Source organism: Musca autumnalis, unplaced genomic scaffold (assembly GCF_047663935.1).
Source record: "Musca autumnalis isolate F117 unplaced genomic scaffold, ASM4766393v1 scaffold_3, whole genome shotgun sequence".
NCBI classification, from domain to species: Eukaryota; Metazoa; Arthropoda; class Insecta; order Diptera; family Muscidae; genus Musca; species Musca autumnalis.
In genome coordinates, this window is record NW_027411866.1 from 212,091,464 (window position 1) to 212,163,552 (window position 72,089).

The window sequence follows — 72,089 nt, forward strand, 5'->3', positions numbered from 1 at the left end:
TAATCCTTTTGAATACGAATTCCAAAACGCAGGCATGGCATAAGGAAGGAATTCAGTTTTACTGGAAGTTTCTCTCAAAGAGCGTATTCAAACAAAAAATTTTAAATATTTCTTCAGACTGCTTGTTGATAAAGTACATTTTCAGTACAGAACCTTCAGAACAATATCAGTTTTCATTTGAAATTTCAAAAACAAAAATTATTCTAGAGAAAACATCGTAATAATTTGTTAAAGTAGCTCAAAAATTTTTGTCGGACCAAACCATTTCGGGGGGGGCCCGGGCCCCCCGTGCCCCCCCCCTGCGTACGTCCCTGAAGAGGTACGCATCTATACTGATAATTTTTTTTCAGTAATTTCGGTGGGATATTGACGTCACATCTTTTACAATTACGAAAATCGGGATCTACCGTTCTATAGGGGCTATATCGAAACGTAAACCTATACCGACGAAATTCACTCGGGAAGGATTTTACTTCCAACGTAGACTAAATACCAAATATCACCTAATTCGGGAGGTACCGTTCTATGGGGGTTATATGAAGGGTAAAGTTGAATAACCCTAACAAAGACTAAATACCAAATTTCAGCCATTTTAAAAGAATATTGAGGCCACCTCCTTCAAAATACCGAAGGCGTGGACCCATACCAACTGAATTCTGGGGGAAGTTGTATTCCTCCAACGACGACTCTAAACTAAATTTCAGCTAGTTCGGTGTGATAATGAAGCTAAAACCTTCAAAATACCGAAAATCGGGTGGTACCATACTATCGACCCTATATGAAAACGTAGACCGATAAAGCCCATTTGAAATAGCAAACATCCTAGGAGTAATATAAAATTTTATATCGAATTATGATTTCAACAGACGGACGGACAGACAGACCGGCATAGTTAAATCGACTTAGAATTTTACCCTGATAAAGAATATATATACTTTATAGCGCCCCCGATGAATATTTCGGTGTGTTACAAACGGAATGACAAATTTAATTATACATTCCATATTATGGTGAAAGGTATAACAAGTAAAAAACTATCACCCAGCTTTGCCAACAGAGATTTACCCTCAGCTTATGTGAATTGAAATTTTCATCTACGGTCAGATCGATTGTATTTAGGGTATTTTCATATTTTTTTTTTTTTTTTAGCCCTTTTTGGATATCTTAACTTGCCGACAAAAATTTGAATTAGGAGTAAAGTTCAATATTGTTGAGGAGGAAGGAATTGACTGACATAATCCATTATGGAAGTGAATCTTGTTTTGGGAGTCATACCTTTTCGATAGATATCGCACCCACTAGTCATTTCAGGGGGTCATCGTATAACTTTTGGACCAGTATGTCAGGAAGCTCGGGGCCGACTATGTGATACCCTACACCACTATCCCTGTGCATAAGCTTTTGACTGGTAAAATTCAAAATATAGAAATTGGGATAGCTTAGCGTCTTTGCTCTGAATGTCTTCATTAATACAGATCAATTTTGTTGAAATGCATTTAAGGTGACGTAGGGGATGGAAGATACCAGGCAACGGTCCTGATCGGTTTTAACATGGCAAAGCCCAGGATTTATCTTGGTCCCTCTTTCATCCCAAGTGGACACTGACCTCCCCGTGGTGTCACCTGGGGAACTGCCTTTAACATCCGTTAAAGGTAGTGAGCTAACATGTGCCGCGCGTTCAGCCATAAGAACGTTAAAAACTTGGGGTTGGGCGTCGGGTTAGTAACCCTGCCCTAGAAAAAACAGCCTACTATGAAAAAACGAAAGAAAAGAAAAACAAACCCCTCTAAAGTTGACGAACCCCGCTAACGTTTTAAGGACCATGATCTGCGAATCTGTACCTGGAATGTTCGCACTCTTTATAGAGAAGGTGCAGTCTTCGCATTGGCAGACGTACTTGAAAAGTACAAGGCCGATATTACTGCCATACAGGAAATACGATGGATTGGGAAAGGCGTCGCAACAACACCTAAAGGTGACGCACTGTATTATAGCTGCCATGACGTAAAGCATGAGTTTGGTTGTGGATTCGTTGTTAGTCGGAGACTAAAACATCTGGTATCCAGCCTCACTCCAGTGAATGAAAGACTTGCTGCAATTCGGATAAAAGCTAAATTCTTCAACATCAGCTTTATTTGCACTCATGCTCCCACTGAAGAAAAGGACGAACAGACCAAAGATATATTTTACGAGCGCTTAGAAGAAACATATGACCGTTGGCCCGCCCATGACATTAAAATCATTCTAGGCGATTTTAATGCCAAAATTGGAAAAGAGAATATCTTTGACCCAACAGTCGGGAAATTCAGTTTCCACAGTGAAACATCTGACAATGGTATGAGACTGATAGTCTTTGCAGCTTCAAAAACATAGTAGTTAGCAGTACCAGATTTAATCATCTCGATATTCATAAGGGCACCTGAATGTCTACAGATCAAAAAACAAGAAACCAAATTGATCATGTTGTGATAGATGGAAGACATTCATCGAGCGTGTTGGATGTACGATCGTTCCGAGGCGCAAACATTGATTCGGACCACTACCTTGTTGCAGCAAAGGTACGCACCCGCTTAAACGTAGCAAACAAAGTATGAACAGACACAAAACGAAAGTTAGACATCGGTAAGCTACAATCTCAACAGATAGCCACAGCATATTCCACTCAACTAGCCCAATTGCTTAATCAAAGCACTCCTCATCCCGATAACATATCAGCGCAATGGCAAAGCATTGCCCACTCCATGCAAACAGCCGCAAAATCCATACTTGGATACCAGAGACCTCCACCAAGGAATTCATGGTATGATGAGGAGTGTCGTGCTGCCACCGAAGAGAAAAATGCGGCATATAGGGCTATTTTACAATCCGTAGCAACGCGTAGCGCACGAGAGAGATACAGGGAGAAAAGGAGAGAGGAGAAACGTCTTTTCCGCAGGAAAAAGAGAGAGATGGAAAAGCGGGAGTGTGAAAAAATTCGAGATGTACAGGAGCCAGAATGAAGTCCGAAAATTCTACCAAAGAGTCAAGCATCAAACTGATGGCTTTGGTACAGGCACATCCTCCTGTAGAGACCAGCAAGGTAATTTGGTAACTGATATAGATAGTGTACTCAAGATATGGAAAGAACATTTTTCAAATCTGTTGGTATCCAATAGCAGCGAAGATGACGAAGATACCACAGTCCCAATCCCAGAAGATGGTATTGAATGTATACCACCCGACCAAGATGATGTAAAGACAACAATAAATCGGCTGAAGAATAATAAGACAGCAAGAGCCGCGGGCTTACCAGCCGAACCGTTCAAAACCGGAGGCGACACGCTGATAAGGTGTATTCATCTGCTAGTTAGCACCATCTGGCAGGAAGAACGAGTACCCGACGATTGGAACCTGAGTATCCTGCTCCCCGTCCACGAGAAGGGAGATAAGACTATGCTCTAACTATAGGGGCATAAGTCTACTCCCTATTGCCTACAAGATCGTGTCAGGGATATTGTGCGAACGACTAAAGCCTATGGTCAACGAGATAATTGGACCATACCAATGCGACTTTAGACCTGGCAAGTCCACCATTGACCAGATATTTACCATGTGGCAAATCCTGGAGAAGACCCAAGATATGCAGATCGACACCTACCACCTTTTTGTCGATTATAAAGCAGCCTTTGACAGCCCGCTGCGTTCCAAGGTATTCCAAGCCATGTCTGAATTTGGCATCCCCCCAAAGCTCATCCGGCTTTGTAAAATGACTTTAACTGACACGAGGTCCTCAGTTAAAATAGGAAAGAACCTCTCCGAAGAGTTTGGTACCAAAAGAGGTTTCAGACAAGGAGACAGCCTTTCGTGTGACCCCTTCAACATCCCGCTAGAAAAGGTTATACGAGAGGCAAACGTCAAAAGAAGTGGCACAATCTACACCAACAGTCACATGTTACTTGCTTATGCTGATGATATAGACATCATGGGCCGATCATTAAAAGAAGTAACTGATACCTTTATAAAGGTCGAAGGAGAATCTGCTAAGGTGGGTCTGGCGGTAAACGGTGAGAAGACCAAGTTGATGGTGTCGACGCGCAATGCGTCCATTGAGATCGGACCAACTGTTGAAGTTGGTTCCTATAATTTTGAGGTAGTAAAGGACTTCGTATGCCTCGGCACCTCCGTAAACACAACAAACGACATAAGTTGTGAAATAAAAAGAAGAATTGTATTGGCCAACAGATGCTACTTTGGTTTAAGTAAGCAGTTTATAAACAAAGCCACATCTCGTCAAACAAAAATAACGCTCTACAAAACACTGATACTACCCGTGCTGATGTATGGCTCCGAAGCCTGGGTACTTGCGCAAGCAGACATGGCAGTGCTTGGTGTGTTTGAGAGAAAAATTCTTGACGGTGAATATCGACGTCGCATGAACGACGAGCTGTATCTGCTATACAACGACATCAATATTAGTTAAACGTATCGAGATGCAGCGATTGCGTTGGCTAGGCCATATTATAAGAATGAGCGATGATGAACCCGCTAAAAAGGCGTATGAATACATGCCACATGGCGGTGCAGGCAGAATTGGCAGGCCAAGGAATAGATGGCGCAAACAAGTGGATGATGAGATGAAAAGGCGCGGTATTCCAGAGTGCAAAGCAACAAATAGAGAGGAATGGAGATCTCTTCTTAGTTCGGCCTATAGAACAAATGTTCTGTAATGGGCCAGCTAAGTAAGTAAGTAAGTGCATCGTCAGTACAACTGCAATCAAAAAATGGAAAAGTGGGATATACGCCAACCATCCATAGCTTTCTTTCTATGTGAGACTAGAGCTGGCAAACTATCGATCGTCCGACTATAGTTTTGATTGCTGTCGTAAAACAAAAATTACGTCGACCACCAAAACAAGTCATTTGAGACACTTCTGAGTCTGATATAAACGAAGCTTTACGTCAGTGATCAAAACGATAGTTCGACTATCGATGGTTTGCCAGCTCCATGTGAGACCCCCATCAACCACCAAAGTTTCGTGAGGACCCGATCAAAATTCCGACCTGTAGTGTAATTGCAGGAAAAATGGAAAAAGGGATGCATTACCGACCATTAGGATATCTCTGTTGTTTGACCACCTATGACAACCTACTTCACATCGCTGTAATGGTAATATTTTCTACTTTGCTTGTAAGGTTTTGTTTCGATATACCTCTTACAGAAGAGAGATATTCACTTTGAAATAAAACGTTGGCCTTTTCTCCAAATAAGTTCTTTTTTACATTCCGACCTCTGAATAATATCCGACCATTACCAAAATCAACTGTTTTTTTTCCACTGTGGGACCCCCATTAACACCCAAAATTTCGTGACGATTCCGTCAAAATTGCGACGTGTGCGCGTGATTTCAAAAAAAATAAAAACTGGGATGTATTACCGACCATTGCGATATCTCCGTTAATTGGCATCCTATGCCAACTTACAGTCCCCGGCATAATAATTACATTAGTCTTAAAAGACCTGTAATTATTGACAGCATTCATTAAACGAGATGTTAACAGCTTAGGGTTTTCCTTTGACCTCTCAGCTAAATAAAAACAAGTGAGCAAAGGCTAGGGACGGGGCCGACCATGTGATACCCTACACCACTACCCTTGTGCATAAGCTTTTCACTGGTAAACATTTTTTTTAAGTAATATAATCCTACTACCATTAAAAATAATATGACTCTTTCACTCTGGGACTCCCATAAGCAACCAAAATTTCGTGACCATCCGATCAAAATTGCGAACTGCAGCGTGATTGCAAAAAATGAAAGAATTGGATGCATTACCGACTATTGTGGCATCTCTCTTGTTTGACCGCCTACGCCAACCTACTTTACACCAATGTAATGGTAGTATTTTCTTCTTCCATTGACAGGCTTTGCCGTTGGAATGTCCGTACAAGAAGCCGATATATTCACAAAGAATAAAACTCTGAATTTGTCTCCACATGAGTTTTTCCCAATTTTCCCCCTGTGGGGCCCCAATCAACCCCCAAAATTTCGTGACTATCCGATCAAAATTCCAACCTGTAGCGTGATTACAAAAAATGAAAAAAAAAAATTGGATATATTACTGACTTTTGCGATATCTCGGTTGTTTGCCCACTTACGCCAACATACTTTGCATCAATATAAAGGAAATTTTTTCTTCATCCATTGGCGGGCTTTTGAAATACTCCTACCAGAAGCGGAGATAATTGCATAAGAACACAAGTTGACTTTTCTCCACATAAGCTTTTTGCTTATTCCGACTCCTGAATATTATCCGACCATCACTAAACTTACCAAAAAATTCAAGACGATCCGATCAAAATTGCGACCTGTAGCCTGATTACAAAATAATCGGAAAATGGGATGCATTACCGACCATTGCGATATCTCTGCTGTTTGACCACCTACAACAGCCTACTTTACATCGCTGTAAAGGTGATATCTTCTACTTTCCTTGCCAGGTTTTGCTTTTGATATACCTCTTAAAGAAAAAGAGCTAGTGGCTTTGAAATAAAATGTTGACCTTTTCTCCAACTAAGTTTTTGCCCATTCCGACCCCTGAATATTATCGGACCATCATCAAAATTAATAGCCTTCTTCCTCTGTGGAACCCCATTAACTCCAAAAATTTCGTGACGATCCAATCAAAATTGCAAACTGTAGCACGTTTTTGAAAAAAATTTAAAAATAGGATGTATTACCGACTATTGCTATATCTCCGTTATTTGGACACCTACGCCAACCTACTTTGCAACACTGTAATTATGGCATTTTTGCTTTCATAGTCAGACTTTGCTTCAGGAAAGTCCAACCAAACCTGTGATATTCGTCATTATTATTAAAATCGCAAAAATGAGAAGTTGTGTTCTATTAGCGGCTATTGTTATATCTTCGTTGTTTGACCACCTACACCAACCAGCGTTACATCGTTCAAATGTGATATTTTCGTTTTTTTATTAGCAGGTTTTGTTTTTATTAGCAGGTTTTATAGAAGCAGAGATATTAGCTTTGAAATAAAATGTTGACTTTTTTTCCGATTAAGCTTTGTACCCATTCCGACCCCTGAATATTATCCGACCATCACCAAAATCAATATGCTTCTTCCCCTCCGGGACCCTCATCAACACCCACAAATTTGCTGACGATCCGATCAAAATTGCGACCTGTAGCGTAATTACAAAGTTTAGATGGAAAGACGGACGGACACACATAGCCAGATCGACTCAGCTCGTCGATACATTTATTTTGGTATATACATATATCTATGGATCTACGACCATTATTTCGATGCGTTTCAAACTTTTTGGCCAAAACCAAATTATAATACCCTCCCCACACAGTGGTGTAGGGTATAAAAATTTCACTAAAATGGTATGCACGATATCCCTTGAACGGGGCAAGCAAATTTATCCAAACGTTGGATCTCCTAATATTTTTTCCAAATTTAATTTAACTTCTAAAATGGCCGATATCGATCTTCTCTTTATGTTAGCTCCCCCAAAAAAGTTCAACAATTGTGTCGATCTGTCCGTAGATGAAAGTCTTAATTCACATATGCTGAGGGCATATCTCTGTCGGCGCGTAAAGTATCGTTATAACGCATATGTCAAACACATTAGGTATTGAAAATATCGGCTACTATTACTCTACATGTCCACAAAAATATAATTTACAATTCCTCTCCTCAGATATTACGGTATTTGTAGGCAAATGTTGGGTGACGTAGGGGATGGTAGATACCAAGAAACATGGCAAAGCCCAGGATTTATCTTGGTCCCACTTTCATCTCAAGTGGACACTGACCTCCCCGTGGTGTGACCTGGGGAACTGCCTTTAACACCCGTTAAAGGTAGTGAGCTAACATGTGCCGCGCGTTCACCCATAAGAACGTTAAAAACTTGGGTTTGTAACCCTCCCCTAGAAAAAACAGCCTACTATGAAAAAACGAAAGAAAAGAAAAACAAATCCCTCAAAAATTGACGACCCCCGCAAACGTTTTAAGGACCATGATCTGCGAATCTGCACCTGGAATGTTCACACTCTTTATAGAGAAGGTGCAGTTTACGCATTGACAGATATACTTGAAAAGTACAAGGCCGATATTACTGCCATACAGGAAATACGATGGAACGGGAAAGGCGTCACAACAACACCTAAAGGTGACGCACTGTATTATATCTGACATGACACAAAGCAAGAATTTGGCTGCGGATTTGTAGTTGGTCGGAGGTTAAAACATCTGGTCTCCAGCTTCACCGCAGTGAATGAAAGACTCGCAGCAATTCGATTAAAAGCGAAATTCTTCAACATCAGCTTTATTTGCGCTCATGCAACCACTGAAGACAAGGACGAACAAACCAAAGATATATTTTACGAGCGCTTAGAAGAAACTTATGACCGTTGCCCTGCCCATGACATTAAAATTATACTAAGCAATTTGAATGCCAAAATTGGAAAGGAGAATATCTTTGGCCCAACAGTCGGAAATTCAGTCTCCATGGTGAAACATCTGACAATGATATGAGGCTGATAGACTTTGCAGCTGCAAAAACATGGTAGTTAGCAGTACCAGATTTAAGCATCTCGATATTCATAAGGGCACCTGGCTATCGCCAGAGAAAGAAATCAAATTGATCACGTTGTGATAGATGGAAGACAAGCATCAAGCGTGTTGCAGCAAAGGTACGTACCAGATTAAACGTAGCAAACAAAGTGCGAACAGACCCAACACGGAAGTTGGACATCGGTCAACGGCCACTCAACTGACCCAACTGCTTAATCAAAGCACTCCTCGTCCCGATAACATTGTCCACTCCATGCAAATAGCCGCAAATTCAGTACTTGGATACCAGAGACCTCCACCAAGGAATCTATGGTATGACCAGGAGTATCGCGCTGCTAACGAAGAGAAAAATGCGGCATATAGGGCTACTTTACAATCAGTAGCTACGCGTTGCGCACGGGAGAGGTATCGTGAGAAAAGGAGAGAGGAGAAACGTCTTTTCCGCAGGAAAAAAGAGAGAGATCGAAAAGCGGGAGTGTGAACAAATCGATATGTACAGGAGACAGAATGAAGTCCGAAAGTTCTACCAAAGAGTGAAACATCAAACTGATGGCTTTGGACCTGGCACATCCTCCTGTAGAGACCAGCAAGGTAATCTGGTAATTGTTGCAGATAGTGTGCTAAGGATACGGAAAGAGCATTTTTCCAAACTGTTGGTATCCAATAGTTGCGAAGTCGACGAAGATACCACAGATCCAATACCAGAAGATGGTATTGAATGTATACCACCAGGTCAAAATGAGGTAAAGACAGCTATAAACCGGCTGAAGAATAATGAGGCAGCAGGAGCTGATGGCCTACAAGCCAAGCTGTTTAAAACCGGACGCGACACGCTGATAAGGTGTATGCATCAGCTAGTTAGCTCCATCTGGCAGGAAGAACGCGTACCCGACGATTGGAACCTGAGCATCATGTGACCCGTCCATAAGAAAGAAGATAAGACTTTATGGTCCAACTATAGGGGCATACGTCTTCTCCCTACCACCTACAAGATAGAGTCAGGTATATTGTGCGAACGACTAAAGCCCATGGTCAACGAAATATTTGGACCATACCAATGCGGCTTTAGACCTGGCAAGTCCACCATTGAACAGATATTTACCCTGCGGCAAATCCTGGAGAAGACCCAAGAGATGCAGATCGACACATACCACCTTTTTGTCGCTTATAAAGCAGCCTTCGACAGCCCGCTACGTTCAAAGGTATTCCAAGCAAAGTCTGAATTTCGTATCCCCGCAAAGCTCATTCGGCTTTGTAAAATGACTCTAACTGACACAAAATCTTCAGTTAAAATAGGAAAGAACCTCTCCGAAGAGTTTTGTACCAAAAGAGGTTTCAGGCAAGGAGACAGCCTTTCGTGTGATCTTTTCAACATCCTGTTAGAAAAGGTTATACGAGAGGCAAACGTCAAAAGAACTGGCACAATCTATACCAATAACCACATGTTACTTCTTATGCTGATGATATAGACATCATGGGATGATCATTAAAAGAAGTAACCGATACCTTTTTGAAGGTCGAAGGAGAATCTGCTAAAGTGGGTCTGGCGGTAAACGACGAGAAGACCAAGCTGATGGTGTCGACGCGCAATGCTCCTATTGAGATCGGAACAACTGTTGAAGTTGGTTCCTATAATTGTGAAGTAGTAAAAGACTTTGTATACCTCGGCACCGCCGTAAACACAACAAACGACATCAGTTGTGAAATAAAAAGAAGAATAGTATTGGCCAACAGATGCTACTTTGGCTTAAGTATGCACTTTAAAAACAAAGCCACAACTCGTCAAACAAAAATAACGCTTTACAAAACACTGATACTACCCGCGCTGATGTATGGTTCCGAAGCCTGGGTACTTGCGCAAGCAGATAAGGCAGTGCTTGTCGTGTTTGAGAGAAAAATTCGTCGAAAGATCTACGTATCGATCTGCGTTGACGGTGAATATCGACGTCGTATGAAGCACAAGCTGTATGTGCTACACAACGACATCAATATTGTTAAACGTATAGAGATACAGCGATTGCGTTGGCTAGGCCATATGAGGCGTTCAGAGCACACTTCGACTAACTCCATAAAACAAAAAGTTGAGAAAAGCAATGATGAAGTGTATATTGTTTTTTAAAATGCCCCTGATAATATGGATTCAAATATATAATGTAGAATGCATAATAGGAGGTATAGCTTTCATCTAACGGTATATAAAATAAAATAAATAAATAGACAACAAACAATCGTTAGTAATGTTGTGGTAATAGTGGAGTTAATCGAAGTGTGCACTGAAAAAAGTATTAAAGTTAGGGCTTGAATTTTTTCCGCAAGGAAAATTGTCTAATAATAATATTGACTTATTTGTGTTTCAACCAGAGATGCTCTGCTTTTTTAGGTTTTCGACGGCCACAAAGTTGTAAACGTCAAAAACATCATATACCAGTAGAAAACGTATAAAAAGTAGTAAAGGTCATAAACCTCAAAAATGTTACTTATCAAGACATTTTTTACTTCAAACTAATTGCAAAAACTTGTTTTTATATGAAAATGCATAATAAAAAACTCAAATGTTAATTTTCATAATTTTTTTAAATAACTGAAATAATTGAACAATAAATTGGATGACGCGCGCCATCTACCGTACAATCTGCACACTTCCACTACTTTACGCGTGTTGCATCTGCCTACAAAGTGATTTTGTTTATTTTGTCGAAAACCTTGTTTTGGCTATGTTTACGACGTTTCGGACGTATGTAATATACGTCAAAAATGTATGTCATATACGTCATAATTTCCTAAAGACCATCTATGGATCCAATAAAAGCCCAAAGAGCATTGAATGTAAAAATGTACACGTTGCGAGCAAAGCTACATTTGAATGTGGAGATAATCGAAGTGTGCACTGAAAAAAATTGCACATTATTCAGTGGTCAAAAAAAACTTGTTATTTTAAGGTGCTCATCTTTATTATTCAGGAAAGATATAATAATCAAAAATAGATATGGCTATATCAAAGGCTTTGACACTAAAATGCACTGAGCGGCTCATATAATAAGAACGAGCGATGATGAACCGCTAAAAAGGCGTATAAATTCGAGACACATGGCGGTGCATGCAGAATTGGCAAGCCAATGAAAAGATGGCGCAAACAAGTGGATGAAGAGATGACAAGGCGCGGTATTCCAAAATGCGGAGCACGAAACGGATAGAATTGGAGATCTTTTCTTAGTTCGGTCTATGGAACAAATGTTCTGTAATGGGCCAGCTAAGCAAGTAAGTAAGAAGACAAATGTTTGTTGGTTCTATTTAGATGAACCGGTGTATATTATATAGAATATGTCAACAAATCTCGAATTCTGAAAGGGTGAAACTCGGATTCATCAATTGTAAAATATTTTCGGGTTTTACATTATATGTGTTATATGTGATATATGATGGCCAATTTAGTGAGAAACAAAAGGTTATGGCATTTTGATTATGTTGTGCGGCTCCAAAGGTTATTTTCAGTTATATATCTGCTTATAGTGAATTCAAAAGTTTGTCAAAAAACTTATATAGAAAAATGTTCAAATGACTTTGTGCGTGAGCTTTTTTTGAATCGTATGTTTTTTTATCTTCCTTATAATTAGGATTTTTTCTAGTCTTAGGTAAAAACCCACCAAAACATGATACAGGGATAAGAGGTTATAAAAAAATTATAACCCTAATGCAATTTAGGTAACGTAATGCATTCTTATAATTTGTGTGTGGAGAAAGGGTGCTCAAATTCACATTTTAAATGCATATCATTAAAGTTATAAAGTTGAAAAAATATTTTTGAATGTTGTCACATTACCACCTACGCAGCAGATGTACTACATATCTTCTCTTCGACGTTATTGCGGTCGCAAATAAGGTAATTAATTGACACAACAGATAATTATAACGAAATGACAGTACATGCAGATTATCGATTCATTTGCATATCAATGAACTCAGAATTGTAATTAACTTAAAACAAGTAAACAAGTAGAAGAACAACGGAATGAGTTATATAATAATTTTAAAGTATATTGGAATGTAAAAATATATGATAATGTTCTTACCCCCTTATATTGAAATATCCTAACAGATCATCAAAATATGAATAAAACTGTGTGTCATTTTTCGGGTCATAGTTTATTAACCATATTCTGATACTGCAGCGTGATAGAAGACCAAAAATAAGAAGACACGTGTCTCGCCGTTTTTTCCCATCTCATTAACTTTCGCGGTTATGGACCCCCAAGGACCTGAGGCCTTGATTTTAAAAGGGATCATTTTGTCAGGCTCATATCTTCTAAACCGCTAAGAATTTACTCGTGGAAGCAAAGTTGTAGATCTCGTCTTAATGTGTTTTATGTTGTGAACACATAAAATCCATCGAACCTCATCCAAATCGCCAAGGTCAACTTTCCCTTATAATTTTTTCTCGGATTTTAGTCTACAGATATCAAACCGATCAAAGTTGAAGCAAACAGTCAACAACAAAAATTGAGCTTAGATCTCTTTAAACATGAACATGAAAGAATGATCTAAAATAATCGAATTTTGAACTTTGAAATCTGTGGACCAGATTCGGAGAAAAAGAAAAAAGTATAAAAATCGAATACTTTAAAAAGTTTATTTGCTATTTTCACCATTAAGGACTGTTCATAGATAGTTCGTATGATCCGGAATGTTGTTTAGTGATATCTTTGCTGCATTATGGTGGTTGATTTTTTTCTTGAATTTTGGGGGTCCATAACCGTGAAAGTTGATGAGATAGGGAGAAACGGCGAGACACGTGTCTTCTTATTTTTGGTCTTCTATCACGCTGCGGTGTCAGAATATGGTTAATTACACTGGTCAACAGGAATTTTGTTTCAACCGAAATTGCAGTTGTTTCTAGATGAAATCGGCGAGTTATTTTCAAATTCGGTCGCGGTTTTTCTCCATCATCCATGATGATTTTTAGGTTATGGTCGAATCATGGGCGGTATGAACTTTATATTATATATTTGAATACTGGACTATATAGTAGACACCCTAAGCATATACGCATTGCCATATGAAGATCCTATGACTTCCCCCGATGACGTAATTATAGCTTAAAGTACTCAAAATAAGCAATTTTTACAAGGTCCGTCGTATATTTTCTATATTTTTTTGATATATACTCACCATAACTATTTCAAAAACGATTTGTATCGAGCGTACAACATCTCCTTAATATATTAATGTCGAAAAACCCACAAAAAATATTTGTTTGTATCCGAAAATAACGAAAGTCTGGGTTAAACTCGTAAAAACCGATTTTGAGCTATATCTCAAAAACAAGAGCTGATGGAGAAAAACCGGCACCGGATTTGAAAATAACTCGTCGATTTCATCTATAAACAACTGCAACTTCGTCTGAAACATTCAAATTTTTCAATTTTGTTGAGCAGTGTTATTTTCGTGTTACATAGTGTAATCGGATATATTACTTACTTACTTAGTTGGCCCATTACAGAACATTTGTTCCATAGACCGAACTAAGAAAAGATCTCCATTCCTCTCTGTTTTTCGCTTGACTTTTTGGAATACCGCGCCTTTTCATTTCTTCATCCACTTGTATGCTCCATCGAAGCTTAGGCCTGCCGATTCTGCGTGCACCGCCATGTGGCATGTATTCATACGCCTTTTTAGCGGGTTCATCATCGCTCATTCTCATGATATGGCCTAGCCAACGCAATCGTTGCATCTCGATACGTTTAACTATATTCATGTCTTTGTATAGCTTATATAGCTCGTGGGTCATACGACGTCGATATTCACCGTCAACGCAAATCGGCCCGTAGATCTTTCGAAGAATTTTCCTCTCAAACACACCAAGCACTGCCTTATCTGCTTGCGCAAGTACCCATGCTTCGGAGCCATACATTAGCACGGGTAGTATCAGCGTTTTGTATAGTGTTATTTTTGTTTGACGAGATGTGGCTTTGTTTTTAAATTGCTTACTTAGACCATAGTAGCATCTGTTGGCCAATACAATTCTTCTTATTATTTCACTACTGATGTTGTTTGTTGTGTTTATGGCAGTGGCGAGGTAGACGAAGTCTTTAACTACCTCAAAATTGTAGGTACCAACTTCCACGGTTGGTCCGAGCTCTATGGACGCTTTGCGCGTCGACCCCATCAATTTGGTCTTTTCGCCGTTTACCGCCAGACCCACTTTCGCAGATTCTGCTTCGACCTTCATAAAGGTATCAGTTACTTCCTTTACTGATCGTCCCATGATGTCTATGTCATCAGCATAGGCAAGTAACATGTGGCTATTGGTGTAAATTGTGCCATTTCTTTTGACATTTGCATCTCGTATTACCTTTTCCAGCAAAATGTTGAAAAGATCACACGAAAGGCTGTCTCCTTGTCTGAAACCTCTTTTGGTACAAAATTCTTCGGAGAGGTTCTTTCCAATTTTAACTGAGGACCTAGTATCAGTTAATGTCATCTTACAAAGCCGGATGAGCTTTGCGGGGATACCAAATTCAGACATTGCGTGGAATACCTTTGATCGGAGGGGACTGTCGAATGCTGCTTTATAATCGACAAAAAGGTGAAATGTGTCAATCTGCATCTCTTGGGTCTTCTCTAGGATTTGCCGCAGGGTAAATATCTGGTCAATGGTGGACTTGCCAGGTCTAAAGCCACATTGGTATAGTCCAATTATTTCGTTGACTATTGGCTTTAGTCGTTCGCACAATATCCCTGACACTATCTTATAGGCAATAGGGAGAAGACTTATGCCCCTATAGTTGGAGCATACAGTCTTATATCCTTTCTTGTGGACGGGACATAGGATGCACAGGTTCCAATCGTCGGGTACGCGTTCTTCCTGCCAGATGGTGCTAACTAGCTGATGTATACACCTTATCAGCGCGTCGCCTCCGGTTTTAAACAGCTCGGCTGGTAAGCCATCGGCTCCTGCTGCTTTATTATTCTTCAGCCAGTTGATTGCTGTTTTTACCTCATCTTGGCCGGGCGGTATACATTCTATACCATCTTCTGGAATTGGATCTGTGGTATCATCGTCTTCACTACTATTGGATACCAGCAGATTGGAGAAATGTTCCTTCCATATCCTGAGCACGCTATCTGTATCTGTTACCAGATTACCTTGATGGTCTCTACAGGAGGATGTGCCTGTATCAAAGCCATCTGTTTGATGCTTCACTCTTTGGTAGAATTTTCGTACTTCATTCTGGCTCCTGTACATTTCGATTTTTTCACACTCCCGCTTTTCCATTTCTCTCTTTTTCTTGCGGAAAAGACGTTTCTCTTCTCTCCTTTTCTCCCGATATCTCTCTCGTGCGCTACGCGTTGCTACTGATTGTAAAGTAGCTCTATATACCGCATTTTTCTCTTCGGTGGCAGCACAACACTCCTGGTCATACCATGAATTCCTTTGCGGAGGTCTCTGGAATCCAAGTATGGATTTTGCGGCTGTTTGCATGGAGTGGGCAATATGTTGCCATTGTGTTGTTATGTTATCGGGACAATGAGTGCTCGCGTTAAGCAATTGGGCTAGTTGAGTGGAATATGCTGTGGCTATCTGTTGTGTTTGCAGCCTATCGATGTCTAACTTCCGCGTTGTGTCTGTTCTTGATTTATTTGCAACGTTTAGACGGGTACGTACCTTTGCTGCAACAAGGTAGTGGTCCGAATCAATGTTTGCGCCTCGGAACGATCGTACATCCAACATGCTGGATGAATGTCTTCCATCTATCACAACATGATCAATTTGATTACTTGTTCTTTGATTTGGAGACAGCCAGGTGTCCTTATGAATATCGAGATGATTAAATCTGGTACTGCTAACTACCATGTTTTTTGCAGCTGCAAAGACTATCAGCCTCATACCATTGTCAGATGTTTCACTGTGTAGACTGAATTTCCCGACTGTTGGGCCAAAGATATTATCCTTTCCAATTTTGGCATTAAAATCGCCTAGAATGATTTTAATGTCATGGGCAGGGCAACTGTCATATGTTTCTTCTAAGCGCTCGTAAAATATATCTTTGGTCTGTTCGTCCTTTTCTTCAGTGGGAGCATGAGCGCAAATAAAGCTGATGTTGAAGAATTTAGCTTTTATTCGGATTGCAGCAAGTCTTTCATTCACTGGGGTGAAGCTGGATGTCAGATGTTTTAGTCTCCGACTAACTACGAATCCGCAACCAAACTCATGCTTTACGTCATGGCAGCTATAATACAGTGCGTCACGTTTAGGTGTTGTTGTGACGCCTTTCCCAATCCATCGTATTTCCTGTATGGCAGTAATATCGGCCTTGTACTTTTCAAGTATATCTGTCAATGCGTAAACTGCACCTTCTCTATAAAGAGTGTGAACATTCCAGGTGCAGATTCGCAGATCATGGTCCTTAAAACGTTTGCGGGGTTCGTCAACTTTAGAGGGGTTTGTTTTTCTTTTCTTTCGTTTTTTCATAGTAGGATGTTTTTTCTAGGGGAGGGTTACTAAGCCGACGCCCAAACCCGAGTTTTTACCGTTCTTATGGGCGAACGCGCGGCACATGTTAGCTCACTACCTTTAACGGGTGTTAAAGGCAGTTCCCCAGGTGACACCACGGGGAGGTCAGTGTCCACTTGAGATGAAAGAGGGACCAAGATAAATCCTGGGCTTTGCCATGTTAAAGCCGGTCAAGACCGTTGCTTGATATCATTCATCCCCTACGTCACCCAAATCGGATATATAGAGTATGCAAAATGTACAGTATGCAAAATGTAATATTAATAAAATGATTATTAACTGCAGATTCAACCCAAAAAAATGTAATAACAGTGTACAACACAAAAAATAATTACAAGATACTTCGGCCAGATTATGAAAGAGGACCGAAAAAAAGAAGACACACGTGTCAGCGTTTTGAAAGTTTACGTCGGGAAATAACCTAAATAGGCGTGGCAAGTTCCGCCCATTTCTACAAGTTTTGAAATATTCGAGATCCGATTCCTAGTAAACCTTGCATTTTAGGTATAAAGTGTCTTTGGCAATATTACTGACAACAATGCGGGGTATCTTTTTATGAAAAAACTTAACCCTCATGCGAGTCACTAAACGGGTCTTTTTGGTCCCTTTTTTCAAAAACGTTTAAAAACTCCTTTAAAATCTGATCGTACCAGATCAAAATATTCTACAAAATTATTTGTCATAAAATTTTACTATAGGTATCCGAATACACCAACAATTTTAATAGTACCTAAACGTCAGGAATCTGCCAGAAGTAGAATCACGTTTTAGGGTTAATGTTGTACTTTATCTGAGTTTATTATGTTTTGTCCCACAAAACTTCATTCTAGATAGAAGACGTCAAAGACAAAAAAATTCTCCATAAAATTATAATATAAGTCGCGGAATAATTGAATATGTATTTACAATATATGTATATCAAGAAAATTTTATTTTTTTTATTTTTAGAATAAATTTGTTTTGTTCTTTTTTCGAGTTGATGCATAAAAGTAACCTTAAATTTTCGTTTTAGAGAAAAGGTGTTAAAAGAATAAATATTCTACAAAAAATTTCACTGTAAGTCCCAGAACAAACTAGACATCTAAGTAAAATACTTTGTTAAGAAAATGACGTTACAAAATTAGATATTATAGGTGGAAGTTATTTGTTAAACTTTTAGACTCTTATTTAAAATTTATTCCAGACTGAGTCAAAATCTCCTAAATACTTAAATTTTTGGGGATTGTATCAAAAGAAGACATGTTCCAAATCAAATTTCATTATGTGCCTCTGAACAAAAGAAATTTGTAACTATAGTATTTAACATCTCCAGAAGCTTTCGCACCTTATATATGATTTAGGACCATATTCTACCGTTTTTATTCACATTTTCGTTATCTGCGGTCACAAAATATATTTTATTGATGTTTTTCATAATAAATTATTTCAGAAGATTATGTGAGCTCGATCAAAACTGTGTTTGGAATATCTATGGTGAATATATATAGGGAAAATATTGAAAACCCAGATCGGGCTTTTTAAAATTACGTAGTTTAGTACTATAAACTAAAATAACGTCATCAAAATAAGTCATGGGTTCCTGATATTGTATGTGAAAATTCGGGAATAGTCTACGGCTATTGTCCATTGAATATATCTTGCATACGAGTCCTAACATCCATGATTTTGAAATAGCTCTAAATACTGTAATGATGGCAGCTACTCCTGCTCTGACAAAATATTTTCTTGATATATATTGTAATACATATTTCATTTATTCGGCTACATATATTGAAATTTGATGGAGAATATTTTTGTCTTTGACGTCTTCTATCTGGAATGAAGTTTTGTGGGACAAAACTTAAACGTGATTTTACTTTTGGCAGATTCCTGCGGTTTAGGTACGATTAAGAGTTATGGTGCATTCAAAGACCTATAGTTAAATTTATGACAGATAATTTTGTAGAATATTTTGATTTGAAAAGATGACATTTTAAAGGAGTTTTTAAAGGTTTTTGAAAAAAGAGACCAAAAAGACCCGTTTAGTCACTCGCATGAGGGTTAATTTTTTCATAGAAAGATAACCCGCATTGTTGTCAGTAATATTGCCAAAGACACTTTATACCTAAAATGCAAGGATTCCAAGAAATCTGATGTCGAACATTTCAAAACCTGTAGAAATGGGCGGAACTTGCCACACCTATTTAGGTTACTTCCCGACGTAAACTTTCAAAATGCCGATACACGTGTCTCCTCTTTTTCGGTCCTCTTTCATAATCTGTGCGGAGTTTCTTGTAATTTTAAAAAAGTTCAATTTTGCTGTACAGTGTAATTTAAGTAGCAGTGAACAAAATTCTGCAATGTCTCATATTCAACTCCGAAAAGAACAATCGTATGCATGCCCCAACATTTACTCACATAAGTGACAATAATCGGGATAGCTTTAATGTTTGAAAGAACAAAGACAAATCACTAGCTACAGCAACTTAACATCTAAAGAATGACAATAATTTCTCTTACTTTCGTTTCAAATCGACTTGCATCGAAGCCTTGTGTCCTCTGCCTACTTGCTTTTGCCATATACACTCATTCCCTTCACTAGAGTGATCATCTTCTTACAGGGTTCAAGTGTGGGTGATTTTTTTCTTCTTCTTCTTTTCGATAATGCATTCAATTGAAAGACCATTGAAAACTAATGGCATGAAAGAGAATAATGATTTTGTCTTCAGTACTGCTGCACCCTCTCTAGGCGCCATTGAAGAAGAAGAAAAAAGGTTAAAGTGTTAAAGACATTTATGCGAAAACTTCGATAGAGATAAAATGCAACACAAGCGTTTATTAAGGCTCAACATGATTAAGTGTATTTTCCTTCTGAAAACAAATATTGGAAACTTGTTTGGATTATAGAAAATTGCAAGGGAAAGGGATGGTGTGAAAATATTTGAGGGAGTCGATTATTTGGTATTTAAATACATTTGAATATTTAATCAAAAAATCCTTGATGGACGCTTTATTCGAATACTAAAAGGTAGCTTTTGTTAATGAATTGTCACCAACAACGTATAGGGAATAGCTTTGGCTATACCACCATAAAACCTAAAAATAGAAAGAAGAAAGAAAAAACAAATATATGCAAATTGATTAAATTTAAACGGAAATAAAAATATAAAATATATCTAAATTAGCAGACGTTCGTGTAAGCGGGTTAACGTCATAACTGTCATTTATGGCTGCTAATTCTGATTACGTGTCACATGCCATTAGCACCTTCAGACCTCATAACCTATTTAACACAACGTGCAAAATTAACAAAATGATATGTCAATATATTTTTCATAACTTCCAACTCTTCTGCCAGTCATCCAAAAGTATTCACAGCGAACAGGCAGAATTTCAGATTTTCGTAAAGCCTAACGTAACGTGTCATGAATCCATTAATGGAACTAACCTTGAATAACAGTCAGTCAAATAAAAATGTTCCACTAGTTCTGGCCACGGTCTGGATAATCAAGGAATATTTTGCCACATACACGGTGTCGGCCATCATAATCGGTCAGTATGCCATTAATGCTCGAATGCGTCAAATTCAAGGTGATATTGTGGATGAAATAATCAAATTAACCTCCAACCCGGAGGCAATTGCAAAATATTTGGTGGAGGGCGAAACGTATCCAGCAGAAAATAGCGAGGCAACAATGACCAAAGATGAAATAAGAGAGAAATTCTTTAGATATTATTCAAATCCAGAGAAGTCGATATGGTTTTTGGATAGCCTGGAGGCCTACAAGTAAAACAAACATTATGAACTTTTTAAAAATGATTTACAATTCATCATTTTTAAAATCCCTTTTAGGAAATTCGAAGCAAATCTCTTAAATCCCAATCACCATTATCACCGCAACGGTTATTTTATTCTCATCTATACGGGCAGCGAAACCACCCGCTTGTCAAATATCAAAAAAATATTTCGTCGCCTGTTTTGACTTTATATCACCAATGTCGATATCCTTATGATGGTTGGTAAACATCCATTCGTCTATACCTATTATCCTTTTGCCGCTGGCAAATGTCATTCCTCACAACCGGAATTTCTGATGTCTTTCTATGACATCGAAAAAAATCCAAATTTTACAACACGTACCGCCCTCTTCCCCAGTAAAGTCAAAAATATGAACCGTTGTAAATTAACCGTGACCGCATGGAATTTCCCTCCGTATATATTTTTGAACGATTTTGAAAAGACAAGGAAATTAACAACTTTACGTGGTATTGAAGGATTTGTCATCACACTGTTGGCTGATCGAATGAATTTTTCAATAGCAATTAAACAACCTAGCCCTATCGGGAGGGGAGCCGTTTATCCGAATGGTACTGCAACATTAGCCGCTAAGATGGTAAGTTGTAGAGTAAATACAATACAACAAGATGTGATTATTTGCATAAAATCAATTATTGCGGTACATAAATTTATTACTAGGCTCCTAAAATCCAGTATAAAATTTATAAAAATTGTTCAACAAACATCCCAGACGAGACAAGGGAGACTTCTATAATATCAATGAGTGCACCCCGATTTATATTAACTCAAGGATATGGGACCTACTGCTTATCGCTGAGTCCGAATGGCGTGTCTTAAGACACCACTTGTAGAAAAGTTTTACATGGCTTCAATACTCAGTAAATGTCGCCTATATTACTGAGGGTTATTTTGCTACCGTTGAAAATTTGATGTTGGCTGGCCGGGGAATCGAACCCACGACCTTCATCGTGCAAGGCGGGTGTGCATTCCATTGCACCACAGTAGCACCTATCCAGTAAAACATATTTAACTAAATCGTTGTTAACTTTTAAAAATCTCTAAACGAACTGTACATACAGCACGGTTCCAAACATTTACAACTGAATTTCTTGGTTCAGATTTTTCATCACGGTGCTCATGAATCAACTTTATATGGAATGTGCTTACACCTTGGAAGTTTTTGCGGATTCTGAAACTAAAGTGTTCATAGATGAGAAAATCAAAAAAAAAAACTCCTTAGCGCTTTTTAAATAAATCGGGGTCAAAGTTCACATTGTTAGGGGTTTTTTCACATTTTGCTGGGAACCCGCAAGACCTAATAAAGTGGAACTGAAGAAACTGTTGTAGCAGTGAATATTCTCTACAAGACTGTCCTTTATGATATTTTCGTAGATTTTGCCATTTTTGATATACATTCATATATAAGTTTAAAATGGGACAATTCACTGACTGTATCGTCTGCTTATAAAACAATGTCATGACTGCAATTTCCCAACTTAAACTTATAAATGTTAAGAATGATACAAGCTAGGAAAAAAATTACGAAAACTAATCTTTTAGACACTATCTATAGCTATAAGAATTTCTCTAGTCCCATCTCGTTACCCTTTTAAAGTAAATGATGGAAACCTAAATAAACACCTAAAAATGTGACCTGAACTTCTATATCTCAAAAATGGTAACACATAGGACACGGTGGGCCTTAACCAATTTTAAATGGAAGGTGCTTACACCTGCGAAGTTTGTTTTATAAGGAGGCGATACAGCCAGTGAATTGTCTCAATTTGAACTTCTATATCTCAAAAACGGTAAAACTTACGAAAATATCATAAATGGCAATCTTGCGGCGAATTTTAACAGCTACAACATTTTCTTCAGGCCCATTTACATAGGACTTGATATTTCTCATCTATGAGCATTGTAGTTTCAGAATCTGCAAAAACTTCCCAGGTGTAAGCACCTTCCATTTAAAATTAGTTAAGGCGTACCGTGATATATAAATAATTGTTCAACAAACATCCCAGACGAGACAAGGGAGATTAATTCAATTATATGGGACCTACTGCTTGTCGCCGCACAATGGTTCAGGAATCGATTTTCCTGGCCAAAAATCAAAATTTTGTTTTGTCAAAGATATTTAATTTCTATATGGGATTCGATAGTAAACATATTGAAACTAAGGAAACCAAAAAATTATGCCCAAATATTGGAAGGTGTGGGCTTGGCGTGCCACTAAAGACGAGCATTTTCTCATTTTTGGGAAATAGGTAACTTTTGCAAATTTCTGGAGAAAGACGAAGCTATTTCTCTGAAACTATAACAGTTATTGTAAATTACCGTAGTAAATTACCGTAGCGTTTACACAACATGATCTATTTTATTTTTCCTCGGGTACTAAATTTTATGAAATTCCAAATTTAGTGGACTAGAACTTTTGTGGAACAACATGAAACAAAGTTCTGTTTTTACAGAAAGATGCCGGAAAGTCTCCTCCTTCAGCCCATATATATTTTTGTAACCGTCCCGTTCCGTCTGTTTAACACTTTTTTCAATTTATTGGAATTACATGGGTAAAAATGTGTGTCTTTTTATACTGTTTCCATATGAATTACAGTTTTTTGACACAAATTACAACTTTTTTGAGTATATGAGTTTTTATACGAGTTATATAAGTTTTATTAAAACCCAAGGAGATTTTTTTTTAATTTTTGAAAAAATTTTAATTTTTTTTTGTAAATTTTTTTTACAAATTTTTGCAAAATTTTTTTTTCGAAATTTTTTCGATTTTTTTTTTAGTTTTTTGCTAATTATTTTGTTTATTTGTTGGTGTTTGACCATCTTTAATACATAGGAAGATATAAAAACCACAAAAACACTCATACTTTGATGAAAAATAGTTAAAAAACTCAAAAGTTTAACTTTGACCTTGAATTTCTCTGCAACTACCGGACCGAACTTTACCGCTTACAATTCGTCTGAAAGCTGATTGTGTTATGTGTCTAACAAAAAAAAAACACTTATGAATATATCTCTATCCGTTCAAAAGTTACAGGAAAGTACAGAAAAGTACCAGGGAAAACGATTCTGAACCACTGTGCGCCGAGTCCGAAAGGCGTGTCTTAAGACACCATTTGTAGAGAAGTTTTACATGGTTGAAATACTCAGTAACTGTCGCCTATATTACTGAGGGTTATTTTGGCACCGTTGAAAATTTGATGCTGCCTGGCCGGGGAATCGACGCACGACCTTCATCGTGCAGGGCGGGTGTGCATGCCATTGCAACACGGTGGCACCCATCCAGTATAACATATATAACTAAATCATTGTTACCATTTAAAAATTTCTAAACCAACTATACATACTCGTACAATACAAATATTTAGACCAATATATGCAACAGAATTTCTTGATTCAGATTTTATATCACGGTGCTCATGAACCAACATTAAATGGAAAGTGCTTACACCTGGGAAGTTTTTGCGGACTCTGAAACTAAAGTGCACATAGATGAGAAAATAAAAAAAAATGCCTTAGCGTTTTTTTAAATAAATCGCGGTCAGGGTTTACACTGTTAGCGGTTTTTTAGGTTTTCACGATTTTGCTGAGAAACCGCAAGACCTAATAAAGTGGAACTAAGGAAACTGTTGTAGCAGTGAAAAGTCTCAACAAAACTTTCCTTTATGATATTTTCGTAGGTTTTTATCATTATACCCTACACCACTATGTGGGGAGGGTATTATAAGTTGGTTTTGCCCAAAAAGTTTGTAACGCATCGAAATAATGGTCGCAGACCCATACTTATATATACCAAAATGAATGTCTCGACGAGCTGAGTCGATCTGGCTATGTGTGTCCGTCCGTCAGTCCGTCCGTCCGTCCGCTGTCGGTCTGTCCATCTAAACCTTGTAATCACGCTACAGGTCGCAATTTTGATCGGATCGTCAGGAAATTTTGCATGTTGATGGGGGTCCCGGAGGGGAAGAACCCTATTGATTTTGGTGATGGTCGGATAATATTTAGGGGTCGGAAAGGGCAAAAAACTTAGGTGGATAAAAAGACAACGTTTTTTTCCAAAGCGAATATCTCAGCTTCCATATGGGATATACCAAAAGCAAAACCTGACTATTAAAGTAGAAAATATCACCTTTCTAATGATGTAAAGTAGGTGCTCGTAGGTGATAAAACCACGAAGATATCACAATAGTAGCAAATAAAACGCCAATTTTCATTTTTGCGATTTTAATTATATTGACGTATATGACAGCTTTAGTTGTAAACTTTCCAAAAGCAAACCCTGACGATGAAAGTGGAAGATCCCGTCTTTAATGTTGCAAACTAGGTCGTCGTAGGTAACCAAATGACGGAGATATCGCAATAGACGATAATACATCCCATTTTTCTATTTTTTTGGAAATCACGTTACAGGTCGCAATTTTGATCGGATCGTCACGAAATTTTGGGGGTTAATGGGGGTCCCACAGAGGAAGAAGCCTACTGATTTTAATGATGGTCGGATACTATTCAGGGGTCGGAATGGGTAAAAACTTATTTGGAGAAAAGGTCTATGTTTTATTTCAAAGACAATATCTCTGTATCTTTAAGAGGTATATCAAAAGCAAGGAAAGTAGAAAATATCACCTTTACAACGATGTAAAGTAGGTTGTCGTAGCTGCTCAAACAACAGAGATATCGCAATAGTCGGTAATGCATCCCATTTTCTGATTTGTTTGTAATCACGCTACAGGTCGCAATTTTGATCTGATCGTCACAATTTTTTTGGGAGTGGATGCGGGTACCACAGAGAAAGAAGCCTATTTAGTCACGAAGTCAGTGGTCACAAAATTTTGGTTGCTTATGGGGGTCCCAGAGAGAAAGAGGCATATTATTTTTGGTGGTAGTCAGATTATATTCCCTAAAAGAAATGTTTACCAGTGAAAAGCTTACGCACAGGGGTAGTGGTGTAGGGTATCACATGATCGGCCTCATCCCGACTATAGCCGTTGCTCACTTGTTTTTGGGATATATAAGTTCAAATTAGTTCATTGACTGTATCGTCTACTTGTGACTGCAATTCCCCAATTTAAACTTATATATCTCAAAAATGGTACAAGCAAGGAAAAAAATTATACAAGCCAATCTTGTAGAGAATTTTCACAGCTATAAGATTTTCTCTAGTCCCATTTCTTTAAGACTAACCGTTTTAACGTAAATCGTGGAAACCTAAATAAAGACCTAAAAATGTAACCTGAACTTCTATATCTCAAAAATAGTAAAACATAGGAACACTTCATAACGCTCAATCCTCTAGAAAATTTTCAAAGCAACAACAGTTTCTTTAGTCCCATTTTGCTAGGACTTGCGATTTCGAAGAAAATTCGCGAAAACCTGACATGTAAAAAGGTGTTATGTTTCCATTCGTTTATGAAGAAGACTAAATACTACATTCCAGCAATTTCGATAAAACTATACCGAAATTAGGGGGTGTTATGTTGTTATGTGCGTTAAATGAAGGTAAGGACTTGTACGGACACATTTCAAGACGAACGTTTTGCACCCCCAACGAACCTGAATACCAAATTCCAGCCATTTCGTTGGAATGTTGAGGCCACAACCTTCGAAATACCTAAAACAAGGAGGTGCCGTTCTATGGGGGCTATATGAAGGCGTGGACTATACCGACAAATTTAGAGGGGAAAATTGAATACCCCCAATGAATACTAAATACCAAATTTCAGTCACTTCGGTGGAATATTGAAGCCACAACCTTCAAAATACGGAAAATCGGAAGGTGCACTTCTATGGAGGCAATATGAAGGCGTGGACCTATACCTACAATTTTCCGGTGGAAAGTTTTGCACCCCCAACGAAGACTAAATACAAAATTTCAGCCATTTCCGAGGAATATTGAGGCCACAACCTTCAAAATACCGAAAATCGGGAGGTACCGTTCTATGGAGCCTATATGAAGGCGTGGACCTATACCGGCAAATTTTATATGAAAAGTTTTGTCCCGCAAATGCAGACTAATACCAACATTCAGCCTTTTCGGACGGATATTGAGACCACAACCTTCAAACTACCGAAAATCTGGAGGAACTGTTCTATGGAGCCTATATGAAGGCGTGGACTTATACCAACAAATTTTATATGGAAAGTTTTGTACCGAAATGAAGACTACATACCAAATTTCAGCCTTCAAAATACCGCAAATCGGGAGGTACCGTTCTATGGGGGCAATATCGCCCATTTTCAATAACAAACATCCTAGGAGTAATAGAAACTGCTATACCAAATTACAAAGGTCTATGTTAAGAATTGCGAGTTATATCTTGATTTTATCAGACGGACGGACGGAGAGACGGACATTGTTATATCGACTTAGAGTTTTACCATGATAGGGTCTCCAATGAATATTTCGATATGTCGCAAACGGAATGGCAAATTTATTATACCCTCCATATTATGGTTGAGGGTACAAAAATGTGAATTTAGACGGCGATTTATTTAAGAATCCCTCCAACGATTTTTTCTTGTTTTTAGATTTTTCTCATCTATGGACATTCCAAAAACTTTCCAGGTGTAAGCGGACGTTGTTGACGTTGTTTTATAGGGAGGCGATACAGTCAGTGCATTGCACGATGGGGTCAATAGCAGGTTTTCGAGGCAAAAAGTCAATTTTTGAAGTGAACAATTTGAAAAAAATAATAACGGATTTCGATTGCCAACACTCTGAATCACTAAAAATAAAAAAATAAATCAATCTGGTAACATCACATAGCGACATACTGATCTGGCAATGGTGACATATTTTCTTATGCATCATTTTCCGACATTCATTATAAATAAGTGGTGAAAGCATTTTAGGCGCCAAAAAGAACAGTTCAACATTTTTATATTTTTTAAACATGGAAAGCTCTTCAATGGGTATGTAAAATAAGATAGTGTTAACAAATAATAAACATGTTATGTGTGGTAAATGTATTTTTGAGTTAAGATGTTATGTCTTTTTTGAAGTATTTTGCTTTGTTATCCATGTGTTCTCTGGAGTATAACTTTTGAGATCTAGGTAGATCTAGGATATTATATATATGTGGTGAAAGGTATTAATGTGTACTATCATTTTGTGAAAAAATTAGCTGCGCCTATCTGCGCCTTTTCATAAAAATCTGATTTCAGATGTCGTAATACTTAAAAATATGGACATTTTTATGTTTTGGTTGGCGAATAATCGGAAACCCATTAATGTTACCAATTGGATTTCGGAAAAATTTAATAGACGTATATAATAATCCATATATATATAAAATTCTTCGAGTCTGCCATGATGTTCGAAATTAAACTCCTCCGAAACGGCTGCACCGAATTCGATGAAATTTTGTATGTGGAGTTTTTAGGTCTGAGAACAGGTTTTTAGCTATTTTTTCTATTGGTCAGTGGAGTGACCAGGGTACTTCCCCCACAAAATTCTTTAAGAAAACGTGAAACCAGTAGTAAGCGTGACAACAAAAACCAAATAAAAACACTGGCTTTAATAAGTGGGAAAGCGCGATCAACCCCAAATTTGGAATACAGTACAACCCCGATAATGTAAAATGTCACTGTACATAAATTCCTAAAAATCGATAGAGAAATCAGGCAACACCTAATTTCAAAGATGGTCAAATAGCAATAACGTCTACAAATTGTGCATTGGTCACTAAAACTATGGGCCAACAATGTGATTTGTTTTTAAAACAGTCGTGATGTTCTAGATTAAACTTCCGAAACTGCTGGACCTAATTCGATGAAATTTTGTATGTGGAGTTTTTAGGCTTGAGAATAGGTTTTTAGCTATTGAAGTGACCAGGGTACCACCCCCACAAAATTTTTAAGGAAACGTGAAATCTATGATATTTTTGGACGTGTTGCTTTAAAATTGCTTGCAATAAAAATGATAATAACTGTCGTGATACCGAATGGTCATCTCGGAAGTAAAATGTCGCGGTCAGCTCGATTTTTCAAAAATGTATAATCATAGATAATATCTTTAATTTTAATAAGCGCGACTGCAAAAACGCTATAAACACTGGCTTCTATAAAAGAGAAAGCCCGATCAACCCCACATTCTGGAATACAGTACAACCCCGATAATGTTAATTGTCACTTGATCGAATTTCCAAAAAAATCGATTGGGTAATCAGCCAGAGTTCTTCAAAATATCCAAATAGCAGCTTTCAATGCAAAATCTCATAGAATAACGGGTAGTAGTCGATATTGGTAATTGTGGCCATTAGGTGGTGTTTTGGTAGTAAAAATCCGCGATCGCGTTAGATTTTTTAAAACTTTATAATTTCAAAAAAGATTCCTAAATTTAGTGCTCGAACAAGACGACATCTTTAAATACAGTGAAGTCTCGATAATTCCAACTTGCATTCAAAGGTAATTTTATATGAATTGCTGAAGAGTTTATGTTTAAGAGAATAAAAGTAAAAGTAGTCTTCTGGTACCCTTTGCCGAAAACCGGGAGGTACCCAAGGTACCGTACATATCTCTCTATGCGAACATATCTCCAATTTACACTAAACACCGAATTTAGGTCACTTCGGTACGATAATGCCGCTAAAACCTTAAATATAACGAAATTAGAATGTTCTATGTTAAATATTGCGAGCTGTATCTTGATTTCAGCTGAAGAACATCGCTATATTGACTTATTTTATTTCGAAGTGTTACAAACGGAATCAACAAGTTAGTTACCCAGCAAATTGTTTGATGTCAAAGATACTATTCAATCATTGGTTCAGGTGATCTGGCATGTCATCTTTTTAGCATCTTCATCAATTAATTTTATATGAGCGTGGACCCCAAAAAATTATGTTTATTTTTGATCCAAAGCATGTCATTTACACAAATGCTTTGACATGTATTTTCACCAATGCTTTGACATATCATTTTCACAAACCCCTTGCAATGACATTATTATTACGACGAGAGTTTTAACAGCGTTGATTGTGATTCGTGTATCCAACAACATCAAGCCTATTGTAAATAATTATTCTTATATATTTAGAACAATTGGTATAAATAGAAACACAAAATTCATCTCTATTTGATCGATGGAATGGGTTCATATGCTGATGAAAAGATCGGATCTTTCACGACTTCCTTTGCATGGGTTCAAATGCTAATGAAAAGATCGGATCTTTCACGACTTTGTTTGAACCAATGCAAAAGATGCCATGAAAGCACGCATGGAAACCCTACCTTTAAATTTTGCTAGGTATACCCTACATCTTATGGTGGAGGGTATAATGATAGACATTTTTTAATTTAAATCTGGAGACCCATTACATGATAGTTGTGCTAAAATATCAAATTATTTCATGAAGTTTCAAGACGAATGCATAACTATCAATCGTCAATTAGGTTCGAAAATCTAGAGGGAGGTATCAATACTATATCTTTTGGAGATGTAATTCGAAACATTCCAGTTGTAATTCGCTACGTTTCACTCGTAATTCGCATTATTCCATTTGTATTCTAATTATTTCATTTGCAAATCCAATTATTCCATTTGAATTTTGTATTAATCCATTTGTAATTCGAAAAATTTAAGTTGAAAGTAGAAAAATAAAAATTAAAAAATTGGTTGCATAGTCTTATTTTTAGTTTTTCGAATTAAAAAAAAATGTTAGAATTAAAAATGTAATATTTCAATTCGTATTACAAATGGGACAATACAACTATAATAATTCGAATAATATATCGAATCAAAAGATGTTACGAATTGCAAATGGAATTTTATAATTACAAATAAAATGCTTCGTTTCACATCTGAAAAAAGGTCTATATAGATAAATATGTACATAGGTTATTAATGTTTACCCGGCAACCCAAAAACGGGCCAGCAACGCGGACCGGGTCAGCTAGTTACAAATAAAATGCTTCGTTTCACATCTGAAAAAGGTCTATATAGATAAATATGTACATAGGTTATTAATGTTTACCCGGCAACCCAAAAACGGGCCAGCAACGCGGACCGGGTCAGCTAGTAATAATATATAATTTCAAAGATATCGCAAACTTTGGCTTTTGTGGCGGAATCTTAGCCGATTTTTACTAAATTTGGAACCTTTTTTTTATTAACTTATAACAAAACACAGACAAAACCATGCAATTTGAACATATGTATATAGGGGAGCTATTTATATATCTGAACTGATTTGAATATAACTTGACAAACTTATTTGTACTCCGAATTCCGTAACATTTTCCAAATTTTATTGTAATTTGATGGAATTTGCATGCTTGGTCAATCATATTCCTGAAATCTGGAGAACATATATAATGGAGCTATATCCAATTCTGAACCGATTTCAATATGATTTGCCAAAAATGTTTCTAGACCAAAATCCATCACACATTTGAAATTTCATCAAGATTGGACATACATAGCGGGATTGGTGCACCAAATACCTAAAATCGACCGAAATATATATATTGGAGCAATATCAAAATCTGAACCGATTTCAATATAACTTGGCAAACTTATTTGTAGTCCTAATTCCGTGATATTTTCCAAATCGCATAAAAATTGGGCAGAATTTACGTGTTTGGTCCATCAATTGCTTGAAATCGGGCGAACATATATACGGCAGCTATATGTATATATGAACCGATATGAACCAAATTTAGCATATTAGTTTCTAAGCCCATTATAAACGTCTGTACAAAATTTGGAAGGTCTAGCTTGCCCCAGTGATTTGTTGCCTCGAAAACCTGTCATTGGCCACATCGTGCATTGTTCCAATTTGAACTCAATCTCAAAAATGGTAAATCCTAAAAAAGTCATAAAGGTCAGAATTTTCACAACAACAGTACGATCCCTTATCCCATTTTGATAGGACTTGCGGTTTCCAAGCAAAATCGTGAAAACCCTGAAAATGTGAACTCCGATCGCGATTTATTTAAAAACATTGTAGTTTCAGAATCCGCAAAGATTTCCTAGGTGTAAGCAATTTTCATTTAAATTTAGTTCAGGGGCACCATGTTCAATTAAAATTACCGAAAGCAAGTTATAATGCCTTTGGTAATTTCTAATTTTCCTAATACAAATTTTAATTCTTTGAAGAAACATGGAAGACCGTCCGACTATAGCATTCTTTTACTTGTTAACTTTTAAAAATTTCTAAGCGAACTGCACTAGGTAGATATATACAATATTGCTTCAAATATTTGCAACTGAATTTCTTGATTCAGATTTTATATATTTCTGGAGAATGTAAAGGCTTTGGCATATATTTTTGAGGGGTTATGGTTACTTACAAATTTAAAAATGGAAATTTTTATTGGCTCATTATGTTGCAAAAAAATTAGGGTCGATCAGACAAAAATTAGCTGAGATATAAGCGTAAAAAAGAGAAAATTCATTGTGATTTGTATGTAACATCATTTAAATTCGGGTTTCTGGAAATGGCATTGTTGAATGCGAAGCCCACTGTAGCTCGAAAACGGATGATCCGATCTTCATATGTTTTTGTGGGATTATTATATAATAAAAAGATTATACTTAGGAAGGACTTTTTTAAAAAAAAGTTTTTGATTGATTTATGGCGAAATTTTGAGTTTGGCATTTCAGAATTTTATTAAAAACGGATATTTTATATTCGGGTCCTATGCTGCTTTACTAAAAACAGTGTTTCGTAGGCTGCAATTCGTCAGAAAACTGAACAATATTTTTCAACCAAAAAAAAAATCGATGGTAGGTCTTCTAAAAAAGTTTCTTGTAAAAAATTCATGAAGAATTTTATTTTTCGTGCTCAATAAGTGGCCATTACGCCTTAAAGCGCAAAAGTGTTGAACTTTTACGTTGGAGATACCTGGAGGAATGAACCAAGTGGATCTTAATTTTAGAGCCATTCCAACTACCCATTTTAGTTGAATGACACTAAAATGGATGGTTGGAAAATGCACTTAAGTGAATATTTTGAACACGAAAGAGTTGTCCGATAGACTTTAATATACATTTAGAACTAACTTGTTCATGTCCACATTATCGTTAAAAATCTCAACTCGTAAGTAATTCCTCTCATCAGTAATTTTAGTTGGTGTCATCAATGTCTTTTCAGAGCTTTATTTCTATAATATCAGGATGTATGGCCTTGCTCCCAAAAATTGCATCAATGTAGTACGGGCAGCGAGGGAAAACTCAAAACGATCCGAAACATGCCCTTAAATTATACTACTGGGAATTTTTTTAATGTTGTGTAAGAGGTACATTTGGAAAGGGCGTACGCATGGTATATTTAGGGGGCACAAATTGGTTGATTTGTTTGAGAATTATCGTGCACTACAACCAGCCAGACGGACACACCGAGGGACTTACATACTTGGGTAGCCCCCTACAGATCATGTGTCTTGTAAGCCGAACTAAGCACAGATTTCCTCTCCTCTCTATTTGTTGTCTTTATACCCTCCACCATAGGATGGGGGATATATTGAGTTTGTCATTCCGTTTGTAAGTACTCGAAATAATCATTGTAGACCCCACAAACTATATATATTCTTGATCAGCGTGCAATTCTACATCGATGTAGCCATGTCCGTCTGTCCGTCTGTGGAAATCACTCTAGCGTCCGAACGGATTGACGTAGGTGGATGAAATTTTGGGAAAATCTTATATATGTATGTACGTAGGACTTGTGGTATTTGGTATTGTAGCCCCCATGAAGAGTGACGCGTCGTCGTTTTAAAAAAATTTTAAGATATTTGTCCCATTTTACCACCGAATTAGTTGTAATTTGGTATTTTGTGTCTCCAGAGGCCAAACAACATTCCTACCAAAGTTGTTTATATAGGTCCACTTTTTGGTATAGCCCCCATATAACGTCCCATTAGACAACAGAATCGGTTGTAACTTTGTATTTTGTGTTTCCAGAGGCTAAGAAACATTTCCACCATAAAATCTTTTATAGGTCCACGTTTTGATATAGCCGCCATAGGAGAAATCTCCCGATTTTTGGTATTCATTATCACACCGAGATGGCTGAAATTTGGTATTTAGTCTTCGTTCCGGGTATAAAACTTTCCCCCAGAAATTTTTAGGTATAGGTCCACGCCATCATATAGCCCCCATAGAACGGTACCTTCCGATTTTCGGTATTTTGAAGGTTGTAGCTGAAATTTGTGGTGGAGGGTATACAAAGTTCGGCCCGACCGAATGCTTTTCCTACTTGTTCGTTTTCAATTTGGCACGTACATATTTATATGCCTTTTTAGCGAGTTCACAAGTATACCAAGTTCTGCCTTATCTGTATGTTCAAGTACCCAGGCTGCGGAACCATACATTAGCACGGATAGTATCAGTGTTTTGTAGGGTGTTATTTTGGTTTGACGAGATGTGGCTTAGTTTTTAAACCACTTACTAGAGCCAAAGTATCACCTGTTACCCACAACTATTCTTCTTTTAATTTCACAACTGATGTTGTTTGTTGTGTTTACGGCGGTGTCGAGGTAGACGAAATCTTTTACTACCTCAAAATCAAGTTCAACAGTTGGTCCGAGTTCTATGGACGCATTGAGCGTCAAATGAGTTCTGCGGGGATACCAAATTCAGATATGGCTTGGAATATCTTCGGGCGTAGGGGGCTGCCGAAGGCTGCTTCATAATCGAAAAAAGGTGGTAGGTGTCGATCTGCATATCTTGGGTCTGCGGATTTGCCGCAGGGTAAATATCTGCTCAATGGGTTACTTGCCAGGTCTAAAGCCGAATTGGTATAGCCCAATTACGTGGATACTCTGTTTACAGATCAGATAGAGAAAGTCGAGGAGGCGGAGTTGCTATTTATGTTAAAAGTAGTATTAAAGCTAGGTTTCGTATCAGATCTGCCGTGGGCGATGACGTTGAACATATATTTATTGAACTTTACGCTGGAAATGAGAAAATGCTGATTGGATGCATTTACCGGCCCTTGACCTTCATAAACTGCAAGATATCCTAGGGAGCATTACAATGGGGTACACTAAAGTCGTAATTGCTGGAGATTTTAATTCGAATGTCCTTGTTGATAATTCTCTGACAAATATGATGGCATCCTTGGGCCTGTCTCCAACCAACATTCAAATTCCAACTCACTTTTCATTGACTTCTAGCACACTCCTTGATTTATTTTTCGTCAACGATCCTTTCCACGTTCTCCTCGTTGATATGTATCTCGGTAGACGAACAACTTGAATTTCTTCAAAACAATATACTTTATTTGTACAATGCGACAGTTCCCATTAAAAACATAAGAATCCGCTCCAATACAAAACCATGGCTTAGCCCCTCTATAAAATCATCCATAGCAAAGAGAGACAACGCTTATTTTAGATGGAAACGTTATAAAACGCCGGAGCTCCACGAAGCTTATCGCTTGGCACGAATCTCAGTAAATAGTCAAATTAGGTCAGCCAAAACTGAATATTATTTTTCAAGGTTTAGCTCCGCTCTAGATGCTAAAAGCAGATGGAAAGTTATCCGAGACATTGGTGTGGGAAGATCAAATTCTTCAAGATCCTATAATGTTGTTGTGGATGAATTCAATGAAACATTTACAAACATGCCATCAGTGCAAGTTGATCCTTCGTTCTAAAGTACATCTCAAGAAGATTTCAATGACGTATCTAGTGAAGGTAAATTTGAATTTCGATGGATCACCAATGTAGATGTTATAAATGCTTTTAAACAGATAAAATCGAATGCCATTGGTACTGATGAAATTGATCCCAGGTTTATCCGCGTACTTCTTCCATGGTTGTTGCCTTTCTTTACATTTCAATACAATTTTGACTCTGGAAACACGCAAAAATAATTCCTTTTCCGAAAACGAACGTAGATTATCGGCCAGTGGCAATTTTATCATATCTCTCTAAATTTTTCGAGAAATTAATACATAAACAGATGTCTGATTACATACAACGTGAATCATTGCTTACTGCGGCTCAGTCGGGTTTCCGTGCTGGTCATAGTTGTATTAGCGCTTTGGTAGAAGTTTCGGAGTCGATTAGGACTGCCATTAATGGCAATGAGGTATGTTTACTTGTAGTCCTCGATCATTCCAAAGCCTTCGATACCGTGGATCATAATCATCAATTTTTCAATTTTTCAAACACTGCTACAAAACTTATAAAAACTTATTTGTCCGATAGAACACAATCAGTTTATTCCGGGAACTTAAAATCGAAAGTTTTATCGGTTGGGAAAGGAGTTCCACAGGGTTCCATAATTGGGCCTCTTCTTTTCTCTTTGTACGCAACCGACCACCTCTACAACTTGTACACAGCAAAATACACATGTATGCTGATGACGTACAAATATACATAAACTGCCCCATTGATCAAATTATGTTATGTATGCAAAAGCTTAATGAAGATCTTGATCGGGTAGGTAAGTGGGCTATAGCTAACGGTCTTTGTGTAAACCCTCACAAATCAAAGTGTATGCATATTCACAAAAAAAAAAACATTTCTCCATGGACAATTTTGACATTTTTATTAACCAAGAAAACATTGCTCTCGTCAACAGTGCAAAAAACTTAGGCGTTAAACTGGAATACCCACATAACCATGGCTGTTGGACAAACTTACTCTAAATTACGTACTTTATGGCTCTCACACTCATTTACTCCACAACATATTAGAGAACTATTAGCTAAAACCTGTTTTATACCTGGACTCACATATGGTTGCGGTTTTTTTCTTATTGCGATACACAAAGCTATGTTTACGGCTTGAGAAGAATGCAACATGTTACCCCTTTTTCTAAATCTCTATACGGGATAAGTTGCAGTTCCCTCTTAAAAACTAATTCGTTACTTTTTCTACTCAAGCTTATTTATAAGCAAACCCCAAAGTACCTATTTCAGAGACTTACATTTAGCAGATCCGACAGAGGAAAACAACTTAAACCATTAAAACGTCAGAGTCTTGTTTGAAAGTGGCAATTCTTTATTGGCTCTATACGCCTATGGAACGCTCTTTCCTTTGAATTACAAGGCATCAGCAACTCCCGTACTTTTAAAACAAGTCTTTTTAAATTTTTTTTTTACATATTGAAATGGTCACTGAAATGTAAACACATTAAATTTTATATGTAAACAATATTCCATTTTCCAATTTTGTTAACTTTCTATTTTTTTCTTTTTGTCTTATATGTATTAACTGCATTAATATGTAAAATTTGTATTAGTGTAAGTTGGATATTATAAATAATTTACAATTCCTTCACTGTAATTTATAAGATCCATATCTTGTTGTGTAGGAATAAACAAATTAAATTAATAAATAAATAAATTATTTCGTTAGTCAAATTTTCCTACTGAATTGGTTGTTAATTAGAATTTTGTGTGTTGAAGACAGAAAACTTCCTCTAACCTTCATGGACCGCTGTTGCCCAATTTCATGTATTTCGAGGGGTTTTTGTCAAATTTCTTCAGAAGGAAAATTTTGCAACACTCTTTAACAGAGCTCATCGTTGTTGTTTTTCATCCTCCGACTAAACACAATACTAAATTAAAGTAATCTCCGTTCGAAAATTTGACAAAAACCTCTCGAAATATATAAAATTGGACAATACCGGTCCATGGGGGTTGGACTAATATGGAGACCATACATAACATTATCTGCATAAAGTGATTATCATCAGTTAAGATATTATTCTCATCCAAGGAATTATACTTAACGTAAAAAAAGAGCTTAGTTGTTACTAATTGCTCTTATTGACTTCAATAGGGTGGTGGTGGATGGTATAAAAATATCGGGTCAGTCGAACTTAACACCGTTCTTACTTACTTTTCTCTTACTTGTTTTAAGTACATTGAGACTACTGAAAACCAAATTGGGTTTCGTCCTGTCAGATCCATTTCGGATAAGAAAAAGCCGACCATTTTATAATTGTTTAGATTAATTTAGTGATAAAGTTTCCTTATGGAAATCACAACTGCTTCGAGGCTGAACTCTCCTTTACCACCACATTCGGATGCTGTGTGAGTCATGGCTTTGAATGTTCGTAAATTCGCCACTCAGATGACCTTCATATTTTTGCATGAGTTTGACAGTTATTAGTCGATTTTATTTGTATATCAAAGTCACTTTCCAGTTAAGTCAGTAATACCCAGAACAATTGCTTCCTTGCCAACTTTAAAATATTCTTCGGTCAGTTCTGTGCGTAGCCCTTGCTGGATCAACATTTTCACATCCCTTGCGGAACACTCAACTGTTACTAGAAAAAAGAATCATTAAAATTCAAAAGTCAACAAAAAGCGTTTTATTTGCATACATGCGTGGTGATTTCCTTTCGCCCATAGACGTTTCAATCCATTGCAGTTCCATAGAAATATCACTTACTATTGCCACGGTTAGAGAACAAAAACAACGGAGTAAATTATCTTGTTTACGCTTTCAATAACTGTCAGTAACTAACGTTAGTAGGGTAATGACTTCCAACTGTATGAAGCAATTAACTTCGACTAATGACCAACCACCATGGCGGACATGCCTCCAACATTTACTGTACACCCAATAAATTTGAATAATTGAAGTAAATTGGATGAAATTGGTGTTAGGACAAATGTAATGAATAATTTTCAGGGAATTTAGGTTTTTTATCTTAAGGAAATTCTAAGTAAAGGTAATAATTTATACGTCCGGTATAACTAGACACTAAATCACCAAACATAATTGCTCCGAAATGTCAAAGTTTTTTGTGTGGATACATGATATAAATCCCATGCAAAAATATCCCCAATTATAATGACAATTGAAATAATTCTAAACCTGATTTTCCTTCCAATTTCAGATTATAGATCGAGAAGTCAATATCTCAGTATCAGCCTATACGTATAATGCAGCCCGAGCGGATGTAATGCTGGCCAGCACCAGTTACCACTCCTCCAGTTTTGTTTTGGCAATACCAGACGGCCGACCAATGACCCCGATTGAACGTCTTAGCAAACCATTTCGTTATATAATATGGTCGTGTTTTAGTTCCAGTGTACTGTTCGCAATTCTGGTCATATATTTTGTGCGACTGCTGGGCAGATGCGAGATAATGGATTTCATATATGGTCATGGTAATCGTAGGCCCTTTACAAATCTTATTGCTGTACTTTTTGGTGTGGGACTTGTTAATAAATTGCCATACAGGAATTTTTCTCGCTATCTTCTAACGGTATGGATGCTCTACACCTTTGTTTTAAGGTCAGCATATTCTGGAGAGCTGTTCAAAATTCTTCAAGATCGCACTTCCCGTAATATCATGAACACTTTGGAAGATGTTGTCTACAACAATTATACAATTTATGCCTTTGCAACATTGGAACAGGTGATAAAAGAATCAATGCCTGAGGCAAATGTTCAAATGGTTAATACTACAGAAGAAGAATTGCTAATGAGAATAAGTAAAGGAAGTGAGAATGATAAAATTGTTCTCTGTTCTCTTGATCTTACCATACAATATTACAATCAATTATTTCCCCAAAATAGAGTTCGTATTCTGCGACAACCTGTAATGGCGGCACCGCTTATTTTTTATATGCCACGCCACAGTTATATGAGGCTGCGTACCACTAATCTAATATTAAATCTTGTGGAGTCTGGCCTTATCAAACGTTACCGACGAATGATTTTATATTCGACAACAAAAGTGAACTCCGAACTAGCTGAACCAGTTGAGCTATCATTTCATTTGTTGCGTGGTATATTTTGGATCTATGGTGGGTGTTTAGTTTTTAGCGGCTTTGTTTTAATTATGGAGATCCTATCGAAGAGATTTTATTTTTTTGCGGTAATTATAGATTTCCTAAATATGTAGAATAAATATTAATATAGAATTTAAAATTTTCTATTTTTATATTTTATTGGGTAATATGTGATTTTCCAATGGCATCATGTAGATAAAACGTTATTTTTTTTGATAAATCTTCGTAGCAACAATTTGGGATTCATATGAACCGAGCAATACGAGTGGGCTGAACTATAACGTAGGATTTTCTTAATTTACTCGTAAACATTACTGTGTGTATGTAACGATGGTGTGAGGGGTGTATGTTTTGGATATGGGCTCCTTCCTGTCTCCGCACACTTTTCCCCTTCTGAAAGATCCATGATTTCCTCTCAATTTCTTCTTATCCGAGCATTCGTAATATTTTGTCCAAATTTAGTTTAAGTTCAAAAATGAACCACAAAGGTCCACTCCACCACAAAAGATTGAAAAAAATTCCGAATAATTGTGCTCACGATAACTCCTAAAGGAAGTAACCGCATTGGTTCATACTTTGCACATAGTGAAATTGCTACAAGACATAGATAAGGTTCCAACATGGATTCTATCGGTCCAATCTTTCGGGTACCTCACAAAAAAAATCGGAAAAGTTAAGTTTAAGACCTGCTCTCGAATCGCTTTGATTTTTGTTGTAGCCACTTGTATTCACTGCCTCCCATATAACGGTATAAGTTTCATCAGGGCAAGTCCATACTTCCTGAGAAAATAGCCTAACAGATACAAAAAAGCACTATGACACCGTGTGTGGTGGTTGGAGCGCAAGATAACTCTGGAACGGATCTGCCGATTCGGTCCACTGTTTGGTCTTCGTAATATTTTGTGCAAGGGTGACGTAGAGGATGGAAGATACCAAGGAACGGTCCTGACCGGCTTTAACATGGAAAAGCCCAGGATTTATCTTGGTCCCTCTTTCATCTCAAGTGGACACTGACCTCCCCGTGGTGTCACTGCCTTTGACACTCGTTAAAGGTAGTGAACTAACATGTACCGCGCGTTCTCCCATAAGAACGTTAAAAACTTGGTTTTGGGCGTCGGGTTAGTAGCCCTCCCCTAGAAAAAAACATCCTACTATGAAAAAACGAAAGAAAAGAAAAACAAACCCCTCTAAAGTTGACGAACCCCGCAAACGTTTTAAAGAACATGATTTGCGAATCTGCACCTGGAATGTTCGCACTCTTTATAGAAAAGGTGCTGTGCTTATGCTTATGCATTGGCAGATGTTCCTGAAAAGTTCAAGGCCGACATTAATGCCATACAGGAAATACGATGGAACGGGAGAGGCATCATAACAACACCTAAAGGTGAGGCACTGTATTATAGCTGCCATGACACAAAGCATGAGTTTGGTTGCGGATTTGTAGTTGGTCGGAGGTTAAAACATCTTGTCTCCAGCTTCATCCCAGTGAATGAAAAACTCGCTGCAATTCGATTAAAAGCAAAATTCTTCAACATCAGCTTTATTTGCGCTCATGCCCCACTGAAGACAAGGACGAATAGAACAAAGATATTTTTTACGAGTGCTTAGAAGAAACTTATGACCGTTACCCTGCCCATGACATTAAAGTTATACTAGGCGATTTTAATGCCAAAATTGGAAACGAAAATATCTTTGGCCCAACAGTCGGGAAATTCAGTCTACACAGCGAAACATCTGATAATGGTATGAGACTGATAGACTTTGCAGCTGCAAGAAACATGGTAGTTAGCAGTACCAGATTTAAGCATCTCGATACTCATAAGGGCAACTGGCTGTCGCCAGATCAAAGAACAAGAAATCAAATTCATCACGTTGTGATAGATGGAAGACATGCAACAAGCGTGTTGGATGTACGATCGTTCCGAGGTGCAAACATAGACTCGGACTTGTTGCACAAAGGTACCTACCAGATTAAACAGACAACACAAACAACAAAAAACATTGTTCCACAACATCCCATACGGAACAAGGGTGACTTCTCTCTTATCAATGAGTGCACCCCGATTCATATTTAGCTCAATGATATGGGACCTACTGTTTATCGCAGAGTTCGAACGGCGTGCCTTAAGACACCACTTATGGAGAAGTTTTTCAAGGCTGAAATACTCAGGAAATGTCGCCAACATTAATGTGGGGTATTTTGCCACCGTTGAAAAATGTTTGATGTTGCTTGGCCGGGGAATCGAACCCACGACCTTCTGCGTGCAAGGCGGGCGTGCATACCATTGCACCACGGTGGCACCCAAGATTAAACAGTCACAACACGGAAATTGGACATCGGTAAGCTGCAATCACAACAGATAGCCCCAGCATTTTCCACTCAACTGGCACCACTGCTTAATCAAAGCACTCCTCGTCCCGATAACATATCAGGACAATGGCAAAACATTGCACACTCCATACAAACAGCCGCAAAATTAGTACTTGGATACCAGAGACTTCCACCAAGGAATCCATGGTATGACCCGGAGTGTCGTGCTGCTACCGAAGAGAAAAATGCGACATATAGGACTACTTTAACGCACGAGAGAAGTATCGGGAGAAAAGGAGAGAAGAGAAACGTCTTTTTCGCAGCAAAAAGAGAAAGATGGAAAAGCGGGAGTGTGTACAAATCGAGATGTACAGGAGACGAAATGAAGTCCGAAAATTCTACCAAAGAGTGAAACATCAAACTGATGGATTTGGAACTGGCACATCCTTCTGTAGAGACCAGCAAGGTAATCTGATAACTGATACAGATAGTGTGCTAAGGATATGGAAAGTGCATTTTTCCAAACTGTTGGTATCCAATAGTAGCGAAGTCGACGAAGATACCACAATCCCAGAATATGGTACAACCCATCCAAGATGACGTAAAGACAGCAGTAAACCGGCTGAAGAATAATAAGGCAGCAGGAGCAGAGGGCCTACCAGCCGAGCTGTTCAAGACCGGACGCAACACCCTGATAAGGTGTATGCATCAACTAGTTAGCTCCATCTGGCAGGAAGAACGCGTACCGGACGATTGGATCCTGAGCATCCTTTGTCCCGTCCATAAGAATTGGGATAAGAATTTATGCTCCAACTATAGGGGCATAAATCTTCTCCCTATCGCCTACAAGATAGTGTCAGGAATATTTTGCGAACGACTAAAGCCCATGGTCAACGAAATAATTGGACCATATCAATGCGGCTTTAGACGTTTTCATGCCATCTCATTCGCTTATACCCAGAATATCAATGTTAAATTTTTTGATTTGGGCCCTCCAGCTGAGCGAGCCTCAACGTTTCTCGTAGTGTCCTGGCGTTTCATTGTCCTATTCGTAGCAGTGTTCGTGTTCCAATGTTCGTCATCAGGTTGGGTTATCATTTTCGTTGAGTGTCAGATAAGTGGGTGATCGGCTCTCTGTATCCTATGATGGTGTTGGGGCTGCCAACTAAAGACACCATCCCGTATTTAGGGTAAACACATTTGCATAGCGAATCGCTTGAACCAAGACAGACGGCCGCTTTTCGCTGTACAATCACCGCCTCTTAATTTTGTGTGCACCGATTGTTCCTGGGTGATTCCCGTACCGGTTGACTCAACCTCCGCCATCCAAATATATTAAGGATACAGCTGTCGTTCCTTATTCTTGATTTCGGTCACCCCTGGTATTTTATTTCTTGGTGCCCCACTTTTCGGAAAGGGCATTTCCAATTCGCCAATGGGTGTGTCCCGATGAAGGATCTAGCTAGCCCCACATGGATGACCTTGGTAAGATTTTGCCAAAACTTAGTTTAAGTTTGAAGATGAGCCATATCGGGACACTCCTTCAGGTACCTGTCCCCATTACAATGGTAGAAATTTGTTTTTCTAGGGCAAGTCCATACTACTGAGAAAATAGAAGGAAAGTTGTAAAAACCCCTATGGTACCATACCGCACCATAACTCTCGAACTGATCAACTGATTTGGTAAAAAGTTTGGCCTTCGTATTACTTTGTCCAAACTTAGTTTAATTTCGGAGATGAGCAATATTGGTCCAAAAAATCCGGTAGCTTCCCTCAAAAATTAAAAAAAAATATCATGTAAATAGTACACGCTATATCTGTTGAAGGATGCCACCGATTTCGTCCAAACTTTGAATCTCCTAATATCTTGTCCATATTCGAAAATGGTTAAGTTATACGAAAATGGTTAACTGAAATGACAGTTGGGCGCGACATATATTGAAAAGAAATGATTCCCAAAATAAGATCCACTTCCAAAATGGACTTTGTCGATCAATTCCTTCATGCACCTCCTCCGCAGTACTTTTGAACATTAATCCAATTCCACATTTTTGTCTGCAAGATGTAATGTCTAAAAAGGACAACCAAATTCTGAAACCCTCCCTCCTTAATACATTATTTTTGGGGAAAGGGATTTTGGATTTGTAGTCAGAATTCGATCTGTCCGTCGATTAAAGTTTCAATTCAAATAGGCTAAGGGTTTATCTCTGTTGGCAAAGCCGACTAATACCTTTCGCTTGTTTTTTTTTTAATTGACCCACGTTTTGGTATAGCCTCCACCTAACATCACCTCCCGATTTTCGGTATTTTTAGATTCCCAGCGGTCTCGGTACCACCCGATTTTCGGTATTTTCAGTTTGAGTGCAGGGCCTGATAGGCTTCTTTGTCCAGAGGTTCTCGTTTTTAACTTTAGACCTCTACCTCTCTCTAGATCATGGAGATCTTTGTCAGAACACCAAGCTGTGGCTTGCTCGGAAAAAAGGACATGCTATCGAACGTTAACCTAATATATAAGGGTGGTTCGTGTTCGGAAACAGTAAACCATAGACCAATATGTTCTGAACTCTTGCAAATCAGCATTCTCATAGTTCTGCAAAGTACGGCGTCTAGAGGTTATGAAATATTGTGGTATGTTAACGGAGACGATTATGGGGAGGTGATCCGAGCCAAGGGAAGTGACGGGTTTCCAGAATACGTAATTTATCAGACCTGGTGCCACAATTGTGATGTCCGGCGAGCTGTGGAAATCTCCTCTAATCCTCGTAAGAGCATCGTCATTCACCGTGCAAAACATGGAGCTATAAATTTCCTCGGTCAGCGCTATACCCCTCTGGTAATTACCTAGGACGGAATGCCAAAGGTCATGATGAGCATTGAAGTCCCCTAGCACCAGACGGTCATTGTCCTCTAAAAGCAAACTAATATCGGGCATATAACGTCGGATACAGCTATTCATCGGCGGTATTTACACATTAAGCAGATCTATATCGAAAGTACCACACTTTACTGCTACCCCCATACATTCCGTTTGCGACTAGAGTCCAGCTCAAGCGAGATAGGTCTGTACTGGACAGACTGGTGCGTTAGGAAGGCAAGTCCTCATCCCCCGCTTCTTGTGCGATCCTTCCACAGAGCGGCAGAGTTTTCAAAGCTTTTGGATCCCAGAAAAAATCAGGGTGCTCTTGAAGCAACTTTAAATGGAAGTTGCTTAAACCTGGGAAGTTTTTCCGGATTCTGAATCTGCAATGTTCATAGATGAGAAATGGGACTAAAGAAAATGTTGTAGCAGTGAAAATTCTGTACAAGATTAACTTGCATAATATTTTCGTATGTTTTACCATTTTTGAGATATAGAAGTTCAGATAAATCATTCAGATTTTTTTCGCGTCTTCAGGACTTAGCTTGAAAACCGCAAGTCCTATCGGAATTGCACTAAAAAATATGTTGTAGCTGTGAAAATTCTCTACAAGATTGGCTTTAGTATCTTTTTCCTAGGTTGTACCATTTTTGAGATATATAGGTTTAAGTTGGGAAATTGTAGTCATTACACTTTTTTATAAGAAGACGATACAGTCATCGCATTATCCCAATTTGAGCTTCTATATATAAAAAACGATAAGACTTACTAAAATACCAAAAAGATCAATCTTGTAGAGAGTTTTCATAGCTACAATATTTCCGTTAGTCCTCTTCCGACAGGGCTTTCTGTTTCCAAGCAAAACCGTGAAAACCCCTAAAAATGTCAACCTGAATCGCGATTTATTTAAAAAGCGCTCCAGCGATTTTTATACCCTCCACCATATGGAGGGTATAATTAAATTTGTCATTCCGTTTGTAACACATCGAAATATTCGTCAGAGACCCTATAAAGTATATATATTATTGATCAGCATAAAATTCTATGTCGATTTGACCATGTCTGTCTGTCTGTTGAAATCAAGATACAGCTCGCAATTTTAAAGATAGAGAATCAATATTTGGTACAGAAGTTTTTATTGATTGCAGGATGGTTGGTATCGAAAACGGGATATATCGCTCCACGTTTTGATATAGCCCCATAGAACGGTACCTCCCGATTTTCGGTATTTTTAAGGTTGTAGCTTGATTATCCTACCAAAATGGCTGAAATTTGGTATTAAGTTATCGTATCGTATTAAGTTATTGGTATCGTTCCACCTGAAATTTCTTGGTATAAGTCCACACATTCATATAGGCCCCATAGACCGGTACCTCCCGATATTCGGTATTTTGGAGGTTTTAGCTTCATTATCCCACCAAAATGACTGAAATTTCGTATTTAGTTATCGTTGGGTGTATAGAACTTTCCACCTGAAGTTTGTTGGTATAAGTCCACGCATTCATATAGCCCCCATAGAACGATACCTCCCGATATTCGGTATTTTGAAGGTTATAGCTTCTGTATCCCACCAAAATGGTTGAAATTTGGTAATTCGTCTTCGTTGAGGATATAAAACGTTCCACCTAAAATGTGTTGGCATAGGTTCACGTCTTCATATAGCCCCCATAGAACGGGATATATCGGTCCACGTTTTGATATAGCCCCATAGAACGGTACCTCCCGATTTTCGGTATTTTTAAGGTTGTAGCTTCATTATTCAAAATGGCTGAAATTTGGTATTAAGTTATAGTTGGGTGTATAAAACGTTCCACCTGAAATATGTTGGTATAAGTCCACACATTCATATAGCCCCCATAGAACGGTACTTCCCGATATTCGGTATTTTGGAGGTTTTAGCTTCATTATCCCACCAAAATGGCTGGAATTTCGTATTTAGTTATCGTTGGGTGTATAGAACTTTCCACCTGAAATTTGTTGGTATAAGTCCACGCATTCATATAGCCCCCATAGAACGATACCTCCCGATATTCGGTATTTTGAAGGTTTTAGCTTCATTGTCCCACCAAAATGGCTCAAATTTGGTAATTAGTCTTCGTTGAGGATATAAAACGTTTCACCTGAAATTTGTTGGTATAGGTTCACGTCTTCATATAGCCCCCATAAAACAGTATGTCCCGATATTCGGTATTTTGAAGACTTTAGCTTCATTATCCCATCAAAATGGATGAAATTTGGTAATTAGTCTTCGTTGAGGATATAAAACGTTCCACCTGAAATTTGTTGGTATAGGTTCACGTCTTCATATAGCCCCCATTGAACGCTACCTCCAGATATTCGATATTTTAAAGGTTTTAGCTTCATTATCCCACCAAAATGGCTGACATTTTGTATTTAGTTATCGTTGGGTGTATAGAACTTTCAACCTGAAATTTGTTGGTTCATGCCTTCATATAACCCCCATAGAACGGTAACTACCAATATTCGGTATTTTGAAGGTTCTAGCTTCATTATCCCACCAAAATGGTTGAAATTTGGTAATTAGTCTTCATTGAGGATATAAAATGTTCCACCTAAAATGTGTTGGTATAGGTCCACGCATTAATATAGCCTCCATAGAACGGTACCTCCCGATATTCGGTATTTTGAAGGTTTTAGATTCATTATCCCACCAAAATGGTTGAAATCTGGTAATTAGGCGGAGCGAAGTACTTTCGTAGATGAAAGGAAACGTTACATTCTCTTTCAATTTAATTTTGGTGGAGGGTATAAAAAGTTCGGTCCGGCCGAACTTAACGTTTTCTTACTTGCTTTGTTTTTAAAAATTTTCTCATCTGCGAACATTGTAGTTTCAGAGTCCGCAAAAACTTCCCAGGTGTATGCGCCTTCTATTTAAAGTTGCTTCAAGAGCACCGTGAAATGTAATTTTGTTATAGGACCGCGAAGACATCCTGAAACTTTAAAACGATCCTTAAACTGCACTTTTGCAAACATGTTTGTAATTTTTGGGAGGTACCCGAACGAGTTGACTTATTAAATGTTGACCAATTCGGTTGATTCCTTCGAGAGTAATCGTGCGTATCAGGTAGCCTGACAGACAAGCATGGCTAAATCGACTCTGAATAGTCTGCAAATGACTTCGTACAAATATATGTGGGTGTACAACTATTATTTCGATGAGTGACATGCCAAAAACTCTCTTATCATCTGTAAACATAATACAGTAATTTCTGGTTACCTGCATCATTCATACCTGTATTTTGGCGTTTCCTGAGCAAAAGTTATTTTTTAGGCAACTATTCTCTAGATTCCTTTCAATAGCTGTGTTCCTTTACTTACCTGAGGTTACCATTTTAACCATTTGTTACCATTTTTAACCTGCAAAACGTTCCTTAACCCCGAAAAGTGGCAAAACTGGAAGCAATTTTTAAGAGAGTGAGAGGGGAGAGAGAGAGTGAGAGGGAGAGAGAGAACTGATTTTTCGACTTTTGTTTGACGATTATTTCACAAAATGGACGAAAAACCGAAGAAATAGTCGAACACTGACAACACTAAATTAAAAACTGTGAAATAACAGACGAAAAATGATTTTTTATGTTTTTTCTAACATTGCTGCCAGACCTACCATTTTTCCGTTCCTTTACTTTTCTGGTAAAAAAATGTTCATGAGAGAGCAATTTTGAACAATTTTGACACATTTCTTTTTTACCACTCTTACCATTAAAAAAGTAAAGGAACAATGCTAATATATTATGTTTTACTGCACATTCAATAGCAGCATTTTGGACATAGCTGCATCAACATTTTGGCGATTTTGTTCTAATTTGGTTGTAGAATTTGTATATAGCTGCACAAGAAAAAAATTAGAAAATTTTTTGTGAACTTAAAACAAGCACAAAATTTTCACCAATCTGATTTTGTATTGAAAGAAGTGCGCAAAGCAAAGACAAAACAATAAAAGATAATTCAAAGTAAAAAAATAAACATTTTCTCTTCCGAGCATAAAATAACTCTCAATTTATTTCAACATTGCTTATAGCTGCATATCATAGGCACATAAGTAATATTAAAGATATCTGCGTTGATGCGCAGGTAAGCGAATTTAAGCTTTCTGCATTTTCGACATTCCTGCACAAGAAGTCTTGAAATTTTTGAATGTGCAGGTAAGCAAAAAATACCGGATATCGTGAATGAACAACACCGATCTTAAAGCTCAACACAAACGATAATTTAATTAACATTAATGTATAAATGATTTTCGCCCTAACAGCAAAATTTTCAAAAATAAGTGAATGATGCATGTTTTTTTCGTATTCATGTTTTAATTGATGAAACAAACCGTCTCTAATGTAACTCTGACCTGACAATATTCTTTGAGACTATGCAAATTATTGCAAATCATTTTTAGAGTCATTGTCAATTTCAAACGGCGTATAAATTGTGCAAATTAACTTCCGTGACACTTGATGTTTAATTAAGATAAATTACCGAGACATACTTCACATGAAAATACAATTATATTTGCCAATGGTATATATGGTCAGTGAACAAATACAACTCAAACTACAAAGTCATGGCTCCGTTTATAAAATTACCTGATCTGTACAATCAGAGTTCGCCGTCAGTAAATTTACCCTTAATTTTGGCCACAGTTTGGATTGTAAGAAATGATTTTGATGTGCGTATGGCATCGACGGTGACAATTGGCCAGTATGCCATGACGAAACACACACGCCAACTTCAAAATGATTTAATTGATGAAGTACTTAAAGGAACTATGAATCCTCAAGCCGTTATCAAATGTTGGGTGGAAAGTGAAACCCATAGTGTCTACGATGAAGAGAAAATGCGACAATTTTATTATGAGTTTATTTATCGAGAACGTTCCGTATGGTTTCTGGATAGTATGGAGGCTTTTATGTAAGTCTTAAAAGGGGTGCATGTGTTACACATATTAAATTTAAATGATGATTAGAGAGTGATTAACTGCGAACTTCTAAAATTGATGGTCTATATCAAGAATGTGTCGATGTGTGCAATGTATTGACCCATAACCTTTTAAAAGTCCCAAAATGAGGATTGTTTTCTTTATTTCCAGGAAATTAGAGAAAACTCTAAAAAACCCCCTGTATCGTTATCAACGCAATGGTTTATTTATATTGGTGTATACAGGACAGGAATCGAAAAGATTTTTCACAATAAGAAATATATTTACCCACCTCTACTATCTCTACATAACAAATGTCAATGTAATAATGATGGTCGAAGAATATGCCTACATTTACACGTATTATCCCTTTACACCGAATCGTTGCCATTCACCACAACCAGAATATGTTATGTCCTATGAGGATATCGAGTCAAATGAAAATGTCACTCTACCACAGGGTGGATTATTTCCCAATAAGGTAACCCATATGCATGGCTGCCCAGTCAGTGTGATCACCTGGACAAATAAACCATATACGTATGTAAAACGCAATCCTAAGACGGGGGCTTTTATTGCGTTATCTGGTATCGAAGGGTCTATAATAACATTGTTGGCGCGACACATGAATTTTACAATTGTTATAAAGCAGCCCGAACGGAAAGACGCAGGTGAAATTTTTCCAAATGGCACAGCCACGGGAGCAACACGAATGGTAAGTATTTTATCGGACTTTATACATCCTGCACCATAAAGAAACATCTCAATAACGCTTAGGAAATAGCTACAGTGAATGCAATTTAAAAGTAACGCAACCCAGCAAACCAATCGTACCGACATCGTATCGAAATCGGAACAAAATTCGGACGCTACGCCCGATGTCGGATCCGAAATCATAACGATTTCTTAAGGAATGTTATATGAATTGGCTGACATAATTTCGAAATGGAATGTCGGAGCGAAATCGCATAGATTTCGGTCAGAATTCGGAACTAAATCGGAAATTCGAAAGGCGAATTTTTTGTTTCGAATTCTTGTACAGATTTCTGAACGATTTCGAAAAAATGTCGTATGTAAATCGGAGGTACCTTACGAATCTTCGTAAAGACTACTAAACGATTTTGTAATAATGTAGTATGAATATTAGGGCTACGACTTTTTGAAATTTTTTCTTAAAAATGATTTCCTGTCGTGAGAATGAATGAACTTTTGCCTATTAATGCTTAAAATAACATTCATTCCATTTTATTATAAAAAGAGGTTCCCTAAAAAAAAACAACTTTGAAAAAATGTTTTTAAAAATGCTATGAAATAAAAAACAATTTTTTGTCAAAAAAATATTTTCTGATGCGCGAATAACTTTTATTCCATTTAAACATTAGAAAAGGTGTGGGACCTTTCTAATTCTTCTAATTTTTAGTATATATGAAATAAAGTTATATAATATAAAATGATATATATGTTATAATACGATGATAAAATTAGTGATAAATAAACGGTTATGTAATTTTTGTCATGTCGTGTGCCCCTATACCTTGTTTTCAGTTAAATATCTGCTAACAGTGACTTTAAAAAATTTTCAAAAATTCTGAAAAATAAAAACTTTAAAAGCTTTTTTTGCGGAATATTTTTTTATCGAATCACTTTATAATAAAGATTTTATTCAATCTTATGCTTTGTTTACATTCGGCGTCGTTTCGTGATTTCGAAACCGTTTCGTGATTTCGCGCGGAATCAAGCAAAATTTATCATGATTTCGCATATAAAAATGATATCATCTCATTTTGTGATTTCACCGAAATCAACATCGAAATCGCAGTACATATGATAAACAACCCTGTTTTTGTCTAAAAAAGTACCAAAAGTTGCAACACTTTTCACGTATCGAATAAACAATGTAGATGGTCAATTGCTGCAACAACAAAATTTAGTATCAAAATTTGTAAACAATGTGAAAAAATATTAAATTACTTAGTTAAAATCATGGCACAATTACCAAGGTAGTGGTATCACAGCAGCTGTTCGAATATGAAATGTCAAAACCTTTTTAAAACAAGTGAGAAAAGGCTATATTCGGTACGGGGCCGACTATGTGATACTACTACCTCTGTGCATTATCTTTTCACTCGAAAACATTTCTTTTAGGGAGATACGAAAGTTTTCACCTTTCTGGCTTTTATACCAAATGACTTAAGGCGAACTGAACCAAAATAATTAATATTTAATTTTATATTTGACTACTATCGACATCACCAACATCAATATGCTTCTATCTCTGTGAGAAAATTTCGTGATGATCCGATCAAAATTCAGGCCTGTAGTGTGATTGCACAAAAAGTGGAAAAAAGGGATGTATTACCGACTATTGCGATATCTCTATCATTTTACCACCTACGCCAACCTACTTTAGATAATTTTCAAGATGGGATTTTCTTCTTTCTCAGTCAGGCTTTGTTTTTAGATGTGATATCCGTCATTATTATTAAAATCGCAAACATTAAATGTTGGGGTTTATTTGCGACTATTGTGATATCTTGTTTGTTCGATCACCTACGGGAACCTACTTCACATAATTTTCTACTTTCATTGTCAGGTTTTGCTTTTGGTATACTCCATATAGAAGCTGAGATATTCGCTTTGGAAAAAACGTTGTATTTTTATCCAAATAAGTTGTTTACCCATTCTGGTCCTAAATATTATCCGACCATCACCAAAATCAATAGGCTTCTTCCTCTGCGAGACCCCCATTAAACCTCATCATTTCGTGACTATCCGATCAAAATTGCGACCTGTAGCGTGATTTCCAAAAAAAAGATAAATGTGATGTATTACCGACTATTGCGATATCCCCGTTATTTGGTCACCTACGCCGACCTAGTTAGCATCATTGTAAAGATAAAATCTTCTACTTTCATAGTCAGGCTTTGCTTTTGGAAAGTCCTCAACCATAGCTGCGATATTCGTCATTATAATTAAAATCGCAAAACTGAAAATTTGGGTTTTATTTGCGACTATTGTCATATTTTCGTAGTTTGATCACCTAGAGAACCTACTTTACATCATTGGAAAGGTGATATTTTCTACTTTCATTGTCAGGTTGTACTTAGTATACCCCATACAGAAGCTGAGATATTCACTTTGGAAGAAAAAAAAAACGTTGTCTTTTTATCCACATAAGTTTTTTGCCCATTCCGAACCCTAAATATTATCCGACCATCACCAAAAACAATAGGCTTCTTCCCCTCCGGTACCCTCATCAACATCCGAAATTTCGTGACGATCCTATCAAAATTGCGACATGTAGCGTGATTACAAGGTTTAGATAGACATACGGACGGACTGACGGACACATAGCCAGATCGGCTCAGCTCGTTGAGACATTCATTTTGGTATATATAAGTATGGGTCTACGACCATTATTTCGATGCGTTACAAACTTTTTGGCCAAAACCAACTTATAATACCCTCCCCACATAGTGGTGTAGGGTATAAAAAATCATTATTTCCTACACCACTATGTAGAAAGGGTATTATAAGTTTGTTTTGGTAAAAATTCATGTAGCACCGCGAAATATTCGTCGGAGGCCCGCAATATGGTATACCAATCTTCATATCTCGGCGAGATAAAGCGATTTTGAGATGTGTGTCCGTCTGTCCATTATAAATTATAATCAAACTCCAAAAATGGTGACATTTTTTAATACAGCTTATATCTTTTTTCCTGGAAGAGACATTCCGGGCAAGTAAGCTATACTTGGAAGAGAATCGCTTGACCTTTCTATTGATTTCAATTGTGTTGGTGTCACGGTTTCGGAGTCGGAGTCTACGAGTCGGAGTCGAGCTATTTTGCTGGAGTCGGAGTCTGAGTCGAAAAAAATAACTCGTTATAGAAATATAATATTAAATTTGCAACAAGAACAGTTTTTTAAAATTATTATTTTTTTAAAAGGAAGGTATAAGAAAACATATATGCAAACGGTATATTATACTAAGTTAAAGGAAATTTCACAGGATATTTACTATCCCCTGAAGTGTAGTCTATTCATCCCTATTTTATTGATCCAATTGATTTTTTACATTTTTGCAAACAAAAGTAAAGTTCTATGACAATCGAATTAAGATTGGACCTTTAACTTCTTTCGTCAGAAGTCTTACTGGTATTCTCACAAAGTTCTATTGGTATTCTCATATTTTTTTGTTTTTATGAGAAGTTATCCTTGTCTTCTATTAAAGACATTGTGGTCTCTATGGGAAATCTTACTGAATACCCTGTGACACAAAATGGAAGTCAAGATCTGGGGGTGGAAAAATTCCTTTTCGGGATGAAAACCCCAATTGAAAAACCCAAAGGATCCCATAGCTGAAATTTCCGAGTTATGACATAATGAATTTTTTGATTGACCCCCATCAATGATTGAGAAAATAGCTTTTTATCTCTGTTTCGAGATATTGTTTCATCATTGTTAGATGTCATGTTTTCAGTTAAATAGAATGAGGAACCTTCCTGTCGAGTATGCTGTCCTTCTACCTCAGTTCCTTCGATGTCCTTTTTGTTCTTGAACTCAAAAAGTAAAACAAAATGAAATTTTTCCCATATCCAAGAAATCTATATTGTCACGTTTTCATTGTCCTTTATTTTTTAATATTTTTCTCTTTCAGATGGAGAAAAAATCTGCCACAAAGTTACGTAGTGTTCTCGGAAAAAATCATAAAAAATTGATTTTATTGAGCTTTACAACTGGGGTTCTCCTTTTAAGACTAAGTACACTAAAATGTTGGTTTACATCCAGTTTGAAACTTGGTCATGAATTGCTTATAATTTTTGTTGCATGTACACTGTCCTTATGATTTTTATTGCCCCTTCATTTTCACATATTTTGCAAGCTTTAAGATTTTCTCACGCGGAAGAATTCCGTCCAGAATATACTCGTCCAAAAAAGGAAAACCGACAGAAACTTTCGTAAGATTCGGCCGAAACGATATTGATATGATCGAATGTATTCGAACGAATGTCCTTTCTAATGAATATGTAAGAAAAACTAACACATTAGCCTATATAGGCCAAAATATAGGAAAAAGTTAAAAAATTTTGCACATTTTATTCCTTTTTAGTGGTATAGGAATTCACTCTCGGAGTCGACTCGGAGTCGGAGTCGGAGCCGGAGTCGTGAAAAAAATTCGTCTGGAGTCGGAGTCGGAGTCAAGCCAAAAATACCTCGACTCCGAAACCCTGGTTGGTGTACATGATAAGATAACAGAGTTAGAGCCTAATATACGCAGTTATTTGGTAGTAGAGTTATCATAAACACGCTTGAGTTTGCAATTATAACTCAATAATCACGAAATTTTGTACGAGGTAAAAGTTTAGGTAGAAGAAGATGCTTACAATTTCGAATGATGATCTGATATTATTTTGTGGGTGAAATGGACCATTACTTTTGCATGAAAAATACAAAAAATATTTTTGATTTGTGAAAAGCTAATTCCCAGTGGTAAAGTTGTAGGGTATCACATGGTCGGCCCCATCCGACTATAGCCTTGCCTTTTTTGTTTTTGTTGTAATTTCCCCAACAACATAAATAACATTTTGACATAACATACTCAAAATTTTACGATACCACTACTTGGGTAATTGTGCCATGGTTACAATGCTATTTTTCTTCTTTTTAAATAAAAACACGATTTTGCCCAAGTTAGAACTCAAAAGTCTAGAACGCCTTTCGTTGACAATATTACCAGATGTGGAAAAAATCTCTCGCTAGTTGCTGAGCTGACGGGTATAGCAAAAAATTTCCTGGCTAATTGTTCTAAATATTTTAGATTAGACTGTTTCCAAAAGTTTAAAACATCAGTCGGGCTACATACGGCACTCGATAATATGTATCAATTTCTGTATCAAGTGGAGACTTTTTCATTTTTCGTCTTTTTGTAAATGTGGCATTGTAAATTCCTGCTCATCATATGTTCTCACGTTGTATATCATGTAACATTGCTTTTACATTAGCCAATAAAATCGTCTTCTTATAGATCATTTAGATATGACTTCATTAGCCGGATTTAGTGCATTATCAGGTTTTATTTGCTAAGTCCGGTCAAAATCTACCAGATTTCCCATACAAAAATAAATCCTCGTATTGGGTGGATTTATTTTAAATCCGGCATAAATCCTCGTATACAACTCTGTTTTTGCAACATGTTGCTAGAAAATACAAAAAGTTGCGAGCTGGGACACGAATCAAGGTAGATGCATCGGTAAATTGCTATTACAAAAATAATTTAAAATGTCAAAGTTTGTAAACGATACGAAAAAAATAAATTTGATTTGATACCAAGACAAATATTTGCAATGTTTAAACGATAAAATAATTCTTTATTTGCTCATTAGTTCGCATTAGTAGCATAATAAGCTAACATTTTCAATATTAAAAAATAAATTTGTTATTTGCCGTATGTTTTTTGAGACGAGTTCAATTTACAACAACTTCTTCTGACGTTTCAAATCCGATCGGATGGGCTGGTGCATCTACCTTGGTAATTGTGGTATGAACAAAAATCAGCTGATTGAAATTTAAAACCTCGAAAAGGTATATATAAATGCAATGAGATTTGTACTGGATTTATTAAATCCAGATGAGGATTTATGGCTAGTCCAAATGAGCTATTAAAGGGCGGAAATAAAAACATCCCTAAAAGATGTGTCATTGTTGGTACAAAGCGTTTAAGCAATGATGGTTTAGTTTTAGCTTTCAAATCTTTCATGAATTGAGAGTCAATGGTATCAATTGAGCAGACTTTCAAAAGTTTTTTAGACCAAAAGGGCAAAAATGTGCATAGTAGGGTACTTTTCCGAGAATATTTTATGGAAACCCAATAGAAGTTCTAGCAATGAAAACTTTAAGTCAGATATACGATCCAACTCATTCTTTTGTAGCAAAATACTCATAATCTGACTCTGGACTTGGTATATGCTCTCAAGTACATATGTATGTTGAATTCCAACGTGTTTTTATACCCTCAGCCTTTAGGCTATGAAGGGTATATCACCAATATTTTTGAAAATTTAACATAGCTGGAGCCAAGGTTTACCCTTTTAGAACACGCGACTTGTGATTGTATATTATACAAATTAAATGTTTATGGATAAAATGAAATGTTTTTGGACGTGGCAAAAAATATTGGCCTCAAAAGTTAATTTGCGTGGAAGCTGTGGCTATATTTATGTTAGAAAATGGGTAAAAATGGGTTGAAGCCAACGTGTCTTTTTTTGTTTTCTCTCGATTTGTGAGCAAACCACACTTCTCACGATTTTCCTGTCAAAGTAAAAGTAGAAGCCAACTAAATAAGGATAATCTCACTAATGTATAACTTTTCAAAATTTCATCTGCGTCTACCATTAAATGACGCTGACATTTTGAAGCCAAATTTACAGTGTTTTTTGGACATTTTCTTCTAGTCGCTTTCCGCAAACAGATTTTTCAAAAAGGCTTTAATAGGATTATAGTACTTGCGATTCTGAGCTTTTTGATACGTATATCGTGAATGTAGCCTCCACAGCTTCACAGAAATATGTATCGAAATGACGAAATTTTGTGTGAATATTTTTCTAAAAATCATATTATTCGGGCCTAATTTTTACAATTTTCATTCGATTTCCTCGTACTTGTATTTTATCGCGTTTTCTGCGGTTCGTTTCCACTGCAATGAAACAAATAATACAGCATCTTCGTTTTAGCGGAAACAGAGATTTGAAAACTTCACTGATAAGGGAACTACATTCATTTTATCCCAAAAAATAGTGTGTGATGCTACATCCACGGTTCTTAGTTGACCGCCTTGAAATAGATATATATCGATGTAGATGTTTATGGTGGACACTGAAATCGGATGCGGACAAAAGTTGTATGCACTTTGCGCAAATTAGCGATATTTTATAGGTTTTTTAGTGCTAAGATGCAGCCGATGCTACATCCTAGCCTCCAAATTAAATTTCGAAAAATATTTACAAATTAAAAGATATGGTCTTGCTGTACATGAAAATCACATGCGGACAAAATGATTTTGATATTTACGCGATTTACACGTATTTTAAAATGCATATAAATTAAAATGGGTTATTTGACCTCTATTTCCATTTCAGAAGCTTCGAGATATATCCTTATCAACCCAATTACCTTCCCTAATGGGAAAGCTTTAATACGAATGTCAATAAAGCAAAATCCGTCTATTTTATTGGGAGATTTAAGCAAAATGAAGGAAGTATTCCTATAGATTTTTACAATATTTTCTACTACATAATGCATGGAAAAAAATATTTTTCAAACAAAAAAATTACTTTTTTGACCAAAATCTGTGCTTATTTTTGCTGTAACATCGAAACTATAACACCAATCTGTATGATTGTAGTCTCATTTGATTCGCCGTGAAGTTTTGATACACAAAAAATTTTTATGTAATTTTATGACCACTAAATGGGCCTTCATTTTGAAAAAAGTTGACTTATATTCAATAATGTATCAATTTTATGTACATTCCGCGAATTCTGTGTAACATTTTGCAGGTATTATGCAATCTACTCGTTGAAGTCACTTCGAGAGAGCTTTTTTGTAACAATTGTGCTCATTAAAATAATTAGCGTTTTTATAATATTTTCTTTCTTAGAACGCGAAATAAAAGCGCCATAACTATTGTCCCCAACAACCAAAAATTGGCTCGCGACCAGATTCGTAATGCGAATTTTTTTCTTAACCTACATATCAAAAATCATTGATGTAGCGCGAAAAAAAGTATCCTTTTTTTCTGAAATGGAATATGAAATAATTGACAATATTCGTGATATACACTTTCATACGGGCAAAATGTGCCTCATCGAAATAATGGTTTTAGACCCCAAGTATGTTTGGACGAAATGTGTTTCAGACAATTTGGAGTCGATTGAGCAATGTCCGTCCGTCTGTCTGTCTGTCTGGCTGGCTGGAGCGCACGATAACTCTCGAAGGGATGAACCGATTCGGTTCAAATTTTGGCTTTCGTAATATTTTGTCCAAACTTAGTTTAAGTTCGAAGATGAGCTATATCGGTCCACTCCTTCCGGTACCTCCCCCACAAAAGTTCGAAAATGTTCGGAAAATTTGTACGCACGATAACTCTTGAAGGGTGTAACCGATTTGGTCCATACTTTGCCCATCGTGGAGCGTGTACCAGACTTAGATCAGGTTTTAATATGGACTCAATCGGTCCACTCCGTCGGGTACCTCCCACACAAAATTTTGGAAAAGTTCAGTTTAGAAACATCTCTCGAATCGCTTTGATTTTTGCTTTAGCAACTTGTATTCACTGCCCTCCATACGACGGTATAAGTTTCATCAGGGGCAAGTCCTATAACTCTTGAAGAGAGTGGCCGAATTGGTCCATACTTTACACATCCTAATATATCTACCAGATATAGATCAGGTTCAAATATGGACTATATTTGTCCACTCTATCCGGTACCTCCCACTCAAAATTTCGGATACATGTTCACTTTAAGACCTGCTTTCGAATCACTTTGATTTTTGTTGAAGCAACTTGCATTGCTGCCTCAATTGCGACGGTAAAAGTTGTTTCAGGGACAAGTTCATACTTCTTGAGCAAACATCCCTGAAGTTCTAAAAAACCCCTATGGTACCATATGTAGTGGCTGGAGATCCATTCTTTTTAGTATCTCCTCCGCAAAACTTTTGATATTAAATCCTAATCAACATTTTTGTCAGTTCAAACGCCCAAAATTTTTAAAACTCCCTAAATACATGCGTTTTTTGGAAAAAAATTCTTTCAATATACACAGGCTGAGGGTATATCTCTGTCGGCAAAGCCGACTGATACTTTTTTACTTGTTCTGTTCAAAATTCTCTTCAGACAAGTCAATAAAATATAGAAATGTATAACCACAGCCTATGCATATCAAGTTTTTATTCAATTTTCTTGCAAAATCTACTAATAAAATGAATGACAAAGTCAAAATTAAAATCAAAAATGTCAAATGGGCTGGCCTTCCCTCTATCTTTTAAACATAAAATTTTATATTCCTAGAAAAAAATCATTCTGTTGGGATAAGTTACTATAATAATTTTTAGTCTCTAAGAGAACATTGTTAAAGAAATTAATTGGAAATAAATAAATTGAAAAAAAAAAACAAAACTCAGCCACAACCGTAAAAATACCGAAAATTGGGAGGTATCGTTCTATATGAAGGTCTGAACCTAAGCCGACAAATTTTAGGTGGAAAGTTTTTACCCCCAAGGAAGACTTAATACCAACTTTCAGCCATTTCAGCGGTATATTGAGGCCACAGCCTTCAAAATACCAGAAATGTTTTGTACCCCCAACGAAGAATAAATACCAAATTTCAGTCATTTCGGTGGGATATTGAGGCTACAACCTTAAAAACACCGAAAATCGGGAGGTACCGTTATATGTGGGCTATATGAAGACGTGGACCTATACCGACAAATTTCAGGTGGAAAGTTTTATATCCCCAACGGAGACTAAATACCAAAATTCATTCATTTCGGTGGGATATTGAGGCCACAACCTTCATAATACCGAAGATCAGGAGGTGCCATTCTATGGGGGCTATATGAAGACGTGAACCTATACCGACAAATTTCAGTTGTAAAGTTACATACCCCTAACGAAAACTTAATACTAAATTTCAGCCATTTCGGTGTGATATTTATACCACAAATCCTTGAATATATTTTTGCATATGGTTTTGCATATGCTCATTTTATGCAGATATGCACAAATATGTCAAAATATGCACGATATGCAAAATATGCGAAAATTTCTGGGCCTAATTCGTCTTAATTTGTAATAAAACGAGTTTCTGTCTAATAAGGTTTTCTCTACGACCATTCTAACCATATATGCATTTGCATAGGATTCCGCAGTCTACTTATGAATATCCAGATGCCGCTGCGAAGTCTACAAGCCTCATTCCGTTTTCAGGTGTTTTACTGTGGACACTGAATTTCCCGACTAGAATAATTTTAATGTCATGCGCAGAACAACGGTTACATGTTTCTTCTAAGTGCTCGTAAAATATTTCTGTTATTGTACTAAGTCTTTCATTCACTGGGATGAAGCTGAAGACCAGATGTTTTAACCTACGACCACCTACAAACCCACAACTAAAATCATGCTACGTGTCATAGTAGCTACAATGCAGGGCGTCATCTTCCTCATTCCTTCGTATTTCCTCTATAAAGAGTGTGAACATTCCAAGTGCAGATTAGCAGATCATGGCCCTTACAACGATTGCAGTGGTCGTCAACTTTAGATGGGTTTGTTTTTCGTTTTCTTTGTTTTTTCGATGTTTTTTTTTTGTAAGTTTGGATTACTGGAACAATGTCCATCTCAAGGTTTTAACGTTTTTATTGTTGAAAACGTGGTACATGTTAGCTCACTAACTTTAATGGATATTAAATGCAGCTCCCTAGGTGACAACACAGGATCAAGATAAGTCCTGGGTTTTGTTTTGTTGAAGTCGGTTGCTTGGTATCTTTTTGGGAAAAAAAGTTGCCTGTATTGGAAGTAAAAATTAATAATAATAAATATAAACTTATAATAATTGATTTCAAATTTTTCACTTTCAGATTTTAGAACAAGAAGCCAACATCACCGTTATGTCCTTTATGATCTATTCAGAACGTTCCAAGAGATTACAACCTAGTCGCAGTTACTTACGGCAATTCTATGTATTGGCAATGCCACTTGGCCGGCCGCTAACGCCATTTGAACGTCTAATAAAACCATTCAATAGTGCAGTTTGGTCCTGTTTCAATATAAGTTTGTGCTTAGCTCTTGTTTGCATCTTCTACATAAAAATATTGGGAAAATCACACCTAATGAATTTTGTTTTTGGCCAAGGTAATCGGACACCTTTCACAAACCTGTTGAACACCTTATTTGGTGGAGTAATGAGTTCGCGTAATATACCACAAAAGAACTTTGCTCGTTATCTTCTGGCGGTATGGATGCTATACACCTTTGTCTTACGATCTGCCTACTCTGGAGAACTGTTCAATATTCAACAGGATGGCACCGGACAAAATACTTTACAAACATTGAGAGAAGTTGTTGCCAATAATTATACAATCTTTACATATGGAGTTTTACAAAATATCATCAGAACTGCAATTCCCGGAGGGAATATACAAACATTTGATAAAGAAAACACATTAACAAACGTTCTTAAAACTATAAGTGAACCGGACAGCCGACATAAAATCGCTCTGACATTGTTGGATTCATCGATAAACTATCACAATCAAAATAATCCAACGCGGCGAGTTCATGTTCTCAAGGAACGTGTAATAACGGCTCCCTTGGTTTTCTATATGCCACGTTACAGCTTTCTGCGTGGTGAGACAAGTAGAATTTTACTGAGAATAGTCGAGTCGGGATTGGTACGTCTTTATACATCTTTGAATTTGTTCACGCCAATTTCACCAGATCGACAACCCGAAACTGTCGATTTGTCACTGAGTGTGTTAGTTGGAATATTTTCGTTTTACGCCTTTCTTTTGTCAATATGTTTTGTGGTGTTTCTTTTGGAAATTTTATCCATAAAATATAAACGAATAAAGAAGGTAGTTGACTTTTTGAATAGTTAATAAAAAGGAAGTTTTATTTGGAATAAAAAAGGAACTCTTCACAAAAAGAATTAAAGCTCACGTTACGTCAATGAAATTTGTCATTGATTTTGACCTACGGTAAGTATTTTTGCAGGGAAAGACTATCAGACTTTTACCATGGGACCATTATTGGATTAAAACCTCTCGACACAATAGTGTCAGAAAGCTACGGAATTAATTCCAAAATATTTATGCTAACGAAATAATAGATTTAGACCACAAGTATGTCTGGACGAAATCCGTTTCAGAAAATTTGGGGTTGACTTAGCAATGTCCGTCCGCCCGAATGGAAGATGGAAGATGAACTATGTATATAGGTCCCCACCTTCCTTATAAAAGTTCAAACCGTTTCACTAAAATGGTGCACATGATAACTCTTGCAGATAGCAACCGATTTAGTCCATACTTTGCACATCGTAATATTTCTACGAGACATAGATTAGGTTCGAATATATATGTATGTCAACTCCTTCCGAAAATACATTTTAAGGTCTGCTCCCGAATGGAAGATGGAAGATGAACTATGTATATAGGTCCCCACCTTCCTTATAAAAGTTCAAACCGTTTCACTAAAATGGTGCACACGATAACTCTTGCAGGTAGCAACCGATTTAGTCCATACTTTGCACATCGTAATATTTCTACGAGACATAGATTAGGTTCGAATATATATGTATGTCAACTCCTTCCGAAAATACATTTTAAGGTCTGCTCCCGAATCGCTTTGATCCTTGTTGTAACAACTTGTATTCGCTGCTGAAGGTACAAGTTTTTCAGGGGTAGGTCCTTACTTTCTGAGAAAATAGTCCGAAAGCTGTAAAAACCCCTATGGCACCATTTTTAGTGCCTGACGCGCACCATAACTCCTGAAATAATCAGCCGTTTTGGTTTAAAATTTGGCCTTCGTAATATTTTTCCCAATCTTAGTTTAAGTTCGAAGAAGGGCACTATCGGTGCACATCTGTCAGTACCTCTCCCTAAACGTTACAAAAATGTCACTAAAATGGTCCAAATTTTTGATCTCCTAATATTTTGTTCAAATGTAGTTTTACTTCAGAAATGGTCCGTATCGGTATTCCTATAAGGTACATATCCCACAAAAGATCAAAAATTTTGTTTAAGTACAGTTTAACATCAGTTTTAAGATTGTTTGGAAAATTATGACGATGCTAACCTTTGTGTCCTGTTTAAGCGATATTATGGTTTTCGTGGGCAAGCCCATACTTCCTGACATATTGGTCCAAAAGCTCTAAATTATACGGTGACCAATTGAAATTACTGGTGGGCATAATGTCTATCGAAAGGAATAACTTCCATAACAAAATCCACTTCCGAAACGCACTATGTTGGTCCATTCCTTCAAGTACATCCTCCTCAAGACTTTTGAGCTTCAAACCAAATATATTTTTATACCCTCAGCATTTATGCTAACGAGTGTATATACAGTTTCATACGAGCAACATCTGCCTCAACGAAAATATGGTTTTTGAACCCAAGTATGTTTGTACGAAACCCGTTTCAGTTAACTTGGAGTTGATTTAGCCATGTCCGTCCGTCTGTCTGTGTGGCTGGAGCGCACGGTAACTTTCGAACGCATCCACCGATTCGGTCCAAAATTTTGCTTTCGTAATATTTTTTCGAAACTTAGTTTAAGTTCGAAGATGGGTTATATCGGCCCACTCTTTCCGTTACCTCCCCCACAAAAGTTCGAAAATGTTCGGAAAAATTTGTGCGCACGATAACTCTTGAAAGGAGCAACCGATTTGGTCCATACTTTGCACATCATGAAGATTCTACCAGACCGGTACCAGACCAGCTCTTGAATCGCTTTTATTTTGCTGTAGCAACTTGTACTCACCGCCCCCCATACGAGGTAAAAGTTTTGTCTGGGGCAAGTCCGTACTTCATGAGAAAATAACCCTAAATGTGACAAAAGCGCAAGTTAACACCCGAACGAATCTACCGATTCGGTCTAAAATTTGACCTTCGTAATATTTTGTCCAAACTTACTTTAAGTTCGTAGATGCGCCATATCGATCCACTCCTTCAGGTACCTCCTCCACAAAAGTTCAAAAATGTGCACACGATAACTCTTAAAGGCAGTGACCGGTTTGGTTCACACTTTATATATAATTTATATATAATATAATTGTTCCACAAGCATTCCATAAGGGACAAGGGAGACTTCTCTGGTTCACAATGTACACATCCTAATATATCTACCAGGCAAGCCCATACTTTTTGAGAAAACAGCCTGATATTACGATATCTCTTGAACGGGGCAACCAATTTGGTCCAAAATTTGGATCTCTTAATATTTTGACCAAATTTAGTTTAACTTATAAAATGGCCCTTAGGGTAACTCCCACACAAAAGTTCAAAGTTGCAATTAGCCTGAAGGTATATCTCTGTCGACAAAGTCGACTGATACTTTCTTACTTGTTTTGTCCGCAAGTTCATACTTCCGAATAGGGCCAAAAATCTGTGTAGCCGGTATTAAATTTGTTATTGTCAATAGATGGAAGTTCCAATTCACACAAAAGAAAGCCGAATGATATTTTTATACCCTCCACCATAGTATGGAGGGTATATTAAGTTTGTTTTTCTCTTTGTAACACATCGAACTAATCATTTGCGACCAAATAAAGTATACATATATATTCTTGGTCAGGATAAAATTCTAAGACCGTACCTCCCGATTTTCCGTATTTTGAGGATTTTAGCTAAAATTTTTGATAGAACTAACTGTAATTTGACAGTTGAGGTTCCTAGTAATCACAAGACTTCTCCACTAAAAACTGTCGACATAGGTATAGCCCCCATTTAACGGTACCTCCCGATTTTCGGTATTTTGTGGGTTTTAACTACATTTTTTGAACGAACTACCCATAATTTCACGTTGGGAGTTTTCAGTGGTCACAAAATATCTTCACTAAAAACCGTCAACAGAGATACATGTTTAGGTATAGCCCCCTATATATGTAACTGTACCTCCCGATTTTCTCTATGATATAGCCCCATATTAGGTTCCCTACCAATTAATTTCCTTTTTTTAGGAGTTGGCCAATCTCGTTCAATTGAACGATCCGGATCACTTTCTCGTTCAATGGACACCGGTAATATCTTTGGTAAAACTGCGTACACTTAATTTCACACGTTGGTTTTTATGATATTACTTATTGGTCTTTGAATGAGGACAGTGATCCGGATCGTTCAATTGAACGAGATTGTCCAACTCTAATTTTGTATGCTTTTTACCTTATTTAGGTATCAGTGATCACAAAATATCTCCGTTTACAATTGTGGACGGACTTTTACATCTTTGTGTTTATTTCAGCTTTAGTCCATATTTTGTTGTATTCAAGTATTTGAATAACAACAAAATGTTTTACAGTGGATATGAAATTGATTAGTTGCGGGCGGAGGGTAGGGAATACTGCAGTTGTGGACGGAATATAATTATTCCGATTCAGTTCAGAATATTTTATGGTGGAGGGTATAAAAAGTTCAGCCAGGCTGAACATAACCCTGTTTTACTTCTTTTATTTGTAACACATCGAAATAGTCGTCAGATACCCCATAAAGTATATGGGGATTTCTGAGTGAAATCAGACCCTTTTTCAAGATGAGGTTTTTGATTTCCAATTTTTTTTTGCTGTGGCGATGCTGCTGATTAACAAAACATTTTAGCATATTTTAAATTTTTTTTTTTTTTTTGACTAACGGTTCCAGAGATATCGCGCCTTGAAAAAGTCAAATTCTGTAAAAACTACATGCAAAGAAATACTCATAACTTCTTTAATATTGGTCCAAATGGGACTATCTTTTTTTGATTTGTTTGTTTTTTTATCAGCTATCGAAAGAAATGTGTAAAAGAAAAATACAGAGTGGGCGTCGATGCAATTTTCGGGATTTAAACATGATTGCACCCTTCGATTTTTTCAAAAAAAAATTATGTTAAACTACGTTCAATTACAAAAATTTTAAGCTCTATGTGGTAATGGGATTCGGACGATTACTATTTTTTCTGAATTTTTAAAAATTTGTCAATACAATTTTTCCTTTATACCTTTGTCCAAAAATGTATTATTTTATTTAAAAAATTAAACGTTTCATTTATAAATATTTGTTTTGATTTTATATTTATGAATTTATCTCAAACATCTTAAAAACTGCGTCATTTTTGATTTTGAAAATGCATCAACGAAGATTCCATTAAAGTGCACTGTGGATTTTTTTTCTATTTTTTATGATAAATATATAATATATAATGATAAATATGTACTCTTAGCTTCAAAAATACAGGAAATACAAATTTTGCACAAAGGTATTAAGGAAAAATTGTATTGACAAATTTTAAAAAATTCAGAAAAAATAGTAATCGTCCGAATCCCATTACCACATAGGGCTTACAATTTTTGTAATTGAACGTAGTTTAACATAATTTTTTTTTTTTTAAAAAACCGAAGGGTGCAATCATGTTTAAAAATTTATTTTAAATATTAAATCCCGAAAATTGCATTGAAGCCCACTGTACATTTTTCTTTTAAATATTTCTTTCGATAGCTGATAAAAAAACAAACAAATCAAAAAAAGATGGTGCCATTTGGACCAATATTAAAGAAGTAATGAGTATTTCTTTGCATGTAATTTTTACAGAATTTGACTTTTTCAAGGCGTGATATCTCTAGAACCGTTAGTCAAAAAATTTGAAAATATACTAAAATGTTTTGTTAATCAGCAGCATCGCCACAGCAAAATATAAAGGAAATCAAAAACCTCATCTTGAAAAAGTGTCCGATTTCACTCAGAAATCCCCATATATATTTTTGATCAGCATAAAATTCTAAGTCCATATAGGCATGTCCGTATGCCCATTAATCTGCGTGTCTGTTGAAATCCAGACACAAATTGTAATTTTTAAAATAGAGCTTTATAATTTGGTAAGAAGTTGTGACATCAATCTCCCATCGAAATGGCTGAAATTTGGTTTTTTTCTTCTTTGGGGGTATACAACATTCAACCTGGAATTTATTGGTACAGTTCTTCGCCTTCATATAGCCCCCATAGAAGGCTCCCTCCCGATTTTCAGTATTTTGAAGGTTGAGGCCACAAACTTCAACAACATCCTACTGAAATGGCTGAAATTTGGTATTTAGTCTTCGTTGTGGTTAATACAATTTTCCAAATCAATTTTGTCGGAATAGGTCCACGTCCTCATATACTCGTAGACCCTATAGAACGGTGCCTTCCCATTTCGGTATTTTGAAGGTTGTGCCCTCAGTATCCCACTGGAATGGCTGAAATCTGGTATTTAGTCTTAGTTGGGGTAACAACTTTCCACCTGAAATTAGTCGGTATAGGTCACCGTTTTGCTATAGCGCCCATAGAAGGGGACCACCCGATTTTCTATATTTTTAAGGTTGTGGCCTCAATATTCCACCAAAGTGGCTGAAATTTGGTATTTGGTCTTCGTTGGTGGTGTACAACTTTCCACCAGAAATTTGTCGGCCTATAGTAAGGTATCCCCGGTTTTCGTTATTTTGAAATTTGTGGGGTCACACCGAAATGACTGAAATTTTGTAGTACGGTTTATCAGATATATATCAGGAAATATGGACTTACGCCCGAAGAACATATTATTAAAATTTCATGACGACCAGGATCCCTAAACTGCATTTATGCCAATAAGTGGTTCGACATAGTCCTTACTTTGTCGGTTACTCCCTTCGAGAGTTATCGTGCGCACCATGAACAAATTAAAATTCTTCGCGGTTTAGAAGATATACCTACCAAAATGCTCACTTTTGACTTAATTTTTCAAGCATATTTTTGATGTCCTTTTTATCCTGGAATGCACTAATTGATTATCATTATATAAAGCCTGTACTCTCCTCTTTAATATGACACCAATAGCAACATCGTACGACGAGTACAAGTATTTAAAATATTGTTGGCACGTATATAATTGTTGAGGTATTTCAGCAAAGCGATGTGTGTATGTATGTAGTAGTTATATAACAAATTGTCAACTTTTCTTTTTTTCTCTCTTTTCTATTGTCCTTGTTGGTAATGTCAAATTGACCAAGTGATTATCGATACCATTGATTAGTAAACAATTAACGGAGAAGGTAATTTTGATGATTTCTGTGTGTTGCAAAAAAGTAGAAAAGTAGGAATAGTAAAAGTTGATGAAAACGAGTATATTTAAAAAAAACAATATATAAAATGAAGATGCATATCACTAAATGAATAGACCTGATCAGATCAAAATTGTGTAGCCTGATATCAGCGTTCACAAAACAAAGTATCAGTCGGCTTTGCCGACAGAGATATACCCTCAGCCTGTGCAAATTGAAACACTTTTTTCACAAAAAACTGATGTTTTTAGTGGGTTTCGAAATTTTGGTCGTATGAACCGACAAAAATGTTGATTAGGACTAAAGTTCCAAAATTTTGCCGAAAAGGTACTTAAAGGAATGGACTGACATAGACCATGGAGGTGCATAGGGGGTTTTTACATCCATCGGGCTGTTTTCTCAGGAAGTATGGACTTGCCTCTGAAACAACTTTTACCATCGTAATTGAGGCTGTGAATGTAAGTTGCTTCAACAAAAATCAAAGTGATTCAATAGCAGGTCTTAAAGTGAACTTATCCAAAATTGTGTGTGGGAAGTACTCGAAGGAGTTTACCGATTGAGTCCATATTGGAACCTGATCTAAGTCTGGTAGAAATTTCATAATATGCAAAGTAGGGACCAAATCGGTTACTCCCTTCAAGAGTTATCGTACGCACACATTTTCTGAACATTTTCGAACTTTTGTGGGGGAGGTACCGGAAGGAGTGGACCGATATAATCCATCTTTGAACTTGAACTAAGTTTGGACAAAATATTACGAAAGCCAAATTTTGGATCGAATCGGCAGATCCGTTCGAGAGTTATCTTGCGCTCCAACCACTACACACGGTGTCATAGGGGTTTTTTGTAACTTTCAGGCTATTTTCTCAGGAAGTATGGACTTGCCCCTAATGAAACTTACAGCGTCGTATAGAGGACAGCGAATACAACTTGCGTAAACAAAAATCAAAGCGATTAGAGACCAGGTCCTATACTGAACTTTTCCGAAATTTTGTGTGGAGGTACCCGAAGGAGTGCACAGTGTTCGATTTTCGAAAAAACCTGGCCAAAACTCTAAAAATAGATGGATCTCGGCCAAACCTTGGGTTTTATGTTTTTCAGCTCGCTGGTTTCATTTTTTATATCATTTAACCCTCAAGTGGTCATTTAAGGGGTCATTTTGGTCCCTCCTCCTATTAAATGTGATCTTATCGGATCAAAATATTCTAGAAATTTGTTCGACATCAATTTTTAGTATAGGTCCTAGAATACACCAAAACTCTATATCTTTCCTTTGCTTCATGGGCGTACTTCATGTGAGTTTTGGCAAAATTGTCATACAAAGCATCATTTTAGAAGAATGCCGTCAAAGACAAAAATGTTCTCTGCTAAATTTCACTATAAGTTACCAAAGAAAAGAAATCTCTATTTGCATTACATACTAAGAAAATATCGGTATCAATTTTGCCAAAAAAATCAAGAAACTGAAATAGGGTTGCAAGCTTCCACCATTTCTACAGTTTTGGAAATACTTGAGTTAAGATCACTTGGAATCCTTGCACTTTAGGTGCATAATGTCTTTAGTAACTATACTGACAAGAATGCGAGGAATATATTTCCTAAAAAAATTAACCCTCGTGCGAGTCATAAAAGGGGTCCTTTTTGTCCCTTTTTCCACAAATCTTTAAAATCTCGACAATTACGAAAAGAAATTTTTTAATGACCGTTGTTTATTTCGCATATTATCATAGATTTATAAATATCTTACATATATAAAAAAAAAATCCAAATAGGGTCACTTTGACCTGGTTTTATACCCACTTATTAAACAAGAAATGTTTATATTTTTGTATAACTACACGCCCTGGGATCCTATTAACAATATCTGACCCTTTTTAGTGTAAATTGATACATTTTTTTTTTCGATTTTTGGCCAGGTTTTTTCGAAAATCGAACACTGTGGAGTGGACCGATTGAGTCCATATTGGAACCACATCTAAGTTTGGTAGAAATTACACGATACGCAAAGTATAGAACAAATTGGTTATTCCCTACAAGAGTTATCGTGCGCACAAGTTTTGCGAGGTACCTGAAGGAGTGGTCCTACATGGCCCATCTTTGAACTTAAATCGAATCTGCACAAAATATTTCGATATACAGTATTTTTTGCTTACCTGCACAATCAAAAATTGCACGACTTTTTGTGCAGCAATCCCCAAAATGCAGGAAGCTTAAATTCGCTTACGTGCCCAACAAGGCCGATATCTTCAATATTACTTACGTGCATATGATGTGCAGCTATAAGCAATGTTGAAATAATAAAGTGAGAGACATTTCAAGTTCGGGAGAGAAAACGAAACAATCTTTTACAATTCATTATTTTTTCTTGTGTTGTATTTGTTTTGCACACTTCTTATCAGTACAAAATCAGAGTGGTTGAATTTTATACATGTTTTGAGTTCGCAAAAAATTTAAATTATTTTCTTGTGCAGATATATGTAACTTTTACAGCCAAATTGAAGTAATATCACCAAAATTTTGATGCAGCTATGCCGAAAATTCAGCTAACGAATGTGCACTAAAACATAATATATTGAACGGAATCTAGAGAATAATTTGCTTAAACAGATATTTGGTCAGGTAACGCCAAAATGCGGGTGACGTAGGGGATGGAAGATACCAAGCAACGGTCCTGACCGGTTTTAACATGGCAAAGCCCAGGATTTATCTTGGTCCCTCTTTCATCTCAAGTGGACACTAACCTCCCCGTGGTGTCACCTGGGGAACTGCCTTTAACACCCGTTAAAGGTAGTGAGCTAACATGTGCCGCGCGTTCACCCGTAAGAACGTTAAAAACTTGGGTTTGGGCGACGGGTTAGTAACCCTCCCCTAGAAAAAACAGCCTACTATGAAAAAACGAAAGAAAAGAAAAACAAATCCCTCTAAAGCTGACGAACCCCGCAAACGTTTTAAGGACCATGATCTGCGAATCTGCACCTGGAATGTTCGCACTCTTTATAGAGAAGGTGCAGTCTTCGCATTGGCAGACGTACTTGAAAAGTACAAGACCGATATTACTGCCATACAGGAAATACGATGGATTGGGAAAGGCGTCACAACAACACCTAAAGGTGACGCACTGCATTATAGCTACCATGACGTAAAGCATGAATTTGATTGTGGATTCGTAGTTAGTCGGAGACTAAAACATCTGGTATCCAGCTTCACCCCAGTGAATGAAAGACTAGCTGCAATTCGAATAAAAGCTAAATTCTTCAACATCAGCTTTATTTGCGCTCATGCTCGTACTGAAGAAAAGGACGAACAGACCAAAGATATATTTTACGAGCGCTTAGAAGAAACATATGATCGTTGCTCTGCCCACGACATTAAAATTATTCTAGGCGATTTTAATGCCAAAATTGGAAAGGAGAATATCTTTGGCCCAACAGTCGGGACATTCAGTCTCCACAGTGAAACATCTGACAATGGTACGAGGCTGATAGACTTTGCAGCTGCAAAAAACATGGTAGTTAGCAGTACCAGATTTAATCATCTCGATATTCATAAGGGCACCTGGCTGTCTCCAAATTAGAAAACAAGAAACCAAATTGATCA

The 72,089-nt window shown here is 37.0% G+C and overlaps 2 protein-coding genes across 2 annotated transcripts; both read left to right on the plus strand.

The window, feature by feature from the left end:
• The first annotated feature begins 20,594 nt into the window (after positions 1 to 20,594).
• LOC141397060 (probable glutamate receptor) lies at positions 20,595 to 39,722 on the plus strand. Its single transcript, XM_073972908.1, has 3 exons — positions 20,595 to 20,855; positions 20,922 to 21,462; positions 38,683 to 39,722. The coding sequence occupies exons 2-3, from the start codon at positions 21,079 to 21,081 to the stop codon at positions 39,694 to 39,696; spliced, it is 1,398 nt and encodes a 465-aa protein (XP_073829009.1). The 5' UTR covers positions 20,595 to 20,855; positions 20,922 to 21,078; the 3' UTR covers positions 39,697 to 39,722.
• A 9,494-nt stretch (positions 39,723 to 49,216) lies between these two features.
• On the plus strand, positions 49,217 to 62,337 carry LOC141398800 (uncharacterized). Its single transcript, XM_073976483.1, has 3 exons — positions 49,217 to 49,671; positions 49,850 to 50,393; positions 61,312 to 62,337. Exons 1-3 carry the CDS (start codon positions 49,325 to 49,327, stop codon positions 62,329 to 62,331), a joined length of 1,911 nt encoding a protein of 636 aa, XP_073832584.1. The 5' UTR covers positions 49,217 to 49,324; the 3' UTR covers positions 62,332 to 62,337.
• Positions 62,338 to 72,089: the final 9,752 nt, after the last annotated feature.

Excerpts from the sequence above, each read along its gene's own strand:
- LOC141397060 (XM_073972908.1), top strand. The coding sequence starts at position 21,079 with ATGATGGTTGGTAAACATCCATTCGTCTATACCTATTATCCTTTTGCC. Across the intron at positions 21,463-38,682 it reads CAACATTAGCCGCTAAGATG|ATTATAGATCGAGAAGTCAA; the intron begins GTAAGTTGTAGA and ends TTCCAATTTCAG.
- LOC141398800 (XM_073976483.1), top strand. The coding sequence starts at position 49,325 with ATGGCTCCGTTTATAAAATTACCTGATCTGTACAATCAGAGTTCGCCG. Across the intron at positions 49,672-49,849 it reads GATAGTATGGAGGCTTTTAT|GAAATTAGAGAAAACTCTAA; the intron begins GTAAGTCTTAAA and ends CTTTATTTCCAG. Across the intron at positions 50,394-61,311 it reads CCACGGGAGCAACACGAATG|ATTTTAGAACAAGAAGCCAA; the intron begins GTAAGTATTTTA and ends TTTCACTTTCAG.